Source organism: Punica granatum, chromosome 2, assembly GCF_007655135.1.
Source record: "Punica granatum isolate Tunisia-2019 chromosome 2, ASM765513v2, whole genome shotgun sequence".
Classification (NCBI taxonomy): Eukaryota; Viridiplantae; Streptophyta; class Magnoliopsida; order Myrtales; family Lythraceae; genus Punica; species Punica granatum.
The window spans coordinates 4,693,223-4,762,433 of NC_045128.1; the positions used below are offsets into that span (position 1 = coordinate 4,693,223).

Here is a 69,211-nt window from a genome sequence, read left to right on the forward strand (position 1 = left end):
TTATAACGTAATAAAAAAATAACATAATATAAATCGCTCTAAATTGTGTACAAGAAGAATAAATAAATGAAAGTCTAACATATATTGATTTTTCGAAATAATTTATTAATAAAGTTTTGAAAAAGAAAAAAGAGGGAGCTGTGATTGTATTAAATTGGTAACTGCAGATTAGACATGAGAGAGCGAGTAGAGAGGGCGGTGGATGAGAGAAAGATGGGGTGACTTTGAGGTTGTTATTTTGTTGTATTTACAAATTTAACCTCAATTTTTGTGGTTGTTATTATTTTAAATTATGCTATTAATTACAATTCTAAAAATTAAAAGTGAGACGAAAATGAGTTATTTCTCTTTATAATAGTAATGGATAATAAATATTTTTCAAACAATATATTTGAGCATGTGTATTATGTGAAATATAAATTTGGCTACCGCATGCAATGACCACTATGAGTAACCTTATGGCAAGTAATGTTTCTAATAAAATACTTTTGATAGTTGTTATTCTTTCCCTCAATAAGTGATAGCGTCGGTGTTGTCCAACCAGTTGCAAATCACATTTTCCCTTAGGAGCATGTGCTAATGATGGCAATTGACCTCATTTATCATCATCGACTGGTCAAAGTAATTTCAGGATTTTTGAGCGATTTGTTCGTGACCACCACGAGCCTATGATACCTTATGTGGTACTACTCAGACCAATTTTGGATAATATGATCATGTTTCTGACATAAATGTGTCAATTTAAATTTTAAAATATAATAATTGAAAGAATAAAATAAATGTAATTGCAATTAGTAAAACAATTATAGAAATAATAATTGTAAATTTTAAAAAAATTGAAAGAAGGCAAACTATGAACCTAATTCTAAAAAATAGAAAAATAATTTCAGATATAATTATACCAAAAATAATTGTATATAATTATAAAAGTAAAATTATATTCACAACTAGCAAAATAAGTAAAATAGATATTCTTAAGTAAATTTTAGAATATTATAAAATAATTATTTAACAATATTTGTTGAATTGGCCAGAAAATATTTGTTGAAAGATAGATATTTTTTATGTAAATATTTAATGTAATACAAATATTTTTGAATAAATATTTGTTGCATAATAAATGCTTTTATATAAATATACTTATTGCATGATAGTAAATTAAAAAATTTTAAAGTTCTAATAAAACAAAATAAAGTTGGAAATTTCAAAAAAATAAAAGAAGAAAGAACAAATCTTTATCGTTCGTACAGGAAGAAGATAAGGGAGGGGGTGGTAGCTCCAACTGGCGCCGTCGGCTGCCACTGAAAAAATATGGGTTTGTGTATTTTGAGACAAACGCTCGACACATCAACAATCACATCAGCAACTAGTAACGCTATCAGAGCCCCAAAACTAATAGTTTGTGTAATTTAAGGAGAGGCAGCTTCTTCCAATAATATATACATTTAGGGCTATTTAATTGACAATTCCAGGACACTGAGCCGCAGATTTCACCGACTCATCCTGAAACATGTTTTTCACGAAGCAAATGGTTGTGTAGACATTCTACCTCGGATGGGAAGTGATCAACTGGCCTCACTGGCTATTTTGGATGCTCTTTCGACTCTCATGGTTCAGTATTTGTTCCGAGATGCTATTGCGATTTCATAGGCTCATTCAATTGTAATTGACTTTGGTTAGCTATTGCTTAATGAAGACTCAATTTACCGAAAAAAAGATAGTCTGCGTAATAGTGTTTGCTGCAAAATAAAAAATTATGTACAAAATTATTGTAAATTTTTTTGTTTTATTCCAAAACTTACAATCGTCAAAAAAAAATTGTGCAATTTTTCTTACTTACCGATATGAAAAGTTCTAGCATATGGCACTAAATAATGTCCTATGGTGGGCCACATAAACTTTTTATTAAAACTTACATTTTAAACTGTAGTTTTTTTCAATTACGTTACAATATTATCGGATCACGTTAAAAATAATCAAATATATTGGACTAATGAAGTGTCACATGTAGACACCGACATGTGTCAAAATTACTACCCGACCCTCTGATTGTTCCTACTCGAACCACGAAAAACCCGACCCTACTATTTGAACCAAATGGTTTTCTTTTTTAAGAAATGGGTTTAACACAAGGTCGTTCATAATCAAATCAGCTTGGATTTATTAGTAGACTAGGTTTAAACATTTAGTTATTCTTTTGAAACAGCCATGGCTTCCATCATTGTTAAAGAATAAAAAGACGGACTTAGATTTTCACTGGAGAATTATAATCAAAGGAAATATTACATAATCAAATGAATCAAACGAATTAATTTAGTTAATTTATATGATTAAGTTTCATGAACGATATATGTTCGGCGATGCTCCTACATGCTAACGACAGGCATTGGCGGTGTCTTTTATTTTTTATCCAAATCAGTAGATGCTCTTATTTAGACTCACGAACTTCAATACAAGAAGTCCATATCTACTCGGCCGAACAGACAAGGCAAAACAAGCCCAAATAAAATGAGCTTGCAGGCCCAGATATGGCACTCAGGCCCAATAAAAGCAGGCATGCAGACCCGAAAGATGTTAAAGCCCAGCAGATTAGCAGATCGAAAAAAATAGAATACAGCAAACAACTAAAAAAACTCCATACAACCACTCCCCGCTTCAGAGACTCTTATGCATGCCATGAAAGGCTAAGAATAAGAGTTTCTATAGCTTTACCTTTCAGATGATTTGAAGCCCAGCTCAACTCAAATTCCCAATCTCTTCCCCATAGAGATGACAGGCTGTGTTCACTGTTGTATACAACCTCTCAACCTTGTCCATCGTAACAAGCCTATCATTAATAATAATTCAGCTGATAAAGCTATGTCGAGGAAGACATGGAGTGAACCGGACAAGCTTATACCAACCTTCTCCCAAGCACCAGAAATAGTGAACTCCCTTTCTTACCAGCCTCCCAGTTGACAACATCTTCCTTGCAAGGACCCAAACAAACATTAGACACAAGTTGTTGCAAACTCTAGTCTCCTGCCCCTTCTGCAAATTCTAGACATCCAGGGAACATTGAGTGCAGCTGCTGCTGAGGCTGGAGAAGGAATGACATATAAGCAGCCATTCCCAACAAGAGGACTCATACTAGTCCAATTGTCGTATCAAAAGAAAGTGTAATGTCCATTACCAAGTTTGTGCTTTATAAATGGATAAGCAGTACTCCTAAGCTTCAACAGTTTCCTCCAAACGTAGGAAAAACAGTTAGGGGTAGTAAGAACCCAGAACCCCCTTCCGTTTATAAGATAAGCATTAACCCAGGCGATCCACAAGGAACCAGCTTTTTGAAGGAGCAACCAAATCAGCTTTGAGTTACAGGCAGAATTTCAAATTCGGATGTCCTTAGCACCCAAACCTCCTACCTTTTTAGGCCTTCACACCATTTCCTATTTAACCTTCGCGCCGCTACCATCCCTATCTCAACCTTTCCCAAAAAAAAAAAAAAAGGCTTACATTTCTACTCCACAGACTTCAGCACCTTCAGAGGTAAGATAAAAGGGCAACACCAGAAATTTACAAGTGAATGAATGACGGTGTTAACAAGCTGCAACCTGCCAGCATAAGATAATTTTTTAGCGGCCCAACCTTCTATTCTACTCGTAATTCTATCAATGAGCGGCTTGCGATCTCTATCAGTCAACCTCCCAGCTACCAAAGACACCCCAAGTAACTAACAAGAAGCTTACCTCTCTTAAAGCCACTTAAACTCAACATCTCCTTAACAGAATCCTCATCCATACCGGCACAGAAAACTTCAGTTTTTGCAGGATTCAGCTTCAAACCATACATCATATAGAAGTTATAAAAAATGTCCAAGAGAGCTTTGAGAGAATTGACATCACTGTTAAGGAATATCATAAGACCGTCAGAAAAACCCGAATGGGTAAGCTTGACTTTCCTGCAAGATGGGAGATACAGAATATGCCCCTCCTCAGCTGCTTTGTCAAGTAAATTGGACAGCACTTCTATGGCCACAATAAAAAGATAAGGGGATAAGGTGTCCCCCTGTCTCAGCCCCTTGAGTCCCTTGAAGTAACCCTCCATGCCTCCATTAATTGAAATTGAAAAACGAGGTCCTGTTATGCACTCAAATATCCACCTAGTGAAAATTTCAGGAGCACCAATGGCTTTTAAAATATTCCTCAAAAACAGCTAACATAATCAAATGTTTTCATCACATTAGCCTTAACAGTACATCGTGGACTCACACCCCTCCTATTGTAACCCTTCACAATCTCATGAGATAGAAGAATGTTCTCCCCTATATTCCTGCCATTTACAAAAAAAAAGTGCACTGATTTGCAGAGATAAGGCTAGGTAAGACCCCCTTTCAAACTACTAGCAAGAATTTTTGTAATGCATTTATTTATAGGTGACATTACAGTAGGAAATAGGCCTATACTCAGTCATCTTTGAAGGATTAGGTACTTTGTGAACAACAGTAATAAATGTACTGTTGACTTCTTTCAATAATCAACCACTAGAGAAAAAAATTCATAATGGCATGTGTGAACTCCTTACCCACAGTGTCCCATGAAGCTTTGAAGAAATGTGCACTATACCCGTTAGGCCTGGGAGCTCTATCTCCATACATGCTCCAAAGAGCTTCTTTTATTTCTTCCATATTGACAGGCTGAGAAAGACGAAGTCTTTGTTCATCAGAGAATCTGAAATGAAGAATATCTTGAAGAGTAGAGACCTCACCACCAGTTACAAGAGGGTCTTTCAGTACCCAGGAGTTTTTCATAAAAATCCACAGCTTCTTTTGATATGGCTTCAGGGTCATCAATTCTTCTGCCATCATCTGTAGTAAGCACTTTAATACTACTTTTAGATCTTCTAATCTTCACAGTTCTATGAAAGAAGCTTGTGTCGTGGTCGCCAAGCAAAAGCCATCTCACTCGAGCCTTTTGCTTATAGAAAGCCTCCTCTGCAATTCTGAGCTCATAGTAACTACTATAAAACTCATGTTCAGCAGCAGAAAACTCAGGCGCATCACCAGTTCCAGGTAGTTTAGCTTGAGTGTCTTTAAGAAAATCTCAGCTTCCTTAACCCTCTTAGAGATGTCACTATAGTTATCTTTATTAAAAGCTTTGAAATCCTGCTTCATCAACTTTAACTTTCTAGTGAGGACAAACATAGGAGTACCCTTCACATCTCAAGACCGTCCCTACCTTACAAGCTCAGCATGGTTGGGATTTGTTGTCCAGAAATTAAAAAATTTAAAGGAGCTCTTTTCATGAAACTTCTCTCGAGTCACTGAGGTGATACTAGGGCAATAATCAGAAACTAATGGGGCTGAGAACTCCACAATGGAGCTAGGATACAGACTTAGTCAATGTTCATTAACAAGCACCCGATCTAGTTTCCTGGCAATGAAACCATCAGATCTTATGTCGGTCCAAGTGCCGAAGCTTCCAATCGAGGGTTGGTCTTGAAGATTAGTATCTTCAATGAGGGCTTTAAAATCCTCTATACCAGGAAGCTCGCTAGTATCACCATTACTTGCCTCGTTTGCATCTCTCACAACGTTAAAGTGACCAGCCACTATCCAAGGCAAGCACCCAACAACAGATTTGATGTGCCTTAGGGAATTCCAGAGGTGGACCCTCTCATTGGCAGTGTTAGCAGCATAGATGGCTGAAAACCAGAATTTAGTATTATCCTCCAGCGAAACAAGACAATGGATTCCTTGGTCGGACATATTAACAACTGAGAGGATCACAGATCTGTCATAGAAAATCCATATTCTGCCCAAGGGATGATGAGAATAGTTGTTAATGAAACTGCACTCCGCAAACATATTATCCTTTATAATATTAACATTATTTTCATGCACTCGAGTCTCCAAGATACAAAAAATGTTTATCTTTTTAGAAGCAACCAGCTTTTTTACTTCCTGGTGCTTTAAGGGCCTGTTACAGCCCCTAATATTCCATGTCAAGATTTTAGTCATTTGAAGATCAAATACAATCCCGACTCTCTGCTGACTCAAAATCAAATACAATCAACCCACTCTCTAATTCCAAATTGATGACCTGCCCATTTCTCCTGCATAGGCAGTTAGCAGTTGAGTAGATTTTAGACTGGTTCAATCTCTAACCAATTAGCTGGCCGACAAGCGCGTTCTTCCAACTTTTAGCTCTTTCATCAAATACAGACTTGGGAGGCTTCACCAATCGCCGCCCTTTCGCGAGTTCTGGTTCATGGTACTGCAACCGTGAACTCTTCACGCCGCCAAAAAACATTTGACTCCATGATTGAGCAGAGTCGATAGCTGCATGATTCCTAAGATCATCCGATGCACCGGGTGCACAAGATAAAATCCCGATCATCCCAGTAGTTCGATCAATCTTCGAGTTTTCAATAGTAGAGCTCATAGCAAATTCCACCAAATCAAACTACAGGTTCTCTCTAATCAATCCTTTGCAAGACCAAATTGAAACTCTCAATAGGTCTCAACACGGACTGAAATGAATTTTGCATGAAGAATTCCTCAGATCAGGACACGAGAGATACAACCTGAGCGAAGAACTGTTCACAGCAATCTGTTAGAGAGAACTTTCTCTCTCTGAAGAGCGTAGACAGAGAAACTGCCGGTATGGCGGAAGGAAAACAAAGTTGTTGCTTTAAAGATTATCAACGTCGTCGCGGCTTCCGGTGAATAAACCCCTTTTTTTTTTCAATTGTCCGCCAAAAATATTCAAAAAAATAATTTCCTTAATTCAACATCCTAAAAATATGAAATATTAGTTTTTTTTTATAGGGATCATGGTCCCTAAAATTATGGAATTAAAAAGTAAATTAAATTCACGAAGATATGTACAAAAACTAAAAAATACCATTCATTTAACCGCCATTTATCTCTAATTGTCATTTTACAATTACATCCACTTAGTTAGATTTACTTAAGTGGATTATCGAATTAGTCAAGTTCAACGTACGAACTTATTAGTTTTCATCAGGGCTCCCTTCACTGATATTTTTATTTATATTCCTAAGACTATTTATAACACAAAGGAACTTTACCAGACTTTACAATTAGTTTGAGTAAAAAACAAAATAAAAGTTAATTGTATTTCCAAATATTTGTTTTTATTAGATGGTCGTCATCATTGCTACATTAATGGACAACTAAGACTATAGACAAGAATAGAATATGAAGTTCGGCCTTGGCAAGTCATTTAATTAACCAGAATTAGTATTGCTCGAAGTCTTTAAAAATTACTTGTTGGTATCCTTTCAGTTAGATATGCTTAAGCGGATTATAGAATGAGCCTACATCAATAATAAATATTCCAACTTATTCGTTTTTTATCAGGGTCATTTTCACTAATGCTTTTATTTTCATTCTTAAATATTTTTATATTCTTAAAACTATTTATCGCACAAATGAGCTCTCACAGATAATATAACTAGCTTGAATCAATAATACAAACAGTTCTAGAAAGAAAAAATAACTCGAATAATGCACGAAATGGATATCTATATCTATAATCTATATATATAATATAATACAATACATGTGAAGTTCATTTTTTTTGTTTCCAGATTTTTTAAAATTCCTAAAATACCCTTGGCGGTTATTACATTTAATGCCTTTTCTCAACCTTAACGGTTACGAAGCTTTACAGTTAACCCTTTTCATTTTCAATTGGTCCCATTTTGCAGGTAAATGGTATCCAACATTTATACAGAACACCTTTCCCGTGCAAGAAATCTCACCCAGCTGCCATTTAACGCCATTTCCAATTTCAACACCATTCCGATGCCCCTTCACTGCAACTGCCTCTTCCTCCTTTTGGCGATTACGCACCCGTTCTGCATTGGACTCGCATTCAAACGCCCATAAAAACAATCGGCGACCGATTGCCAGTTTTGCCTCTGGCCCTCGCCTTCGACCTCAATCTTATGCCCCGCGCGCCTCACCTCCAGACACCCGCAAACCGCCCCCTTTTGAAATTCCTACTGTTTCTGCTCCCAACGGCCCTTCCCCCTGCCTACTATCCTTGTTGTGCCACTCATCATCACCATCTCCCAATTCGCATATCTTCCCACGGTGCGTTATCTTCTTCTTGCTCTTCGGCGGTTCCGAACAAACCCTTACCTGCTACTGCTCAGCGCGCTATCATCGATATATCAGTTCATATCTGTTCCCAGGCTGCATCACCTTTTTCTTGTTCTTCTATATTTCATTCTCATTCTTGCGCCTCCAAAGTGCACGTGAAAATGCCTGTAAGTTTTGTTATATTTCAATGGCGTCTGGTCATCGCATCTCATTGCTGCGACATGGTCACCTAATGGCAGGTAGTCTCTCAGCGAGTTCACCCATAGGATTGAGGTAGTAAGGGCGCTACTGGGTGGTCGGCTGAAGTCATGCACTTGTCCTTGGGGAGACAAAGTCAATTGCTAGAGTTTCCAGTAAACGGGTAAGGCTTTCATCATCAATTAATAAAATTTCTCCTTTGTTTTAGATTCAATTACTTTGCAGTCAGTGGTAGCCACATCTCTTTATTTGGGTATAGCATTTTCCTACAATTTGCATACTTATGCTCACGCTCTTTAGTGTGCTCTGATGCGGTTAGAAAAGTCCAAGATGTATCAATTCATTTTGAATTTTCTTATGAATCGTTTTGAATGTGATCACCTCAATCTTGAGCCCCTTACAAAGGATTAGAATGTGGGATGACAACTTTTTTTCGGTTGAAAAAAGTTGTCATCCCACATTCTACACTTTATAGGTGTTAAAGTTGGTGGTTACAGATTTTAATTCGTTCTAACTTTGTCTTCAATTTCATCATATTTTCAATGTCTCTGTGCAAGTATTGTTAATCATTTACCTGTACAACTGCATGCTAATCCTTAGTTTCGTAAATCTACCTGCAAAGTTCCTTTTTTTTTAATACTCTTTAGTCACATTACTTCGTGTTAATTTCTCTTATCAAAAAATTTTTAGATCAATCTTTAAGGGGATCGAATATTGAAGAAATTGATGAAACCAATGATGAAATCGGTAGAGAAAACAAGGTTGCAGAAGAAGAATCTGCAGAAATTCTGCGGTACACTATTTCATTATAGGAGAGGAGTTTATATGGATATTTACATCGAGAGAAATCCCTGGAAATATGGGGTCAAGAAAGAAACCTTATAACATCTAACGTAAAACGGGAAAACTTGACAAAGTTACATGATACCGAAGTATCTCGAGTATCTTCTCGTGATACTGTAATAAATATGGTTGATTTTACACAATTGTCCTAAAATGAGCTGATTGGGTTTTCCTCATTGCATTTCTTTTATTGGATCAACAATAATATATAAGCTACTGTCCTCCTAATTCACGGTAATTCTTATGAGCACTATAAATGGATGTAGGAAAGTGTAACAAAGAAAGTCTTAGGAAGGAACAAGGAAAGATAGTAGTTTTGAGGGAAGAAGTATTTTAAAGCATCTTATATAGAGTAGAAAGGAATCGGGGATATGTCGTGAGCCGAAAGTGACTAATATGAAAAATATAAATTTAAGCTTTCCTAACAATACAAACGTCCTTACATATGGTAAGTGACAGGTACTCTATTTATTAATTATTCAGGTTCCACGTGACTGATAGCTTTTCATTGGGTCTCACTAGATGTAGGCATCTGGTACTTAATTGTCTCTTCTCATTGTCACTTACGTTATAAGCTAGGAGATTTGCAATAGTAGATTCTTGCACGGTCTTGACATAGATTTGAGACTCACTCTTCAAAATATGTTTAATTTTTTTTTTCTGTTTTTGTTTTGTTTTGTTTTGTTTTGTTTATCTATTTTTGCTCCTCGACCTATCATTCTGAGACTTGGTTTTATTTTCTTCAACTGCAAGCCCTACGGTCCCTCAAAGTTAAGCTCATTACTCATGCTATTTACAAACCTATGCATAGATGTACTATTTTGATTTTCTCTTGGAAAAATTACTCCTGTATAAGCTGATTTTCTGCGGTCTAGACATGTAAGAGTTTTATTTCCAACAGGAAATTACTTGGAAGAATTGGACTGTTACATCATCTCTTCTTCTGTGTTTGCAATGTTGCACTTGAAAAACAGATAAATGTGAACATGAACTTTTCTAATGCATGTTGGACTCCTTTTAGAATTAAAAAGTAACTCGATAATCGTGTTGCCTGTTAGCTATGTATGTTTTATATGGTGTCTTGCTAATCCATGCTCCTTTTCTTTATCTTATCTAAAATTTTGCTACTCCTGCCTTGTAGGATGGCATTTCTTAATGTCCCATTGTTGTCCATGTATTTATGCTTCGATTAATGTTCCTTTGTGATCACTTAACTTTAAACACCCTCTTCTAATGGTTTTTCCTGTTGAGGAATCATGCTATGCGCAGTTCTTTGTAAGTATACATATCCATTCAGTTTCCTTTTTAACTGTTCTCGCAGTTGTTATATGATCTTAGCTACAAATTAGTTTTTTTTTGAATAATAGAAAATAAATTGTACTGATAAACTAAAAGAATCAAGAGGTTGCACAGGCACAAGTGCAAAAAAAAAAAAAAGTCTTCTCCGCATTGCTCTACCGAGGACTTCCTTAGCCATGTTCCTAACATTCAATACAGGGATTTCCTTCTGTTTTATATTTATGCATTGCATCATTTTTTAATGTCTTTCATTATATTGTATTTACTGCGCTCGACTTGCATGCTATCATATTTGACCATATTAATCTGTGATTGTCACTTGTCGATATTTTATTGCTTTACTTTGTTCGATAAGTGTAGTAATTAACTTCACCTATGACCCTTTTGGTCCCAATAGGATGAGCATTACCTCCTCGAAATGCTGACTCTTTCAGACCCATCTCCTTCCTTCCTGGAGAACTGTTATCTGTTTGGAATGCACGGTGTGAAATGTTATTTATTTTTGTGGTTGGCTTCCATCTCTACACCTCCTCCGACCATAGAAAACTTTATCTATGTCTAAGTTGAAAATCTTGGATCCCTATGCCATAAGGAGTTCTCTGAGCGGGTAGGATTCTGTGGGTGTCTTACTCTATTCCGTTATTGAAAACATCTCCTGGGTTCTCTTTTTCACTCTTCTAGCCTTCGTGTTCATGTTGTTGGGCCTTTTTCCCATAAGAATAGGGTATCCAATTTTAAAAGGAAAATCTGTTTGAAGTAGTTGTCCTCGGGTTTGCACAGTTAGACCAAAAGTAGTTGGTTTGTTTAATTGTAATTTTGATTCTAGGACAGAAGAATTAATTTGATATTGGATGACTTTGGATGATGATGAATAATTGATGGGATTTACAGTCCAATTCTTTCAGTGTTTGCACAGATTTTACTGTAAGTACAATCATACAAAGTATGTTGCTTGATAATTTTAGAAGTTTCATAGAGATTCAACTGTTGAGAGATCTGATGATGTAGAGCGATATGCTCCCAGTTACTCTTGGTCTATGAGGTCTTATTTGCCTATTTCAAATAATTTAGTTTACGGAAAATAGCACCATATAGCACAAGTTTTATTCGATTTTCACCTCCTAACACGTTTTCAAAAGTTAGTACGCCCTAGCACAAATGACCAATTTCCCTTTCAGATCTAGCATGCCGTTTATTTTACGTCAAAAGCACTAAAGATAAGCTAGGTTGGTTTGATGGCGGGCCTTCCTGCAAATGTGGACGTGGCATGTGGACGAGATAATAAGAAAAAAATGGGGAGTCAAGATCAGCGGTCACGCCCTCCCCGCCCCCAGATCTCGGCTCCCCTTCTGTCTTTGTTTTCAAATAGGAGGAGCTGAGATCGACAGTGAGGGGTTCGCCCATCGGTCGCCTCCCTTCGGGCAAGATCATCGGACACCGGTCGAGCCTCCAGCGACCTTGCCCAAGGTGGGGCGACCGGCAGGGGGAGCCCTCTCCCCTGATCTTGACTTCCTCTCTGTTTAAAATAGAAATAGAAGGGGGAGACCAGCCTCCGGCGATCTCGCCCGAGGGGGTAGAATAGAGGGGGGAGCCACCTCCTCCATTCTCGGCTCCCTGTCTGTGGTTTTGGTCTTCATTTGAAAACAGATGAAGGGGGAGCCGAGATCAGGGTTGGGGGTTGTGGGGTTGGAGGAAATTGGTAGGATAAAATCTATGCTATATGGTGTTATTTTTTTGTTTAGTTTATATCTGCCCTGACTTTATGGAATTCTATTTCCTTGTACAATTCAGATTCTCCACTACCACGTGTTCGTGTTGATCTGGATATGGGGTATCTAGCTGTTCATCAGAATCAACTTCTTGAAGAGTAATTAATAAGAAGCTATTGCAGCTTAGACTTTGTCAATTTGATTCTCTATTTTGTTTAAGGTGCATCCTTTAAGTGGCTTGTCGGTTCTGCTTTTACTAGGTAAGGGATAAACTCCACATTAGACATCATTTTCCCATCATTATTAGAAAGGAAAAAAGAAAACCCAAGAGAACCTGCAATTGCAATCTTCAATTGTGGGCTTATACTGCAGTATCACTCTGAAAAACAACACTGGTAAGGCACGTGAAATGTACATACTTCTATTAGTATCCTTAAAAAATATTCACTCACCAAAAAGAAAAGTTGAGAAATATCCTTAATATCAGTGAATAAAATAAGAAAATTATCGATGTCAAAAAGAAAAATTGATCAGAAGTTGGAAAAAAATTAGAATGATCGACATGGTCGGCCTTCGGCGAACTCTCCAAGAATACTACGAGAAACTTGAGACATGGTGCGGTATGAAGAAGCGAAGCAAACATGTCAATAAGAATTGGTCATTGTATTCAAAAACTAGCTTCCATCACAATGGCGGGATGTTCGTCATGGGCTCCTTTTCATATTGAATGCATTGCGAAATTAATGAAGGGGTTGCAATTCCAATTTCGGCGAACAAATTTTCTAACAAGATACAAAGAAATACGAAAATCGGCTATTTATCGACATGGCAAAAAACTCTAGATCAATTGTTAGATGATGATCGAATGTGGTGATCGGATTTGGAAAACTGGTTAAAAAATGATAGAATGAATCGATGAGAAATCGAATAAACCGATTGAATAAATAAGACCAACCGGATTTGCCAAAAAAAAAGATTCGGTATTAGTCTGATTAATTAGTATTGAGTTTTGCTTGTTACCCGATTACATTGTGTCACGCGAGTGGACGTGCGACAATGTAATTTGGACACGTGTCAAATGAGTAAGGGACGAGTACAAATTATTGGAGGCAAAAACCGCTAAATAAATAATTGAAGACTTTAGTTTAAGCCTTAAGGGGTAAAAATATGTAATTTATGAATCTTCAAGATTTCATGTTGAAATATTCAATGAATAGAACTACTATCCCATCATAAGACATTATTTAGCGTTCTGTGCTAAAACACTCTTATCATATATATATTTGATTCAATTACGATGAACCCTTAATAATTACTTTTTAATATATATCTCGATAAGGAACCCTAATTTATGAGATTCAGGAATATAATCGAGTAAATTATACTGTTGATATAAACTTTTTTTTTTTACGATGTAACAATTCAATACAAATTTTTTAAAATGTCACAATTTAATCAAAATCGTTTTCGAAGAATAATTTAAGAAATTTAATTATTTTCTTTTAAAATAATATATACTTTCCTCTTCTTCTTTTTTTCCTTTATTTTTTTTTTCTAATGTCGTCTTGGGTTGGGTGCTGCGGGTGTTCATACTTTTCTCTTTCTTCCCAGTTCTCTCAAGCAAAGCTCACCGCTTCTCTCTTCGAATTCTCAAACCCTAAACAAGTCTTCATCTTTCTTTCAATCAGTCTCTATCCCTTCCTCAGCTCACCGTTGGCGACGAGCTGCTCTCTCTCTCTCTCTCTCTCTCTCTCTCTCTCTCTCTCTCTGCTGCTTCGTGCGCTAATCGAGTCCGATCTGCTGCTGCTGCAATCGAGTTCGATTACAAAGGTTCCATTTTTACAATATATATATATATTGGGAAGGTCAAGCTGTGCAGTCGCTATCCATCCTTCTGACCGGGTAGTTCTCTTCTCCCTCAGATTTACTGCCTCTCTTTTGAAGCTTTTAGTTTTAAATTTTTATTCATCATATAAGCTCCTGCAAGTTTGCTTCTTTTTTGGTTTTTTTGGCCTGCAAGTTTACTCCTTTTTGATATATTACTCATAGGGGTGATCGCCCTACCCTGTAAAGGTCCGGTTTCAAGATTTTGAAACCGGACCCTACCCTGTTGAATCCTGGAATCGGAACCTACCCGGAACCTGAAACCTGTATATAATACAGGTTCCGAGTACCCCGTTAAAATCTGTAAATTTTTTCAATCCACTAATACAAATTTTGAAAATGCTAGTTTCAATCCTTGTGGACTTGCTATTACAGGCACAATAGTCGCCGAATTCCTTAATAATGTGCCCCTGTTGAAATCTGTAAATTTTTTCAATCCACTAATACAAATTTTGAAAATGCTAGTTTCAATCCTTGTGGACTTGCTATTACAGGCACAATAGTCGCCGAATTCCTTAATAATGTGCCCCTGATCATTTCTTTACAACAGTAATGACTAGTAATGTGTCTTCAAGAATCATCACAGAACCTAAACCCCCAACAAACATAACTGAGTCCCATCTTTACATGGAAGTGATAGGAAGTACAAAATCTGTAGCTTAGATTTACAAATCAAAGAATGAAAACCAGAAGTTGACTTATAATGTCTTCAATCATGCAAATCAATATTATGAACTCAATACGGTTAAAAAAAAACATTGAAGCAAGTTTACTGGTTGAAGTCTCTTGGGATTTTTTGCAATCATCATAATTGGAATCATGCATTCGTGCATATAGTATCACATTGAAAATTATCAATATTATAAGTTATCATATAAGGGCAGATAATTCTAGACTAAGAATCAATCCTATAGGAACAAATTCAAGTTCCTCAAGAAAATATATGGGGATCATAAGCACAATTTCATTATAACTGTAGTAAGGAAGTCAGGAAACAAAAATCTGAAGTATGGCAGGTTAGTATCACACTATGGTAGCCATTGTCTATTGTGCAGACAACCAAAGAAAATGCAAAGTCAGTAGAACTGACAGGATGGTGCCAACGCCACGATGCCAAACAACACCACACGACCATGCCTTGTACACAGACAGATAACATTAGATACGAAGCATTCAAAGTCACTGAACAAACAAGGAACAAATCAACAGGGCTTTTAAGACTGGAGTAACGATACCAAATCAGCAGGTGAGCATTCAGTGAGCAGCCAAGGAAGCAAATCAAAAAGACATATTCAACCGAGAAGCAGTAATGGAGAGAGAGGGCCGACGAACATACCTCTACTGCCGATGCCTCTCCCAAAAAGCCTCAAATTGAGCCGAGAACAGAGCACTGGAAGGGGCTCTTACTATTTTTGAAGTCGAGAATCTCTGACCTCAAGTGACAGAAGACACTATCTCCGCCAATAACTCCTGACGAAGTCCTGCTTTTCACTGTGAATCGCACCTCCTTTGCCCGGTGATCCTCACGGACTCACAGTCTGCATAAAGGCACGGGAGGTGAGTAATCGATGAAATTGACGCTTCCCACTCACTAATCGGGAGTTTCCGACCTCGATCAGAGCAAGAGCCCTGGGAAAGGGAAACCCTAACCCCGACGGCAGACGAGCGCCGCCCACAGAGAGAGTAGAGAGAGAGAGAGAGAACAGGTGGTGAGGTGATACTGAGGTGGTGAGAACAGCTCTTCCCAATCCCGACTGATACTGATGAGGGTAACTTTACCTTCTTTTTTTTTTTAAGTAATTACCATCCGGTTCCGGTTCCGGTTTTGGATACCCCATAGGTTGGAACCAGAACCGGAACTGGATTTCACCGATTCCTTATTTTGATTCCCGGACCTTACCCTATTATTTTCAATACGAGTTACCCGGACCCTACCTATCGGGTAGGTTCTGACCGGTTCCGGGTATACCCGGTATCCGTGCACACCCCTAATTACTCATGTAATTGTGTTTCAATTTCCTCCCAATGCCTGTTGACTGCTGGATTGTTATAGCTATAGGCGACGACTGAGCTTAATTGACTGCAGCTTTCCCTAAACAAGTCTTCATCTTTCTTTCAATCAGTCTCTATCCCTTCCTCAGCTCACCGTTGCTGACGAGCTGCTCTCTCTCTCTCTGCTGCTTCGTGCGCCAATCGAGTCCGATCTGCTGCTGCTGCTGCAATCGAGTTCGATTACAAAGGTTCCATTTTTACACACACACACACACACACACATATATATGTATAGAGGATTGGGAAGGTCAAGCTGTGCAGTCGCTATCCATCCTTCTGACGGGGTAGTTCTCTTCTCCCTCAGATTTACTGCCTCTCTTTTGATGCTTTTAGTTTTAAATTTTTATTCATCATAAATGCTCCTGCAAGTTTGCTTCTTTTTTGGTTTTTTTGGCCTGCAAGTTTACTCCTTTTTGATATATTACTAATGTATTTGTGTTTCAATTTCCTCCCAATGCCTGTTGACTGCTGGATTGTTATAGCTATAGGCGACGAATGAGCTTGACTGACTGCAACTTTCTGATCCTGATGGCGACAATGTTCAACTTGGCTCAGTGTTCGGAAATCGGGGTATGCGGATCACATTAATTATCACTTTTGCTGCGAGATTCGGCGTTCTTTTCCTCCAGTTGTAATTTGCCTTCTCGATAGATTATATACACCGTTGATGAACTGATGTTCTAATTATTATGCTTCATAATGTAATCAAATTTTTATTTTTATCTTTTAAAATTAAGGATCGGCTGACCGCGCTGCCAGATGACATCCTTACTCAAAACATTCTCTCACATTTGCCAATGAAAGAAGCAGTGAGAACTAGCATCTTGGCACATGGATGGAGGTGTCTCTGGTCATGCATTCCCGGCTTGGATTTGGACTTCGACTCTGCTGAAAAGGTTGCGGCATGCACTCGTCATAGCCGAAAAGAAATGTTTTGCAAAGGCGGCAAAGCAGCGTTTGATTATGTCAAGTGGGTGGATCAAGTTGTTGGCACTTGCAGTAGGAGCTCGACTGCTTTACATCACTTTCGTATTCGCTTTCGCTTGGATAAGAGCTTTTCCCACGAGATCGAGTCCTGGCTTATCTTCTCCCTAGGGAAGGGAGTGGAGGTGCTTGAGCTCGATTTCTGTCTAGAAGATGACATAGACGAGGATCCCCGCTATGTGTTGCCCTCCATTCAGCCCCGTCTATTTCCCAAACTTAGATTACTGAAATCGCTCTGCCTTGGTGGCTTATCCACAAGTAATGATTCTCTGGAGCATCTCTTGCTGGCGTGCCAGTTCCTTGAGAGACTGCACCTTCGCAATTTAGCCTCTTTATCCGAGGTCAATATCACCGGCCCCGTGTCGAGGTTGAAATACATAGACATATTCCGATGCAAAACTGTGCGTTCGATCATGATATCGGCCCGTACGCCTGACCTGTTGTCATTCACATACCCGGGTTGGGTAGAAGCCGTGCACGTCGAGCATGCACCTCGGCTTGTTGATCTGATCATCAGTCAAACTAAGCGACGGTTGGACCATTTCGATCTTCTTGCTCACCCACTCTTCTGCTTTGTTGCCCAGCTCCAGTCCCTTCACCTAAGCATGCGGTCTTGGCACATGGTTAGTTCCACATTTCAATTATTAACTTCAGTTAGTCTCTCTATAGCTGCTCCCCTCCTGTTGCGTTGCTTCCCATTTTGCTCGATCTTATATTAAACTGTTTTCACATAATATGTATTGTTTTTTGCAGGTATATAATTGGTTGCCTCATCTTCCGAACCTGAGCGGTCTGAAGCACCTCAAGCTGTCATTAGATGGTCTAAGTTTTCTCGATAATCAAACTCGTCGAGCACAGAACCTCCGTGGTATGGTTTCCCTGATAAAGGCAGCCCCCTGCGTGCAACACCTAACACTGCTGGTGGTGAGTTGTCGGCTTTCTCTTTCTTAATTGGTTCCACTTTAAATAAACTAGTCGATCGGCCTGTGCTAATGCTCAGGCTATTGTCTAAAAAAAAATTATTAGCTAAAAATGTTCTTAATCTTTCACTTTCTCAAAATTTTCCATTCCTCGATCAACTGTGTTCATATCTCAAGAGAACTGATTGCATACTACTACTTTTTTTTAAAAAAATTTCTTTGCAATTTTATACGATCTATAAAGATTATTAAAAATCCAACAGGTGGTCTCAACTAAATTGGTTAGACCTTACAACTTCTTTCGTAGTTATATATACTTTAATATATTTAATGATCTACAACATGTCACAATAATATTAAGCTAAATATCATTATCAATTTGTTGGGATAAAAAGAGTCTAATATAAGGCCTCCTTTGTCTTACATGTGGCATGACTTGGAGTTCCATTCTAGCTCTTGTATATTGTACATAGATAAAGATATTATTGGAATGCAGAATCTTCATCTTATTTTTTTTTTAATTGAATATATAGGTGTCTCCACTCGACCCAGAGCTAAAGATCTGTGAGGAATTTGCTAACTTGAATCTTCAATTTCTACGAGTAATAGAGATTGTGGGGTTTAGGGGGCGGGAGGTGGAATCTGAGCTTGCAGTGCAATCATCTAAGTGTGCTGCATCACTTGAGAAACTTATCATCGACCACCGACACCCATCATCGCGGGGATGCATCATCGGCGAGTATGGTGGTACCAAGAGAGAGAGAGAAGAGTGGAGGAGGAGTGCCTTAGAGATCCAGCAGACGCTGCCATCCGAGGTGCTTATGGTTGTTATTTAATTACAAGACTAATGATAGATTTTTATCTGAGTTGTTGATATCTAATTACAAGACAAATGATAGATTTTGGTGTGGACAAATTAAGTTACATCCCGTTATACTGGATAGAACAGTTAAAATGGCCCCGCACTTGGTCGCGGGTTCCATTTTGTGTTATTGTTTTTAGAAAATAAAGTATCAATATTAAAGTTATGAATAAAATTTATATCTGTATATAGTTTTCTATTCCATTACATATTTTAATTCTCCTAAATCATAAAGAGGTATAATGCTAAATTATTAAATTGAACATCCAAATGTTCTATTATTTAATATGATTGGTATACAATTTTTATATCATATATAATTTTTTAGAAAATTACGTATCTTTTGCATGTTTGTATAAGATTTGTTAAGAGCGTAGTAGATAAAATTTAAGTTTTGTGTGCTTACCGTTTTTTCGATTTAATAACAATATAATGGATGTTCATACTCTATATTAGATATAGATAATATGATTTCATCAGTTATTTTGCAATGAAGCTTTTTGAGACAGACGGAAATATTTGTCTCTAAATAATGTAGAAGCAGAATTTTTCATCTCAATTATCGTCTTTATAAGAGCGAATACGTATAAAGAAAGAAGCGAGCAATGGCTCTACAAATTGGCCCTCCTAGTTGTTGTGCCCCATCCCTCATGTTTCTTGTACTTCACCCTCCGTCATCTCAGTAATTCTAGGAAATTGATTCTACCTTGACACCTTCTATCGACAAGGAGAAAAACTACCTGTGGATTGGATACATTGAACATTCCTAGCTAGGATCCACGCGACACCTCTAGTGATAACATGTCCTTCAAGTCTGCTACGAGGATCTTTTAGGAGAGAATCCAACTAAAACCAACCAGGAAGCTGGATATAAGACACCGTGGATAGATTGCGCACTGGGAAGGGACGTGATTTTGATGATATTGCGATATTATGGCAATGTAAGATCAATTCCTAGGGTGGTCTCATCTCAACCATGAACAGATCATCGCTTGATAAGTATTTTCATAAGCTTTTGGACAGTGATGGCAGAGCGATCAAGAAGCTCAATAGGGCCAAAATCCGGTAATATTGTTGAGGCGAGCTTCAGTCATCTCGTCCCGAAAACAACTGTTTCCTCTCGTGAAGGCTTCCCACCCCGAAAACACTGGCATAGAGAGCAAATCCCACAATTCTCATCCTACCGGAAACTTCACTGAAAAAAATTCTTGCATCCCGACCACAGTGAAGACATCCGAAACTCCTCGTAAGCTGTACTGAGGCAGCAGCCAGAATATGCTTATTTTTTTTCTCATTTTTCCCACCATCTCGAGTCTCTTCATTTCCACAAACGCTGCGATTACCTGATCGGTCATAAGATTCGTGAAGAGATACAGAGGAATATTGAAATAGCTAGGAATACGATGTGATTCCATATTGAATGACAAATAATGGGGCAAGTCACTATGGTTGATGTCTCAGTTACCATTGCAACAACTGAGAGAAATATCCCGATCCCCCATCCTCTGCATAACGTTGTTCCCTTTTCGTTCCGGGTAATGAGTGGAGTCATCGGGACTAGGATCTTGTCATACATAGACATCAAGAGGATTATAGACCGAGTGATTGCGCTCTGTAGGGTTACCGGTGGGACCTCAAAGCTGGTCACTGACCCGGTGCTTCTCTTCATTGAAGTACCTTGCTTGGTGAAAAATGTTGGTAGTTGTTGAAAGTGACAGCAAACATACTGTGGTTCTCACTCGGCATGTCCAATACCTCATTTTTCTTATGGTACAGAGATTTCTCTTGCATCCTAGCTGCACGAAATGGAAGACAAAGATCCAGTCGTTAGGACAGCTTTGTTGTTCAGTTTTTGCTTGTCGGTCCAATAATCAATTCTCATATATTTCTTCCGGAGGACTTACTCAAGCTCGACCTTGTGGCAGTTTCCAATCGGCAAGCTGATTCCTTTCTTTGGGATTGTTTTGGAAGTACTCATTTTAACAGCTTGAACAATCTGCTCAATCAACGGTCGGTCTTTGGCAACATCATCAACATTGGCGTCTGCTTTATATGCATAAATTCGATTTCCACAGTAGAAAATCCCGACTGATGCTAGCATAGCAGCTGCAGGAATATCAAATCCCAGTACCCAACCAAAGGTTTCCCTAGCATAGGACATGGATGTGACCCCCAATAGGCTCCCGCTGCATATACCGAAATACCAGCACTGGAAAAACAGGCTCTTCTTGTCAGCTTTTTGTTCAGTTTCCGTCAGGGGCAGTGAGTTTTGGCCCTGGTGCTGCTCCAGTTGGTCTGCACTGAAGGCTTGCAGAGACGGGTTGTAACCACCCTGCCCAAACGAAATTAAGCACAGTGACCAGAAAAGGAATGCAGTGCCTGATTTGGTTATTGGAGACGGCGTGAAAACTAGAGGTTTCAAGGATAATGCAGCGAGACCCTGCAGGGCCACGGAACATGAAAGTTCGTGAAATAGCCCGAAACCTGAGTATGATCTGCTTTATTATCAAGAGCATTGTCAAATTTTTGGATCCTGCAAATTCAATCTTAAAATTTTGATAAGTGATGAAGTAGCAGAGAAGGTGATGAGTTACTGACTGCTACGTGGAACAAGGAGGAGGCCAGCATGGTGGAGTAAAGGCCACAATAAACATCGGCAAGCGGTGCCAGCGGGAGCGGGAGCATCCAGGTGAAGCCGCCCCCGCCCCAGGTGCTTACCAATTTTGCAGCAGAAGAATTACCCAGCTTCACCACATCTTCATGTGATATTACTACTCTGGCCTTTATTTGGGATGCAATAATTGGTTCGTATAGTATGATAGATTTCTTTTCTGGCCAGTAAGAAATATAAGGATAACCCCCAGGATTGGGTTGGTCGATAAGTGAGCCAGAGGGAGAGAGGGAGGGGGTGAGGATCGGTACGACAGTATGGGTCGTCGCTCGTTAATGTCCCCTCTGTGACGGACCAGAGAATCACCCACTTCTCCTCCAGTCCTCTTAGTCATCTCTCAGGTGTCTCATGCTTGGGTCAAAAGACATCCTTACAGTGAAGCCATTGTCCAATCCCGGATGCTGACTCAGTTCAAATAAGCTGAGACGGAAGTTAAAAGGCACTAATATCCAATCCTAGCAGATTCTCCTCCTCCAAGGGAACTATATCAAAACGAACGTTTCTAGAATTCCTCATAGTACGTCCGAGCAAGGCGAGCAATCTTAGTGACAACCCCTTCCATAGACTTTCCCAAAAGATCTCAGCTGCTCCATTCCCGCCACTCCTGCTTGTTCCATTAATCTCTAGGACCCAGTCCAACAGATGATTGCTGCCGTCTTCTTGATCCCCTTGGATAAATCATGCAGTATTCAGCCCCATCAGTCATCTCGCCATTCTTTCTGGACTTGACACTTTATTTTGGACACAACCTTGAGAGGACTAAATGCGAGAAAATTCTGTGTAGGGTATGGCTTGATCTGGGTGATTAAATGATAGGCTAGAAGGGCGACATCACTCGAACGTGATGGGCTTGATGCCCCTGCAATTGATGCGTTTCCAAAACCCAATGTCCTTATTTTAGCCATATTCAATATAAAAGTGATTGGGGCATAAATATGTACATCAGGATCAGATTCTTGCTTCGAGCTGTCCATAACCCTTGCCACTTGCTCATCCACGTCTCCCTTTGTTTCTTTCATGAGTAATAGTATACTGCTTTAACGTGGGCAACAAGATTGAGAGTGACAGGAAAAGTTGATCTCATGTCTTCCCAAAAACTAAGTACGATTGTCTCTATGTTGCGGGACTCTGGCCAATTTTTCAATTATCGACTCGAAGAGGGGCTGATTCGGAGTGGTAGCTTGTGCATTGCACCAAGCGACATAGTTTCTACAGGTGGTCATTCTAATGCTTTGGATCCTTTTTCCAGATCGTTATGTGCTGATTCTTCGTTTCTCTATGTTACGTACTTGATCATTGCTCTATGTTTGCCATGTGGCTAAAGTGAGTGTCCGAGGGTTGAGCAGAGGAGAAATACTAACCTCTTCGATTGTTTCTTTGTTGGTTAGGTTGTTCAAGCACCACAGGTGGCAGCGCGCAAAATCGAGTCATTTAGGCATGGTGGTTTCTTGGAAAGGAGGAAGGAATAGAATGTCAGCTGACTCCAAATTCAGGCTCAACAGCTCCCACAGCAGCTTCACCAGCGTCGAGCGCCAGCGTTTCCGATCTCTCTCCAACAAGGTTTGTAATTTATGGAAAGTTAGTGATTTCAGCTTTCCCAACTATCCTGGGCTTGTCCCTTGATATATTCGTTCGGTTCCTTGAGATTCAGAATCTAGTAGAAGTAACAATTCAATGTAAAAGACCGACTATGAATTCAAAATAATGAATCACCGGGGAATCTAAAGTCTGCACAGTTTCTGTATCTATATGCCAAAAAAATTGAAATCATGCGAGTCTCTGCAAGATAATTATACACGGTTGTAATAAAAACAGAATTCATACCTTTAACAAGACAAGCTGTTGTCATACATTTGATAAAATTGTCTGTATGCCTTATCTCTCTGTTAGTGAAATCAGATGCTTCTCTTTCTTTACTAAAACACAAAATTTGTTAATAATTTGATGAACTATTGTTTAGGTTGGACTTGTGTGTATAAGGACAATTTTCTCTCAATTAAAATAATTTGACCAGTGAATTGATTGCAATTACTGAAAGAGATATTGTGGCAGTTAAAATCAGATTTTGGATATTTATTTGAAAGTCTATGAGATTTCAAAGTAGATATTTATAAGCTTTTCAGTTGCAAATCAAATAATAAAGGAGAGATTTATGGAAATCAAAACTAAATTTTTTTAAAAAAACTTCTAGATAAACATAATAATTAACTCATATATCGTTATACCCATAAATGGACAAAACAAATAAAGGAGCCAGTGGATAAGGAAAGGAAAGCATATAAAAGGGTTTAGAAATTCTTAATCATAGCAATGTTCAACGTATCATCAATTGATTCATTGGCAGAAAGGAAACATTGAGTGAGGGAGCCACGAAAAGATAAAACAGAGGACCAATTTTAGAAAATTTACTTATTGAAACAAAATCAAGAATTAAAGGACGATTTTTTCTTTGACTTCCAATTAAAAGAATAAATTTCTTATAAACTGAATGTTACTATCATAAAAGGAGCACGGGGTTATTGCAATGGGTTTCTCGTGCTAATTTTCTATGGGACGTTCGATGCAGATGGACCCCCCTCCAGATGAGCTCGACGTCTCATGCTAGGCTCTTACTGACTTCATTTCGTTGAAAGAGGAATACACGCACTTGCTGGGCTACCGAGATTGTGCGAGGGCTGCTGGCTGGGAGGGAGGCGAGAGCGTGCATTGCATCCACCCAGATACGAAGATCATGGAACTGACAGGCAAGCTAAAGTCCGCAGGAGACTAAGTTCGATGAGGATCTGGCCCAACTGCAGCCTAAGCTCAATGCGAAATGGAAGTTCATACGAGACGAGCTTCACACCGTCTATATAAAGAAGGACAAGTATATAGAGCGAGTCGAGGAGCTAAAAAGGGAGTGTCGCTTGAACTTTGTCACCAAAGTGGACAAGAGAGAGGCTTAAGCTGTGATAAGATCTGCTCTCTGACCCGCCGTATCCAGGAGGAGGACGAGGTGCAATTGATCTCCAAACCCGTGTGCAAGCCGCTAGTTTTTTGGATTTTAAGGTTTTAGACGCAAAACTTGTCAATTTTTTTTGGTTTATAGATGTTTTCGTGTTGATTTTGTAATTAGGATGTCTCATCTGATCCAGGCAACGAACTTGTGCTCTTCAAATTTTAAGTCTAACATCGATCGTTTGAGATCCAAAGCCAACAGCAAAATTTAAGAAGACCTGCCCCAGCAGCAGCTAGCCAACAGCAAAGCAGAACAACACTATGCCTTCAATGGCAAATATATCAAACAGTTCACTCACATCTCCATTGGTTCAAGTCGGTTTGTTTCCCTCAACCAATGCCCCATATTTACACTAAGATTCGAAAGCCAACAATCTCCGTTGATAAACACGGAGTGCTCGGGCAACTTCGAACCAAAAGAAGCAGTTCGATACTCACCGAAACCGATACGCAATCGTCGACCTCCAGCGTGGCAGAAGGACTATGACTGCCGCCTTGCAGCGATCAAACCCCCTCCACCTATAGCTCACGCCGACTCCAAAATCCCCGCAGGTTCGTACTATGCTATTGAACAATATCTTGATTACTCTCGATTATCGAATGATTATCGATGCTACTTGTCGGTCCTTGATCGAGATTGTGAGCCCAGACACTATTCAGAAGCAGTGCGTTATCATCACTGGAGAGAAGCCATGAATGCAGAATTATCCGCACTTGAACGCAATGGGACCTGGATAATTACTGATTTGCCGCCAGGAAAGAAAGCAATTGGTTGCAAGTGGGTATACAAAGTAAAACGGAAGGCTGATGGATCGATCGAATGCTATAAAGCTCGATTAGTTGCAAAAGGTTATACACAAATTGAAGGGCTGGATTTTGATGAGACTTTTGCTCCAGTAGCGAAGCTGGTGAGTGTTCGGGTATTGCTCACTATTGCCCTTTATAAAAACTGGGAATTATTTCAACTAGATGTGAATAATGCGTTTTTGCATGGTGATATGGAAGAAGAAGTTCATATGACGTTGCCACCAGGATTAGTACATGCAGGAAGTAATAAGGTATGTTGCCTTCAGAAGTCGTTGTATGGGTTACGGCAAGCGTCTCGCAATTGGTTTGCAAAGTTTTCAATTGCTCTAAAGTCTTATGGTTTCATTCAATCCTCGGTTGACTACTCATTATTTATTTTTAACAAAGACGGGATTATACTTGTCGTACTGGTTTACGTTGACGACTTGATTTTGACCGGTAATGATATTACTCATTGTGCCAAATTCAAGTAGTATTTGGATGATTGCTTTAGCATCAAGGATTTGGGCAAGCTCAAATATTTCTTGGGGATTGAAGTGGCTCGACAACCTGATTGTTTATTTCTCTGCCAAAGGAAGTATACCCTCGATATTCTACAGGAAACTGGGATGCTTGGAGCAAGGCCGGCTGCCTTTCCAATGGAACAACATCTGAAACTTATCTCAGAATCGGGTGAAGATTTGTCAGATCCATCGCGTTATCGCAGGCTAGTCGGACGACTAATTTATCTCACAATCACCCGACCTAAGTTGAGCTACCCAGTTCATATCCTTTCCCAATTTATGCAAAGGCCAAAACAAGCACATTGGGATGCAGCTCTTCGAGTTCTTCGCTATCTAAAACAAAGCCCAGGAAATGGTATCTTGCTGCGACGACCGTCTTCATTATCTATCACTGCCTATTGTGACTCTGATTGGGCAGCTTGCCCAATGACAAGACGCTCTCTTACAGGGTACTTTATCATGCTTGGTGAGTGTCCGATATCATGGAAAATGAAGAAGCAGAGTACTGTGGCTCGATCTTCGGCAGAGGCAGAATATCGTTCCATGGCATCAACTACCGCAGAGTTATTATGGTTACGATCTTTACTCTCTTCTATGGGAGTGACTCTTTCATCAGCTATGACGATGTACTGTGATAATATGGCTGCTCTACACATAGCCGCAAATCCAGTCTTTCACGAGTGGACAAAACACATAAAAATCGATTGCCATTTCATTAGGGAACATGTACAAACCAAGTCCATCATTACACGCCATGTTCCTTCCGAGTTTCAAGTTGCTGATATCTTCACAAAAGCTCTTGGTCGAGATCATTTTCAATTTCTACTTGGCAAGTTGGGCATTACTAGTATTCATGCTCCAACTTGAGGGGGAGTAATGAGGATTCAGATAGTTTAGGAAAGATTTTTAATGAGATCATGACAATTTCATCTTTCCAAGTACTCTTTATTCTAGATCATTCTTTTCCATCTTTTGTACTATCTTTCCTTATTGAGTCTTTCTTCCTCGTACATGAAAAGGAAGAATGTATTGTATATATATGCGTATGGACTTGAACAGAAAGTTGTTCCTCTATCCTAGTTCGACCTATTGTCAAACTTAATATATCATCTTAGGTCTTCGAGGAAGTATATTGCACTGGTTAGCCAAGAGCCGACCTTGTTTGCTGATACCCTAAGGGAAAACATTGTATACGGCATCTCTGGTCACATAACCGAGACTGGGATTATAGAGGCAGCTCATGCCCCACGAATCTGTAGTTGCGCTTCAGGACGGATATGATCCACGGGGTGGGTACCAAGGAATTCAGCTCTCGGGAGGACAAAAGCAGCAAGTGGCCATCGCAAGGGCTATACTAAAAGAACCAAGGTTATTGCTGTTGGATGAGGCAACAAGTGCCCTCGATAGCTATCGGAGAGGGTCGTGCAGGATGTGCTGGAAGAGCTGATGAAGGGCAGAAGAATGCCTGTTGACTGCTGGATTGTTATAGCTATGGGCGACGACAATGTTCAACTTGGCTCAGCGTTCGGAAGTCGGGGTATGCGGATCACATTAATTATCGCTTTTGCTGAGAGATTCGGCTTTCTTTTCCTTCAGTTGTAATTTGCCTTCTCGATAGATTATATACACCGTTGATGAACTGATTTTCTAATTATTATGCTTCATAATGTAATCAAATTTTTATTTTTATCTCTTATAATTAAAAAGGATCCGCTGACCCCGCTGCCAGATGACATCCTGACTCAAAACATTCTTTCACATTTGCCAATGAAAGAAGCAGTGAGAACTAGCATCTTGGCACATGGATGGAGGTTTCTCTGGTCATGCATTCCCGGCTTGGATATGGATTTCGACTCTGCTGAAAAGGTTGCGGCATGCACTCGTCATAGCTGAAAAAGAAATATTTCGCAAACGCGGCAAAGCAGCGTCTGATTATGTCAAGTTGGTGGACCACCAAGTTGTCGGCACTTGCAGTAGGAGCTCGACTGCTTTACATCACTTTCGTATTCTCTTTCGCTTTCGCTTGGATAAGAACTTTTCCCACGAGATCGACTCCTGGCTCATCTTCTCCCTAGGGAAGGGAGTGGAGGCGCTTGAGCTTGAATTTCTGTGTAGAAGATAACATAGACGACGATCCCCGCTATGCGTTGCCCTCCATTCAGCCCCATCTATTTCCCAAACTTAGATCACTGAAATCGCTCTGTCTTGGTGATTTACCCACAAGTAATGATTCTCTCGAGCATCTCTTGCTGGCAAGCCAGTTCCTTGAGAGACTGCACCTTCGCAATTTAACCTCTTTAACCGAGGTCAATATCAGCGGCCCCCTGTCAAGGTTGAAATACATAGACATATTCCATTGCAAAACTGTGCGGTCGATCATGATATCGGCCCCGTACGCCTGACCTGTTCTCATTCACATACCCGGGTTGGGTGGAAGCCGTGCACGTCGAGCATGCGCCTCGGTTTGTTGATCTGATCATCAGTCAAACTAAGCGACGGTTGGACCATTTCGATCTTCTTTCTCACCCGCTCTTCTGCTTTATTTGCCAGCTCCAGTCCCTTCACCTTAGCATGCGGTCTTGGTATATGGTTGGCTCCACATTTCAACTATTAACTTCAGTTAGTCTCTCTATAGCTACTCCCCTCCTGTTGCGTCGCGTCCCATTTTGCTCGATCGTATATTAAACTGTTTTCACATAATATGTATTGTTTTTTTGCAGTTATATAATTGGTTGCCTCATCTTCCGAACCTGAGCGGTCTGAAGCACCTCAAGCTGTCATTAGATGGTCTAAGTTTTCTCGATAATCAAACTCGTCGAGCACAGAACCTCCGTGGTATGGTTTCCCTGATAAAGGCAGCCCCCTGCGTGCAACACCTAAGACTGCTGGTGGTGAGTTGTCGGGCTTTCTCTTTCTTAATTGGTTCCACTTTAAATAAACTAGTTGATCGGCCTGTGCTAATGCTCAGGCTATTGTTTAAAAAAAGCTCGATAAAAGCCACAAGGGCTATGCTAAAGGAACCAAGGTTATTGCTGTTGGATGAGGCAACAAGTGTCCTCGATAGCCAGTCAGAGAGGGTCGGGCAGGATGCGCTGGAAGAGCTGATGAAGGGCAAGACAATGCCTGTTGACTGCTGGATTGTTATAGCTATGGGCGACGACAATGTTCAACTTGGCTCAGTGTTCGGAAATTGGGGTATGCGGATCACATTAATTATCGTTTTTGCTGAGAGATTTGGCTTTCTTTTCCTTCATAATTCAGCTCTCGGGAGGACAAAAGCAGCAAGTGGTCATCGCAAGGGCTATACTAAAGGAACCAAGGTTATTGCTGTTAGATGAACCAAGTGTGGTGGCGGCACACAGACTGATCACGTATACAACTGTGACCTGATCGCTATGCGGAATAATGGTAAGGTAGTGGAGGAAGGCAGCCATTCCTTGTTGTTAGCAAAGGGCCAACAGGCGCCTGCTATTCGCTCGTGAACCTCCAGAACACATACACCTCGGGCACGAACTTGAATAATTTCTGAGTTATATATATATATATATATATCTGAAAGAACTCTGGGTTTTGCACACGATAGATTGTTAATGAAATTTCCAGGCAAAAAGTTGGTAATGAAGAAAGAAAATGGATGAAAATGTTATATCGCGTTTCATTTCATCTGATAATAACCGTAAGTGTGACAACAAGATCCACTCTGTTTCCGACTGGTGAAATAAAAATTCTCAAGAAACCAAAAACTAAAGAACAAACCTATTTACACTAACCAACACATGAAAAGATTTGTATACCCAGATGACCGCGGAAGAAGCTGCAATTTTTTAGCTAAATCCCTTCTGCAAATTCATCATCATCTATGAAGATCGAGCCTATACGGCGAGCGAAGAGACTGTAAAAATATAAGGATGTCAGCTTCAGAGAAACCCCTCCATAGTAAAAGACCGTACTAAATAGAGCCTCCATGTATCTGACTGACGACGTCAGTAAATATAGTACCTGCAGTAACATACATAGATGTCACCGGAGAGTTCTGGTAGCATGATCAGTCGATCATTCATGAGTATTATGGGCCCTTTGTCGCAAACAAGCAGAGGGAATTCATATTTCAAAGATGTACCTTCTTTTTTCTGCTGAAAAGCGAACACTAGACTGCTACTACCGCGGCTGATAAAAATCTGTGGAAACGCTGAACTCTTTCGAGCTTGCGAGACGAGTACTTCTCCCTCCATATACCCCTTCGCTTACTTCTCGGACGAAAGAAGAAATCTTCAGTGTTCTCGAAACGTGGGAGATCTGCTTCGAGACAATCAGTGGGAGAACTTTATGGATGTTAGAGAGCAATGCAAACAAGTCTTGATCATTAAAATTGATGGAACCTGCCGTAGCTTTGATGAAATGCAAGCGACCTTGCATTGGAGGCCATTGAAGAGTTGAATGTCGTCCAAGGCTGCACATGTCGCAGAGTTTTCATCCATTCGAGAATACTTCCATTTGTTTCTGCATATCGACCAGCACCTGATCTTAACACTCGATCATCAGATAGAGTATTATATGGTTCAGTTTGTAATGCTGGTTATTAGCTCTGAAGATAGACGTCCCTCGGCTCCTTTCTGCCCAGCACAGCCAGCAGAAAATCGTTGAACAAATAGGCACCGAAATTTGGTTCAATAGAAACAGCAAAAATCTCAGGCTTTTCACTGGCATTGTCCATCAACTGAATAGACAACCCAGCAGGATCCAATGACTGAAGGAAAAGTGGGGAAGAAGAATGAGTTCCAATCATCTGTGTGCTAGAATGACAATGGAGCAGAGACTTTTGATCTCACAAATAATATCCACAAGGGACAGATGGAACTTACGAATTTCATTTGGTAAATGTTCTCGTCATGAAGAAAGACACTCGCATGTTCGTACTAGACGGAGTCGATGAACTTAACGCGCTTACGGTCTTTCTCGTATTCGTACATCTGAAGAAGCTTATTCTCCATGTCATCGGTCGCAATGAGTTGAAGTTGGAGTAAGAGCAGAAATCAGAAACCGGGAGAAACTATTGCTACAAAGGGAAAGGTAAAAGGCGGAGAAAAAACCTGCTTCACCAGCTTGTATATCAATTTATCTAATGTAAAAAGAGTATACGACTGGTTCCCAATTATAGCTCGGCATTGGTCTTCAAACTTTGCGTTGTCAATTGACCCATCAAGAAGGTTGTAGAAGGCGGTCATAAATCTGCACTCTTGAAGAAAGATATAAAAATAATATAGTTGCATTACTGTGCACTTAATTGGTCTTAAAGTGGCATTTGCCATTAATTAGAATTCGAGAGGTTTCGGATTCAATCATACATAGCGAGACTTTTTTTTTATCTCTTTATTATTCTTAAGTGAATCTCCATAACAATCGGAAAAGAAAAATTAAAATATTAAACATATGGGCCACAAGTGCGCATTCTTTATTTTTTTGGCCAATGTGGATTCTTTATTAGATAATTAAACTAAATAAGACATGATAATAATTTATATACATATATTTAAATTAGTACAAGTACATATCCTATCATAACAGAAACAAGCGGGACACTTTTCTAGCTTATGATTAAATTAATTAGAATTCGTAGATTATGAAATATAATTTTTTTGCAACAAAAAAAGGGGAAAAAAGTAAAAAAATTTATATCAATTAACTAGTTATGTGAAAGTAATTTTACGAAGGAATTAAGGATATTAAAAGAAAATTATAAGTGCAGCTTCAATGTTATTATTGTTTTAACTTTACAATAGAATTAATCACCCAAAAAAAGGTTAGAAAAAAAATGAAATTTGCACGAACAATTATAAACTAAGAATTTCATATCACATCTAACACACCGTCATTTTCAATGTTTACATTAACAAAGTTTGCCAACATGAGAGTCGATAGTGCATACTTGGCTCACCAATGTTCATAAGGAGGGCCTCGATGAAAATTTATGGAAAGTTAACTATCGAACTCTCATTTTTATGATTCCATCAATCAAAAAAATGGAAGTGTGTGGGTTGCTAAAATAATTGTTCATCGCTTTTTAAAAGTGATATATTTTCAATTTCATTCACTCATCTTTTTTTTTTTGGTAAATTATTAAGAGGAGGTAAATTATTAACAGGAAGGATCAATCCGATCAAAGACCAAAGATTGGGAATTGTTGTTGAATGTATGATGGGCGGCAGTGCTACGTGTAGGGTTCTCAAGGGCCCGCGACCTCACAAGATTCATGAAGATCGAAGACGGATCACCCTATCTGTTTTATCCGCCTCCATTTTACTCCGCTCACCCCACGTGTCAGCACACGGATGGTCTGCCACTCCAAGTCTACAGCCCCGTGCGTAGCACACGAACTGGGACATATGTCTCCTGTACCAGGTGTACGTGAGCCCAAGTCCTCAAGCATGTCTTCTTAAACTAAAATACTATATTTGGAAACGAATTATAAACACTCGAACTAAAATACTACATAATGTCACATCCAAATTATAATAAAATTTTCACACACACATATATATGTAATATAGAGTTTATTGCACTATATAACTTAATGTTGACAAATATTCTTATATCTATCACAACGTCTTTTATTACCTCAGATATCATAAAGTTGTTATTTTTGTTTTACCAATTATCCCCATTGGAGATAGATGGTAACATCAAACTAGTAACGTTGGGATAACTCAGGTAAAAAAATGACGTTGGGATATATTTAAGAATATATGTCAACGTTAGGATATATGACGCAGTATACTTTATAATATAATAAATTAGGAAAAAAGGAAATATTGGTCTTCAATCTTTGACCCTTTTGCTACTTTGATCCTAAACTTTTTTTTTGCCATTCTTATCCTTAATATTTCCCTTTTTGCTACTTTAGTCCTCCCATCACATTTTCTATTAATGGTGCTGACATGAAATTTAATTTTAATTTTTAATATTTTCTTTAAATGAAAATTATTTTCTATTTATTTAAAAAGTGAGACTCATTCGGGTACAATCGTGTAGGGAAGGACTAAAGAGAGAGGGAGGGGTAGGGGCGTCGGCCGGCAACCCAACCCCATATCTGAGGTCACCGGCATCCTCAACCCTCCCTCCTTTGCTAGTGGCGGCCCTTCCTTCAAAGGCCTTAACTTCTTTTTTTTTCCTTGGAAAATTTAATTTTATTATAAAAAATATAAAAAAAATTACTTGTGACATGTGACTTCCTCTTATTCGCTTTCAAGTCCACATCAGCATATACTAACGAAAAAAGTGATGGGAGGACCAAAGTTGCAAAAAAGGGGAAAGGTTAAGGATGAGAATGGAAACAAAAAAAAAGTTGTAGGACTAGAGTGGCCAAAATGTCAAAGGCTGATGACCAAAATAACCTATTTCCCAATAATTACTGAATTTTATTTTATGAATCGAATTGCAAGTTCATTATTAAATAGATTCGGTTGATTTTCGATATTATTATCAATAGCAGGCCACTTGTTGGATTCACTATCATATAGGAGGCTCATACTCGAGACTGACTCTGAGTTGAATGCACATTACTTGCCATCAACCCTTGACCATGTGAGCTGAGAGAATAATATTTTGAGGAACGAGCACAATATGTTATCTTGTGATTGGCTTGTCGTTATCTGGCATACTTATTATAATAAAAAAATGTTGAACAAACATATTAATAAAGGATAATATCAAATCATATTTTCCATTTATACTTGTTGTATTTTAAGTATTTAATTATTTCACATTTATGTACTTCCTTAGATAGTCATGTACAATGCCTATTTAATCAAATACACTGATCTCACCTCAATAGTGAGGATTTAGCTAATCTGTGCCTATCCTTTATGGTATCAGAGCATCATCGGGTAACTCCCAACTAGGTGTCTTGCTTTCGCTCTCTCTTCTAACTCACCTATCTCTCGGCACAAATGGCTGAAAATTCGTCATCCTCAACCCTTACTACTCTGCCCTCTTCTTCTTCAATCTCAATTATCCTTCCCACATCTTTTCCAACTATTCCTGTCAAACTCAACGGTAGGAACTATCTGTATTGGAAAGGAGTAATGACTCCATTGCTCACTACCTATGGACTGCTTGATTACGTCGAAGGCAAAGTCGTGGCACTAGAAAGAACAACTACTGGAACAGATGGAGCAGTCATATCTAATCCAGTGTACCTCAACTAGCAATCAAGGGATAATTTTGCCCTTACCTGCGTAATGCTAGCGGTCATAGAAGAAGTAGGTGTGACAATCCTCTCTACCAAGACTTCCCATGAAGCTTGGACCTCCTCAGCCACGGCATTCTTGACTCAAACTGCAGCTCAGGAAGATCTTCTTGATCAACAGTGGTGAGACCTAAAGAAAGGGGACCAATCAATGGCTAAATACATCGGCTCAGTAAAAGAACAAGCTTTGAAATATGCTCAGATAGGAAAATCGAAGTCACCTGCTGCAATCAACAGACGCATCTACACGGGTCTTGGTCCCGATTGGGAACCAATCGTTCTCGCCCGGTCGGAGAAAATGCTCACGATGAGCACTGACGAACTCCAGTCCCTCCTCGTCGGCCATGAGGAGAGACGCCTCTATGTAGTGGCTCAGAACTCGCAGATAAACACACCCTCTCCAGCTCCTCTCTCGAGAATCCTTCGCTCGGCTCCGGCTGAAATCCACTATATCAGTGGCCGCGGGAATCAGGGAAGTCACAGAAACGGAGGTGGTGTTGGAGAAAAAATGGTGATGTGAGAGGATACAATGTCCCACATCGGTTGAAAAGAAAATATGTGAAAACTTTATAAAAGACAAAGGTCCAGTAACCCATTGGCTTAAGTTTTTGGGTTGCATATGGGCTCGAGTCCGAATTTAGGCCCATTTTTAGATTTAAAAATTTATCCAACTGGTATCAGAGCCCATGGTTATAATCCTGGGTGTGTAAGGCGGCTTCGTGCCATGAGGTGTGCATAACGCGCATGTATGCACGGGTCCGTCCGTGTGACCGGTAGGCTCGAGTGTAAGCGTAACGTGCGCCTCGAGCAGGCACCCGTTGTGTCCGATGTTGGGACATCGAAGTGAGGGCGGGTGTGATTAAGTCGTGCGGTCTCGTCGATTGATTAAGGTCACGTGTCTCGTGTAAGACGACACGATACCACGTGAGGGCGGGATGTTGGAGAAAAAATGGTGATGTGAGAGGATACAATGTCCCACATCGGTTGAAAAGAAAATATGTGAAAACTTTATAAAAGACAAAGGCCCAGTAACCCATTGGCTTAAGCTTTTGGGTTGCATATGGGCTCGAGTCCGAATTTAGGCCCATTTTTAGATTTAAAAATTTATCCAACTGGTGGCAAGGGCAACAGCAAAGGAGGGAAGGGAAAGAGCAAAGGCGGCTCGCAAGGCTTGGAAAGGAATTTCTCTGGAGAAATATCGAACAGAGAAGGAGGGTTTTACCCTAATCCAGTCTCGGGCAGACAAGGTGAAGGATTCAGGTCGGACGGGCAGAAAATTCAAAGCTTTGGGTCGACTGTTATTCCGGTTCGGGTCAAGTACATGCGGGTCAGATTCACGACCCCGCGCTTTCTCGCTGGGCCTTTCTCCAACAGGCCCAACTTCATTGCTCGTGGCCCAGCCTTGTTTACCAATCCTTCTTTTAGCCCAACTCAGAATTTTGGGTCGAGACCCATGGTGCTCTATCAACTATGTAACAGCCCGGTCGTATTGCACCTCTTTGTCAGTTTTCTAGTGCTCAAGCTCACCTGGCCCACAGTTCCTCTTCGAGACTTCATGACCTCGACCGGTACATGGACTCAGGTGCAACTCACCATGTGACATCCGATTTTTCAACTCTTAACCTTCATGATGATAATCCCACTTCGGACCATGTCTTCATAGGTGATGGTAAAGCACTCCCGATCCTAGCATATGGCTCTTCCACCATTAAATCTTCCCAACGTCCTTTGCACTTGAATCATATTCTTTATGCACTGCACATTTCCAAAAATTTAATTTCCATATCCAAGTTTGCCAAGGATAATAAATGCTTTTTTGAGCTTCACCCTGATTGTTTCCTTGTGAAGGATCTTCATACTCGCCAGGAACTCACGCGTGGACAGGTTAAGGACGGCCTCTACTGTTTCCACCTGAGAAGCAGGCATTCCAATAGTCCTCAGGCTTATCTTTCCACTTCTCGTTCCAGTGTCCTCTGGCATCAACGCCTCGGTCATTCATCTTTTTCCTGTAGTTCGTCATGCATTGAATTTTTCTTCCCTTAATAATGATCATATATGTTTTGCTTGTCAACAAGGAAAAATTATAAATACATATTTTCCACCAACTTTTAATAAAACAACCTCCCCACTTGAGCTTGTTCATATCGATATTTGGGGTCCTGCACCTATTACTTCTCATACTAGTTATCATTACTATATTCATTTTCTTGATGATTATAGTAAATTCTCCTGGTTTTATGTTCTAAAATCTCGATCCGATGTACTCCATGTATTTCGTGCGTTTCGTTTTCAAGTTGAGAATCTTTACGGACATCGAATCAAATACTTTCAGTCAGATGGTGCTAAGGAATTTCTCTCTGCAGATTTTTAAGCTGAACTGCAGAAAAATGAAATTTTCCATAGAATCTCATATCCTCACGTACCCAAACAAAATGGCTCAGCTGAGCGTAAACATCGCCACATTGTTGACATGGGTTTGACCCTTCTCTTTCATTCTTCCACTACTACAAAATTTTGGGATTATGCCTTTGAAACGGCTGTATATCTTATCAACCGGCTACCTACAAAATCTCTTAATTTCAAATCTCCGCATGAGATTCTTCATGGCCACAAACCTAATTACGTCAATTTACGAGTTTTTGGGTGTCTCTATTATCCATACTTGCGTCCTTACACTAGGCATAAACTGGAGCCTCGATCTCAGCCCTGTGTTTTCCATGGATATCCTTATCACTATCAAGGGTATCGGTGTCTTAACCCTGCTACTGGTCGTGTCTTTATATCTACTCAGGTTGTTTTGGATGAGTCTAGTTTTCCATACATGACTGATATGCCTATCTCGGTGGAAATGGAGAGACTCTCTTCAGGTTTTGCATCTGCTCCTGGTACATCTCTTCCTCCTTCATCTAATTCTATTGTCTATATTCCAGTCCCACCAACCTTATCCGAACCTCTTGCATCCCATAATTCTACTCATACAGCTCCTCCTCCTGAGATCCATGAACAGTCTACAGGTTCTGCAGTCCTGTCTAAGAGTGCTTCGGGTACCAATGTTATGCCTGCTGCACATAATACTCACAAGATGGTGATGCGATTCAAGGATGGAACTTTACGTCCTCCTCGCTTTACTGTTTCTCGTAATCCTGCAACTTTCACTATGTCTGCTGATCTGCAGGAACCACAGACATTTGCTCAGGCTTCTAGACATCATCATTGGAGAGCAGCAATGCACGAGGAATATATGGCCTTGCTTCACAATCATGCATGGGATCTTGTTCAACCGACACCAACTCAGAATGTAGTTGGATGCAAGTGGGTCTACCGCATCAAGCAGAAGGCCGATGATGGCATTGATAGGTATAAAGCTCGTCTAGTAGCAAAGGGTTTCAATCAGCGAGAAGGGATTGATTATTCAGAGACTTTCAGTCCAGTCATTAAGCCAGTCACTATTCGAATAGTTCTTTCTATTGTTGTTTCCTCTAAGTGGCCAATTAGACAGTTGGATGTGAAGAATGCATTCTTTCATGGACATCTCACCGAAGAAGTCTATATGACATAACCTCTGGGTTTTATTGATCCCTCTCGTCTTGATTATGTCTGCAGACTTCGCCGTTCTCTATACGGGCTTAAGCAAGCTCCTAGGGCTTGGTTTCAGCGACTCAGTTCCTATCTTCAGCATATTGGCTTCTCCGATTCCAAAGCCGACTCCTCTTTGTTTATACTCCTGGTAAAACAATATGTTGTTTATCTTCTGGTCTATGTTGATGATGTCATTCTAACAGGGACTCCAGGAGCACCCTTTAAGTCCATAATCACCGCCCTACAGAAAGAGTTTGCTATGAAAGACCTTGGCCCACTTCATTTCTTTCTTGGCATGGAAGCTCGCAGGAATTCAGCTGGACTCTATCTCACTCAATCCAAGTATATCCATGATATTCTTGCTCGCACTTCTATGCTAGAGTGCAAGCCCATTAGCTCACCGGTCAATACAGGGCCTCGGCTATCTCTTCATGATGGATCCTCTTTCGAAGATCCCTTACTCTACAGAAGTGTTGTGGGTAGTTTGCAGTATCTTTCTTTGACTAGACTTGACATTTCTTATTCAGTTAATCAGATTTGTCAGTTTATGCATTGTCCCACTACAACTCATTGGCAGGTTGTGAAGAGAATCTTAAGGTATCTAAAGGGAACCATCACTTATGGACTTCATATTCATCCCAGTTCTATATCATCTGTTCATGGTTTTTCTGATGCTGATTGGGTTGGGAATCCTGATGATCGTCGCTCCGTTAGTGATTTTGTGATTTTTCTTGGCTTCAATCCAGTATCTTGGAGCTCCAAGAAACAGCGGACTGTCACTCGGTCCAGTACTAAGTCCGAGTATAAAAGTCTCGCAAATGCTACTGCTGAGATCTTATGGCTACAGTCTCTTCTTCAAGAACTGAGAATCTCGCAACATCACCCTCCCACTCTGTGGTGTGACAACATTTCGGCGATTTATCTTATAGCGAATCCTATCTTTCATGCGAGAACTAAGCATATTGAGATTGATTATCACTTTGTGCGAGAGAGATTTCTCCGCATGCAACTTCTCATTAGGTTTATCAACTCCACTGATCAGCTAGCTGATGGACTTACCAAGGGCTTATCTTCATCCCATTTTACTGATATTCGATCCAAGCTTCATGTGGAGATTCCCCCGTTCGGCTTGCAGGGGAGTAATAAAGGATAATATCAAATCGTATTTTTCCATTTGTACTTGTTGTATTTTAGGCATGTAATTATTTTCACATTTATGTACTTCCTTAGATAGTCATGTACAATGCCTATTTAATCAAATACACTGATCTCACCTCATTAGTGAGGATTCAACTAATCTGTGTCTATCCTTTACATATATCGCCAAATATGATGTTCGAATGATTCCAACTTTACTGTTATGTGATTTGGTAATTCCAATATCTCGAGTTTAAATCCTCACCATGCATTTGTGTCAAAACATTTGTTAGAAGCGTGCTCTTCGCTTGGATTAGGGAGACACCGGTTGGCTTCTGTGAACTATAATAAGCCTTTGGTGGTGTTATGTTGATGGGGCCAGTACTGCACTGGTTGTTCGGTTCGTGATATGGTCGCGATTGAACACGAAAGTACAAACATTGTGTAGAGGGGGCGATAATATCGCAATAATTGCTTCTCACCTTATCTATACATAAAAAAAGTGCGAACAAACACATGTACAAGTGAGTAAATTTGAGCAGTCTAGGCAATAACTATTTGGTAGCTCGCAATTCGGCTGAGTTGGAGGAATTGGCTGATTCAAGCACAAGCACTTCCGCTAGAGATATAAGCTCAGTCGTAGTCCTCTTGATCTCGATCTTTTTAGCTCATGATCCCGATCTCTTTTGTGCATTGAATATGTGGCAGGGGCCTTCTTACTCTGCTTATGTTTTTTGTGATTTTATCGGACTTCTACCGTATTTAAAAAAAAAATCGCATCTCATGTTGGGAACTCTAGGCTTAGGGAGTACACTCCCGGCGCATGTTGTGGTCACCTACATGGGCAGTCCGGTCCGACAGTCCGGCCGGTGGCACTGGCCGGCCTCTCTGGCGTTAAACGACGTAGTCTGCAAGGCGTCGTCTCCGCGTCGGGGTGAAGTGAACGTTGGGAGGGAAACAACAAATTGTCTTCTCGTTGAAAGACAGCGACACCTACAAACCGTGAGGGCATTAAGATATTATTTTGTCAGAAAATGCTTCTCCCCAGTCTCGTTCCATGGCGCGTGGAAGTCACCCGCTATTCAGATTGCCATGAAAGCAAAATTTGGGTTTCTTTCTCTATTTTCTGCAAAGCATTCGCAAATTTTTGCAACAGAAGCAAAAAAGAGCAATTTACTGATATTGGTTCAAAATGACACTGAATGTATATATATACGCTACTTATGGGAGAAACGCTTTAATAATGTAATATTCTAAAACATACCCATTCAAAAATAAAATAAAAAATATGAGTTCATAAATCTTGGATAGTATTGTAAATTCATTTTATAAGTAATTTCTCTCTTTCTCTGGCAATTCTCTCCGTCTATACCACCATAACACTCTTGTATTTCACCCTTCTCCACTCTCCTCCTCACCAATACAACACATTATTCTTTTTAAGAAAAATATTAAATTATATTTTCCGTCAATAAGTCCAATATCACATTAAATAAATAATTAATATCTTAAAAATACAATACATAAATAAAAATAATGTAAAATGTAATGTACCGATCACGGGTATGTAAATTTCCAAATGGAAATTATATTTATTTCGCGTGTAACGCGGAGCACGCTCTTGTATGTATACTAAAACTAATTAAGGTTTGCAATAAATATCTTTTATAAATGTAACTAATATTTTAAATTATTATTATAATTTATATTCATTTATATATAAAATAAAAATTGATTGCCAAGAAATATGTTTTAATAACTGCAATTGAAAAAAGATAAAAATAATATTGAATTTCAAAATTTATGAAAGATAATGTAATTTGATTTTGCAATAAATATAACTAATATTTACCATTATTATTATTTTTATATTCATTTATATATAATAAAATTGACTTCCAATAAATAAGATTTAATAAATGCAATTGGAAAAATAAAGAAAATAAATAATATTGAATTTCAAAATTTATGAAAGATAATATAATTTAAAATTGGTTAATATTAATCGAAAAATGCAATATTCTTTTAATCAGAAGTAAACAATGGACCGTTAGAGTCATGAAAATTATAATATTTTACAAAAAAAGCACAAGATATGAAAAAGTGAAGTTCATTAATAAAATTATATCGGACTTTTAATTTTATCAGAATGACGTTTTCATTTTATATTTCATAAATATTTCAGATGATCCTATGTTTTATGATTTATATATTCCTCCACTCACCTCGATCCAAATAAAGGGTTTTTATCTTCAAAATTTGGAACCGAAGAGAAATTTTGTAGAAATGGAAATGAATAACAAAATTAATTTACCTTGGTGATTTGCATTTGTTCTTTTTTTCTTTTTGTGATGATTTTCCATTTTTTAATTGGAATTGGTTGTAATCTCCACTTCTTCGGCGCGTCCACCACACGCGCTCGACGAATCTCGTGGACGCCAACAACCCTCATCCGCTCACCGATACTTCAATCAACCGGAGCACCACTGGTTCCTCCCCCATTCATTCATTCATCTTCACTGTCAGGCCTCCCTCCGACAATACGTTCATAGACAGCTCTCATCTCACTCGGCCATGGCGGTGTTCTCCACTTCCCTCACCTCCCAGTTCTCCGGCCTCCGCCGCTCCACCAAGCTTGACGGCCCCACCAGCCAGTCCTTCCTCCAGCACGCTAACTCTCAGCTCTGCTTCTCCGCTGCCCCCAAGCCCTGCAGAGGGGTCGTCGCCATGGCCGGCACTGGGAAGGTAGATCTACTCACATACATTGCTGCTTTCTGCTGTAGCTGCGCTGCTTCTGATACTGATGAACTTAATTGAGTATTATCCGTTCGCTGTGTTAAGCCGTCTGAACAATGAGGGAGCGATTATCCGTCATTAAAGGGAGTGCTTTTGGACCGTAATATTAGCAATTCGATAAGCACGTCATTGATTTTGTGTCAAAATTGATAATTTGTTCATAAACACCGCATTTGCCTTCAGAATTGATTAACAACACAACGGGGTTGGTGACATCATGGATGTTGGTCGTTGTTGACGTGATCGTGAATGTACTTTTTCAAGTTTGGGTTCTGTTTCCTTTTCTGGTCATGATTGTTAATGCAACCTACGGAGATGAATCGGTTTTACTGATGCAAGACAATTCTGATGTCCTTCATGCCATAAAGATGAAGTCTCTGCAAGATAGTTGTGTGCTTGTTTTGTTACGATGAATGACATTATGTTGAGATAATTTATCATTAATTTTCTCTTGTTTTCCTGCTTGCAGTTTTTCGTTGGTGGAAACTGGAAATGTGTAAGTACCCGACTCTCTTGATTTTTCGCTTGAGTTTTATCTCATTCTATGTTCTATCAGTAATGCTTACTTTGTCAATATACTTTTCACCTTTGTGATCACTATTTCCTGTCCATAATGATGGCTTATCCTCTTGTACATTAAGACCTAACTTTTTCTTCGACTATGAGTCTATGATGCATGCGTTGGAGATTAAAGTTTCAGTGACTGCAAATTCTTTGACTTTTCTCCTTACTCTGACACAATTCCTTGCAATTTTTAGTTCTTTCTTCCATGTTATGTGAACCACTTGAATACTCCAAATGCATCTTTTGCAGTCCTTTCTCTTTTTCCTGCTAATTTATATTGTGACTTACCTGTAGAATGGGTCAAAGGAGTCCATAACCAAGCTTGTTTCTGACTTGAACAGTGCCACCTTGGAGCCTGATGTTGGTGAGTCCATTTCTGATATTCAGATTCCAATTAGCCTCAACCTTGTTTTATAGCTATTGCTTTTTTTAGTAATTGTTTTACGATTTATTCATTGACTTCTCCCAAGATTTTAAGGTCACAGTGAGCTTCTCTATCACTTTTGATAAAGCTGAAGCTGTAGGTTGATTTCCAAAACACTGTATTTTCTCAATTTTAATTTATTTATTTTTTAAAATTTGATTTATTCCTGTTCAGTTGGGCTATCAATGTTTCCAAGTAATCCGTCTTAGAATAATTAGTTGTATTGGCAAGACCTTTGTCATTGGTAATGCTGATAAAGAGTCATGTTATAAATGGTTCTTTCTACCTTTCAGTGAAGACGCAAGTCCTTAATTTTGGCTAATGAACCAAATGCCTACTCTCTGCTTAGATGGATTGGAATCTATATAATATTCAGTATTGTTGGGTAGCTTTTCAGACTTTTTGGACTCTATGAGACAAATAATTAAACATTAGTTTAACTATATACTTTATGGTGAGGAGGAGTATTTATGCTAAAATTTGTTAAATGGTAGCCATGAAATTTTGCATAGTTTCTCTGGAAATGGTTTAATAAATAATGTCCCAAGATAGAGACCTGTGATATAAATCTCTGATGTGCTCTTTCAAATGGGCTTGCACTATAGGCCGAAACATGGTAGCAGTAAGCTTCTATATGGTGGACTCCTACTGCTTATTGATATGGCATTAACGGGGGCATTTCAAGGAAATGGATAATGTTGCTGATTTCTTTCTGTATGAATTTGTCCAGATGTTGTTGTTGCACCGCCTTTCGTCTACCTTGATATGGTCAAGAATTCATTGACGGATCGGATTGAGATATCTGCACAGAACTCCTGGATCAGCAAAGGCGGAGCTTTCACCGGAGAAATCAGGTTAGCGTGCCGGTCTCCCGCTGTGCAGACTTCACAGGACTCATGCTTTTTCAAAATTCAAATGATTACCCTTCCCAGTTTTTTTTTCCTACTTTTGGTCATTGTTGGCACAAGAGTTTTCCATGGTCATTTTGTACGTCATTTTTTGTTGGTTGCAACAGGTAGGCAAGAGTGTCTGGAAACAGTGGTTCTAGCCTTTCAGTAGGGAATAAAATTGAAATATTTGTCTGGGCCTGGAAATGTTGAAAGACATTGTTATGGGTTTGTCAACTCTATTTTATGCTGACCTTGAAGAGCTTCTCTGAGAGAGCGCTAATTGAAAGGATAAATAAGGTCCATCTTAGCTTGCATGAGGAGAAATTTTATTATTTACCATAGGTTTGCCATGTAAATTTTTTTTTCTGTCCCTCGAAAGGTTCGTAGTTATACCTGCTCTAGAGCTTCAATGTATAAGATGGTATCCCAGCTTCACGAGTCATCTACCACTGGTTCTTAAGAATGCTCGGCTAGTTGTATTTAACGTACTTGATGGGTCACTGCTTTAAATTAGTTAACATTTCTGAGTCTCTCTTTTGTGAATCTCTGGTGAAATATTTGGTTATTAATGTAATGGTTGGCAATGTGTAAGGAGGCATAATGTCATCTTTCTTTTGTAAGATAGTTAAGATAAATGGTGATTGACATGTATTGCTGTCTTTAATTGCACTTTATTTGGCCGAGTTCTAATTAATCACAATTTTTGTTGCCGAGACTCGGGAATAATTATGCATTTATCTGCTACTGAGTTCTGACAGCATTGCTGAAAGACTAAATTGTTAAAAATTCTCTTTATTTCTAGTGTGGAGCAGCTCAAAGATATTGGATGCAAGTGGGTCATCCTTGGACACTCCGAACGAAGACACGTCATAGGGGAAACTGATCAGGTAAACGTTTGACAGATTATTAAAATTTTAAAGATTGATTCTGTACGAGGTTTTCTGGTCAGTTATCCCGCTGCATATTGTATAATATTTTATCCAGTGACTAACTGAAGCTTTGGTTCACCCAGTTCATCGGAAAGAAAGCTGCATATGCCTTAAACCAGGGCCTCGGAGTCATAGCATGCATTGGGGAGCTGTTAGAAGAAAGAGAAGCTGGCAAAACTTTTGATGTCTGTTTCAAGCAATTGAAGGCTTATGCTGGTCTGCTCCATTCTCTCATCTGTTTGAAGTCTGCAATGTTGAAGTGTTGTCCTGGTGAATGTTATTTTAAACTAATCCTTGGGCCTTGCAGATGCTATCCCAAGTTGGGATGCTGTTGTTATCGCCTACGAGCCTGTGTGGGCTATTGGAACTGGTAAAGTGGCCACACCGCAGCAGGCTCAGGAAGTACACGTGGCTTGTCGTGATTGGCTTAAAAAGAATGTCTCGCCTGAAGTCGCTTCCAAGACTCGCATTATCTACGGAGGTAGGTGGTTCTTTTTATCTAATTTCTTGTGGCAGAATGTTTAGTATTTTCTATAAGGTTACAGCATATCATTCTATATCCATTCGGTGCCTTTCTGAAATGAATGGATTGTGTAAATTGCTTCTACACATCATCTGACTGGGGACTGCTACATGCGTTTACAGGGTCCGTGAATGGAAGCAACTGCGCGGAGCTTGCAAAGCAAGAAGACATCGATGGTTTTCTTGTTGGTGGCGCTTCTTTGAAGGTAAATTAACATTCAATATGACATTGCTTCTACTTCATTTATTCTCGCCAATCATCATAGAGATCTGATGATTCCATTTGGCATCTACTTGATTCTTCTCTTGCAGGGCCCTGAATTTGCCATCATCGTCAACTCGGTGACATCAAAGAAGGTTGCTGCCTAATTTTCCATCCTTTTGGTTTTCCAAACCAAACCAAAAGCAAATAAATTTCGAAAGGAAACCCGGTTCTGCTGGGCAGCATATAGTGTGATTAAAGCGTTAAGCCAGTTGTAATCGTTCAGGATTTTTGCCTGAACATTGTTCGCACCGCTTTCTGAGAGTGATAGGTAACCCGGCACTGTATTCTGTTAATTTTTGATCTCCCCACACTCGTGACTTATAAGTTAAAGGCATCGGTGCTTGGATGGATGAGCATGAGTGACTGATGCTCTCTGGCTTGTATCATAAGATCTGACTTTGCAAGTTTTGAGTCTGATTGCCCTGTCGTTGTTGATAAATTCAAATCATAAGAAAACTGCTGCAACAGGAAGAGTGAGGCCTTTTTCCACCTGGTCGTTTTGGTTGGGCGACTTTTACATACCTCAGCTGATGATTTGCAGGTTCGAGTGATTATGAATACGAAGGACTAAATTATTGAACATCCTAGAATAGTAGGCTCCGGACTTGTCAAAGTATAATATTTTGCTTCTTCTAAGGTAAGAATTAAGTACCTGAGGATGAACAGAAGATCAGTTTTAACCATGCATAGAGCAGATATTGTAAAATACCCACTTGGGCCTACACGGATTTGAGCCCATCTACAACCCAAAAGGTTAAGCTGATAGGTTACTAGACCCAAGCCTCATATAAGCTTGTGGTTTCTTTCTCAATTTTTCGATGTGGGACAACATATCTCAACACCCGCCCTCACGTGGCAACGTGTGGTCCAACACGTGCCACGTGCCTTAAACACCCGCCCTTAACAACTGACCCGAGCCGGGCATCCTCTTCCGTGCTTGGGTAAGGGGGGACAAATACCAAACTAGCCTCGAGCTCCACACTCGGGCCTAACTAGAGGTGCACCTTTAGCTACCTCGGAACTGGACTGGACCACTCTTGGGCCTGATTAACATGAGGCGCACTCTTGGCTACTTCGAAATCGAATCTGGCGTGGTGTGAGTCCACATGAGCGCGCGGAAGCATAACCCGCTCTGATACCATGTAAAATACCCACTTGAGCCTACACGGACTTGAGCCCATCTGCAACCCAAAAGCTTCCAGTAACCTATTAGCTTAAGCTTTTGGGTTACAGATGGGCTCGAGTCCGTGTAGACCCAAGTGGGTATTTTTACATGGTATCAAAGCGGGTTATACTTTCGCGCGCTCATGTGGGCTCACACCACGCCAGATTCGATTTCGAGGTAGCCAAGAGTGCGCCTCATGTTAATCAGACTCAAGAGTGGTCCAGTCCAGTTCCGAGGTAGCTAAAGGTGCACCTCTAGTTAGGCCCGAGTGTGGAGCTCGAGGCTAGTTTGGTATTTGTCCCCCCTTGCCCGAGCACGGAAGAGAATGCTCGGCTCGGGTCAGTTGTTAAGGGCGGGTGTTTAAGGCACGTGGCACGTGTTGGACCACACGTTGCCACGTGAGGGCGGGTGTTGAGATATGTTGTCCCACATCGAAAAATTGAGAAAGAAACCACAAGCTTATATGAGGCTTGGGTCCAGTAACCTATTAGCTTAAGCTTTTGGGTTGCAGATGGGCTCGAGTCCGTGTAGGCCCAAGTGGGTATTTTTACAGATATACCGTTTCATCGATGAGAGGGTGGTCTCTGTTTTTGAGCTTATGGATACCGTACGAGTTCATGCTGCTGGGCATGCCTAACCTTCCCAAATGAAGTGGTGAAGAACTCGGATTTTGTGTTCGAATAGCGCGCGTCTCGCATAAGTACCTTCAAACCACAATTCTAGAATGCCTCGGGTTGAGTCCAGGTTCGCCCCAGTTTGCCAAGGTAGAAGATCAAAGCATGCTCATAGCAACGACAAATTCTTAACCATTATACACGTCCCAAGCATCGATATTTTTGTGTTTTCATTTTTTAACACAAGAGGAACTACTAATTAACAAAACCCCCTAACGCAAGGTGCAATCGAACTATATTACCTCTTGTACGCACATCCACAAACTCTCTATGTGGGACTCGAAGGCTTGAAGCCCGATCGCCGAGAAGGTCAGACATCGTCGGCGCAAGACAAATATTTCATTCTGTTTATGTCGATATTGTGTTCGCTTCATTCTGTTTTTCACTTATGTCTACTTGACTAATCAAGTAGGAACTAGTTTATAGATCAATAGGCTTCCCGCTCCAAGCAAGGCAAGAGGCCACCACACATTGAGATACACGCACGCAAAGAATATTCCTTTTTTTTTTTTTTGACCGACATCACAAGTAAAAGGGCATAATAATTACTAAATGCATCAACCTCTTTTAAAATTTTTATTCACTAATGCGGTAGACAGTGACTTGAGTTATTATAGATGAAGACTTTCAACAAGAAGCACCAGTGGTCTAGTGGTAGAATAGTACCCTGCCACGGTACAGACCCGGGTTCGATTCCCGGCTGGTGCATTGAACTTTTAAAAATTTTAATTTTTAAAATGTACCTACAAATTGATTTAAAATTTCATTATCATTATTATTATCATCTTAATTAATTCACACTCAAGACTAGGTACGGGTCACATCCTAAGACGACACGCATCATTGGTGTTTTCTTTTCTAGGTACGGTTTACATGCAAAGACGACACACATCATTAGTGTTTTCTTTTCTTTTTACGGCATAAATTAGAACATAAAGAAAAGTAAATGAAGCCAAAAATAATTAATAATAAATGAAGGGATTGGACCAGTCGGCTGGATTGGACCCACCAGTGGCACGGCCTAATTAAGGCCCACTGAGGACCACAATTACTCCCCTTTCAGTCAAGGTGGTAGGTCGGTCTAGTTGAATTTGTGCTGTTTAATGTTTATCGGCTGAACGTGGCACCAGCGACCGGCGTAATTTCGATCCCTGCAGTTTACAATTGGAGAGAAATTAAAGCCGTTTTCGTCGTCGATTGGTATTCTTGTAACTTAGCATCGTCTCGTAGAATTATTGATGACGGGTTGATATTCACAGATTGTGTCCCCGTCGTACCAATAAGTGTGAATAGTTAATAAGAAAGTTCATGGCACGATCGTACTGAAGTGGCCTAAAGCAGTCATCCTTCAACTGAGATCGATTTGATTAGCTTTGATATGACAATAATTTGATCAGATATTTATATATTTCTGCACTTTATCATACTAACTATTACCCCATTGTGCATACCATTATATATGTCTTCTACTCTTTTTTTTTAATAAATATCATCCTCGTTACTTTTTTTCAAGATAATAGTATATTATTTTCAATATATTGGACCAACTATGAATGTTAAACTATAATCAATGAACACTTGGTTTTTTTTCCCCTTCTCAAAATAATTCTTACGAGTTTAGTTGAAAAAATAAATTCGAAAGTTAGATAAAAAAAAAATTTCACAACGAGAATTGAATATGAATATTCTAACTTATCATATCAAAACATATATTATTTCACTATATCCTCTTTCTCAAAGTCTCGGACTTTTCGTTACGAAAACGGCACATAACTATTTAAAAATTGCCCGATTAAGTGAACAGGAGGACAACTGCGGATCACCAGCTGTTCTAAGCTAAAATTAATAAGCAAATAATATATATATATATATATATATATATATATGTATGTATTTAAATAGGTGTGTTGTCATGTTCACTAGATCGATCGATCAAGTTTTCTCAAAATTGACTATTTTGATTAATCAATCATTGATGAACACAAACTGCTCAATTTGAAAGGTATCATGTTCTCCTTACACTTGCAAATCTTATTGTTCTCTTTGTTCTCTCCCCACCAAAGTACCCGCGAGTCATCGATTGTATTACGGACTGATTTCGAAAATTAAAGCTATTAAAGGAACCCAATTTTAATTTATCGTACGGCTTCTCTAGCTAATTACTACGTCGCCATCAAGAGATATCGCTAATATGACTTTGTGTTCATCCTGAGATTCTTGAACAAACCCTATGAGAGAGCTCATGAAGGTAGCGAGCAGGTGCAGAAAGATATACCGAACATAAATACAGGATCAAATACGCGACATGCTATTAGTAATAAGTACCTCTGTCGATAGGTCTAAGATCACAATCTTATAACTGTCTGTCTTTCGAAAAATCATAAGAGTAATGGTAAGCCCAAATAATCGCACTATTTGATCTCCAAAAGAAAGTTGTATTTATTAAGTGTATATATATATATACATGTACACAGATATTACATACCATAATGAAATATATAGCTAGTCAAACAAACCAGCTCTCGAGAAAGGAAGACTGGTACTGCACCAGAACAAGGAGGAGCACGATCAGCGCGGCGACCCCCCACGGCGAGCCCCCCTCGGATGACGGCGGCATCCAGTGGTGGCTCCTCCGGCGCCGGTCCCACCCCAGGAAGCTGTCTGGGCTCTCGATGGAGGAAAGCCACTGGACGAGGAGGAGGAGCACGACAGGGGTGGCTAGCAGGAGCCACCCCATCTCCTCCTCGGCAGTCTCCACGGCGGACTCTAAGCTGAAGTACCACGACGTGCCGAGGAACACGAAGGCCACGGCCAGGATCACGAGGACGGGCCACGGGAGCGGGCTGAGGGTGAAGCCGTCGGAGATCGCGGCGGCCGTGGGTGATCTTCTCTGGTTGTAGTAGTAGGCCATCTTTGATGGAAGAACTATGGAGATGGGAGGAGGAGTCTACTTATTAATGGAGGAGTAAAGGACGGGTGTGACGCATGAAGATAACTTATCACCCTGTCCACTTCAACCGCGGTCTATCCAATTAATAAACGACACTCGACGTACGAGAAAAATATCTCATTGAACATACAAAAATACAATTATTGAGTTGCACGATAAGTCTTTTAACCATAAAAATTAAAACAAAACATACGGTTGCTCCAGAGACTAACGAACCGGTTACTAGACCGAATGAAAGTTCGCGGCGTTAATCATTCTTATGGGGCATGTCGTAGCAAAGGTAAATTAGGAATCTTGATTGAGTTTCCGAACGCATGTTGGATAGCCTCATCATCATCGTCAATATATGCATGTTTCGGGCAAGAAAGCTTCCAGAGTGGGGTTGAGGAGGTTAGGTGAGCTGAGATTGAGGAAAGCTATACGCTTGTACAAATATGAGCCGTTTGATTTGTGGCTCTTTTGCTTGTTTTGGGGGTTGCTTTTGGCAATTCTCAGGACCTTTGTTGGATGGCAAGGACCAAAGTTGCAACAAATCGAGTAATTAAAATATTTCAGGTTCGATATTTGGTAAAATTACTTGAGCCCTTGTATTAGATATTATGATTTTTATTTCATTATGTTAGATACGAGCCTTTCTTGTAATAAAAAAAAATGGGATGACAATTTAATGATATATAGAATAGTGTAATGATATTGTCCCTAGATTAAATAAGAAGATCATCAGTAAATTTCTTATTACTTATTATATTTCACGTTCTTTACCTGCTACTAAGCTTATAATCCTTTTTTGCAATAGAAAACATGATGCAATTTGTTGCGTAGTCTATAGCTAACGCTTTGGGGAAGGAAATGGTAGATGTGACGAAGGGTGAGGGTTTAGATGCTGAAATTGTGTAGATTAATGTCATCGTGTCAGTTAGTTTGTCGTTTTCTTCTTTCCTTTATGATCTGAGATTCTTTGACATTTAATGAGAAGTTATGAGAGACTTGATCGGTATAGTACATTCATGTATGCTTTCTCTTAATATAATTAAAATATTTTAGGTTTAATAATCATTTTGAAATTAATTATGTCCCTTTATTAACTATTTAAATATTTATTTATAATATTAGATTCATGTGCTTCTTTTATAATCGAGAAAAATAAGAGACTTATGGACTTAAATGGTTTTTTATTCTTTTTGCCAGATAGATCTCTTAGATCCCGATTAATCCAGTTTGAATTATATCGACCCATTAAAAGATAAAATTCTCTAAATCATGAATTTTTATCACTCACATGACTAAAATTCGAGACTTTAAGAAAAATGAACACCAAATTACTTGAACTAGTCCATGTTACTAGGTGAATATTGTTTTTTTCGATATTTATTATGGTATTCGGAAGTCCAAAGGGTCTCGACAGTAAACCTATTAATGGTAAAAATCCTTCAACGTGGTTTTTGTTTTTAACTCACAAAACTCGAACTCAAAATTTTATTAAAAGAGAATAAGTATTAAATCATTTGAATTGATTAGATATTGAATCGTGCTTTTTTCAACATTAAAATTGTTGTTTTTTTTTATTTTTTAATCGGAAACAGGTTATTCCTTTTTTTGGTCAAGAACACTATTGAATTTACATTGTATTGTGTTGTGGGTAGGGGTGTGTGGGGATATCGGATATACTCAGAATCGGTTGGAATCTATCCGTTAGGGCAAGGTCCAGGTAACTCCAATTGAAAATCGGATAGAGTCATAGTAGTAATTTAAGGAACCGATGAAAAGAGGTTGTGGTTCTAGTTGCAACATATAGGTACCCATAGAACCGGTATCGGGGACTCATACGTATATATATATTTTAAAATTATTTTATATTTACATAAGGGGTTTTTACCTCAAATGGCTCATAATTTATGCGTTTTGTCAAATCTATCACATGTTTTTTTTGTCAGCTATATCTCATGATTTACATTTTGCTTTAACTCTATCCCGCCGTTATGTTTTCCGTCGACATCTAACGGTCGTGCTGACGTGGCACCCACGTGGCAAGTGTGGTCCACTATCGCTCCACGTGCCACGTCAGCACGACCGTTAGATGTCGACGGAAAAGATAACGTTGTGATAGATTTGATGCAAAAAGTAAACCATGAAATATATTTGACAAAAAAAACATATGATATATTTGACAAAACAGGTAAACCATGAGCCATTTGGGGTAAAAATCCCTTTATATAATCCCCTATATGCGATGTCAGTAGCTACAAAATCGTAAAAGGAGTTTTTTTACTTTGTGTACTAAAAAAAGCTACATCATCCTTTTTTTGCTAAATAGTTGAATAATCTTTTAGTTGTTTATTTGCTTTGTCTACTACATAATCTTAATGAGAGTTACATAATTATTTAATTCTATGGATAGATGGATGGATGGATGGATGGATGGATGGATGAGATTCGATTAATCTATGTAAATATTTATTTGATTTGCGTGATTGTGAATGAGATATTTTCGATTTTATTTGTTTCATTTACTGTGTTTGAAGATAATTTTTTTTTTAAAAAAAAGAAGGTTGTAGGTTCCAATAATGTACCCGCAACATGTAATATAATTCAAGTTCCGAGTATATTCCGGTTTCAGGTCCCAATAAGATAGGTTCCGGTTCCAAAATCTTAGTACAGTATCTTATAGGGTAAGGTCTGAATACCATAAGAAAAAAAAGGTACCAAGATCCGCACACCCCCATTGTATAATATTAGTAAGACATAATGATAGTTACTTAGAATAAGATAGATTGAACCATGCGAAGTTTGGTTCCTGGGTTGTCCAAAAGTTCGAAGTTTTCGGGAAGGCCCGAACTCCAAAATTACATTCAAAAGGCATGCATTTTTTTTTTTTCGAATTGCACCACCTAATATCAGGAAGTTTAATAAATATCGATGTATTCAGATTCAAACTGGATCGATCTAATAAGGGATGAAATCTCTCCCATTCTTGATATTTTTTTATTTACAATATTTGAACTCGAGATTATAGTTAAGGACATGTAGCGAGTCACCTAACAATCCAGGTTGCAGTTAATATAGAAGTTCAGTCTCTTATTCGTGCCTATGGATAGCTTCTCTAAACGGGCCGGGCTTTATAGGTTGGAAATGGCCCTGGCTGGCTTGGGGCAGATCAGGGCCTGGGCCAAGATCAGTTCCTACAGGTCCAGGCCCGATATTATTAATCCGGTGTAAGTATTAGCAGGGCCTTGCATTGACCTTGTCAGTACTTTCTTTGTTGTTCATAATGTCATATTAGATTTGCGCAAAAGTCCCTTCTTTTTTTTTTTTAAAATCAACATGGTTGGCTCAAGTGCTTGGTATTTATAAGTGATGTTTGAGTCCAAATCTTGTGAAAAGAAAAAAGATTAGGGGTCTTAATAGGCAGACGAACCTCAAGTTTAGATTAGTCGGGACTTATTAGTCTTTCTAATGGTGGATGATGCACATTAAAAAGAAACAAGCTAAAAATGCTCGACTAGAATTATCAAAAATAATTCATAATGTCGTATTAGATTTGCGCAAAAGTCCCCCTTTTTTTAAAAAAAAATCAACATGGTTGGCTCAAGTGCTTGATATTTATAAGTGATGTCTGAGTCCAAATCTTGTGAAAAAAAAAAAGATTAAGAGTTTTAATAGGCAGACGAACCTCGAGTTTAGATTAGTCGGGGCTCATTAGTCTTTTCAATGGTGGATGGTGCACATTAAAAAGAAACAAGCTAAAAATGCTCGACTAGAATTACCAAAAATAGACATTGAAGGTTCCACCTAGATGAACAACTATAAAGAGTTGAAAAAAATGACCACATAGAATGGTAGCTCACCAATCAACACATGAATCAAACCTCCCGCCACTGCTAAGGTTCTCAACGGAAGTCGAAAAATGAGATTCGATCAATCTATATATATATATATTAATTTAGTGTACTCTCACTAAATTTTTCCATTCCACGAAAGTATATTAAATTCATGAGATTCTTCCGTTCGTGCCCCTTAACTCGTGGTGAGTCGTCTATTCAAGTCTTCCTATTAATATAAACTTTGACGTTTTTTCAAATTTTTTTTCCAAATTTCTGTAATACTTCTACAATTTCATTATAGGTTGCCAAGAAAACTTTTACAAATTATTTAATAAAGATACAAGTTAATATGACCAACCCCAATGTTCTTTTATTTATTTCTAATATATTATCTTATAAAATTAGTAAACTCAACCATATAAACAAATATCTGCGCAACATGCATGTTATATGACTAGTTAAAACATTAAATCCGAGCAAATAAGAACTTTGAATAGCATAAATAAACATTTTGAAAAATATAAATATATATTAAACTCATTGAGCCTTTAATAGCATCCGTAAATGGCTCGACAAGGAGACCAAAAATAACCCTCCAGGCCTTAGCTTCGTCCTAATGGTCCGATCAACGTCGAGTTAGCGTGTTATCTCTGCTTTTTGATGATCCCTCAGTATCATCCGATTGTATTATATGAAGAGTCACCATGATCTCCTATATGGACATAGATTAACAAATAACATATATATTTTTCTACAATGCGATTTAAGTATGGTGTTATAGAAAATGACGTGATGAATGTTCCTTTTTCTATTGATGGATGTGCCAGTTCTTACATCACACGTGCGTCGTATTGAAGTTAAGACCAAGACTAGGTACCAAATGGTATAACGCAATCGAAACCCGGGTTCCAACAAAATCGAGACGTTAGCAAATTAGGCTGGTGCTCTAGGAGGTCCGAAGACGGGTAAAGAAAATAAAGAACAAGACGTAAAAGAAAGGACTCCTTTGACCGCTAAACCGAATTGTCGTCCTCCCTCCAGCTCCAACTCCAAAACGACTCGTCGTTTCAACCTCCTTCTCCGTCTCCACCTCCTCCTCCTCCTCCCTCTCCCCAAAACGTACTCCGTGATTGACTGCAACGACCGTTAAATTCTTCCGATTCTCTTCTGAAGCAGCCCAACCTGACCCAACAGTATTCAACTCTCCTTCATTCCCCTTCCTAAACCCTTCATCGAGAAGATCAAGAACCCAACGAAGGCGGAGGTGGGAGAAGAGAGAGGGTGAAGGAGATCCGGATGAGATGAGACCCCAGAAGAAGCCGATCCACGTCGTGTCTACATGGGTCCGGAGGCAGCCCCCAAAGGTGAAGGCTTTCCTCGCCGTCGTCTCCGGCATGGCCGCCCTCGTGCTCCTCCGATTCATCGTCCACGACCACGACAACCTCTTCGTCGCCGCCGAGGCTGTTCACTCCATCGGCATCGGCGTCCTCATCTACAAGCTCATGAAGGAGAAGACTTGTGCTGGTAAGGCTACCGCCATGCAACCGTTTCGATCCCGTCCTGGTCTTGATTTCTTGTATATTGTCGTTGTTGCGAGGCTCCCCTGCTCCGGTGGGTCATCGTCGGATTGCGGCTTTGTTCCCAATACTTTTGGTTTCCCAGCTGAGTTTCGGTGATTACGAGCTTTCGGGTTAGGGTTTGAGTATTAAGCTGCTATCTTGATGATGAAGCTTTCGTGGACGGATCCCTTTTCCGGGTTCTTGCTCAGTTCCGGCCCTTCCGGGGTCATGAGTTGTCTTCTTTCTTTTAGGATTTTCGGGTGGATTCTGTTCGAGTTTCTTGTCGGGGATTGTTTCAGAATGTCAGAACTTGGGGTCGAAGAGACAAAACTACTGATCTTTACTTGTCAGTGGGTTTAACAGAATCTTGAGCCAGGACAAAGATTTGCACGAGGAAAAAACCCTTTCAATTATAGATAGTTTTGGGAAGAAAAGACAGGAACGAGTCATTTTTTTTAACGGTTAATGCTGCCCTTGTTTTTATGTAGCTGTCACATCGACAGACACCTTATTTATAGCCTTGTATACGGGGATGTTCTGTGGGAATGCTGATAAAGTTTCTATAGGTGTTGTATTGATTTCAGACGATTAAGATTGCATATTTCTGGGATGTGAGTTAGTTTCGGAAATTGTAAAGATAGTTTGTTGATGCCTTTTTGTATAGATTAATACCCATTTGAAGCCTGTGGCGTTTCTTAATCAGTTGATGAAAATTTTAATAAACTTTTGCACTGTCAAAGAAACTGGCAAAAAATTTAAAATTTCCCCCCTCTTTTGGCATTTCGCGAGATTCTAGGTGCATAAACATGATTGGCTTTTGTTGATGTAAATTAGTATATACACAAAGAGATAAAGAATGTCTAACATGATCCGACTGTTTCTGCCGTTTTCTTTGTATTATGCTAGGAGTTTCCTTGATATTTGTATATCATCGTATGTTCAGCATTTCACTTCTTTCTTGTGCCTGGCTGTTATGTATTTGGTTTCTCTTTACTCATTTTTGGCCATTGGAAAACTTTTTTCAGGACTATCACTCAAATCGCAGGAATTAACAGCTATGTTCTTAGCTGTTAGGTTGTACTGCAGCTTTGTCATGGAGTATGACATACACACTCTCCTTGATTTATCTACATTCGCGGCTACGCTGTGGGTTATTTATATGATCCGCTTCAATTTGAGGTCCAGTTACATGGTAGACAAAGATAACTTTGCTATATATTATGTGGTAAGAGCTTAAATTCTTATCCTTTCCCCTTGTCTGCTTGATTTGAATCATGAATAATACAGTTAACATGAGAAACTGCACGACTTTGTGATGAGTTTTTGTGCTAAAGTTTTTATATTAAATGGTTAAGTTTTGAGGATAGTCGTTTAACAATTCAAAAGTAGTTATCTTAATATCTACAAAAATGAACTTCATGATTAATTTTGTTTTCCGAGTGGAGTGATTTACCTGAATGAGGAGATTCCTATACTTTTAGGATTCCACCTTAAAATTAATAACAGCAGTTGACTTGGGAGCCACGTTTATAGAACATTGTTGAGAAAACGATATTTTGTTCAGTCAAAATTTGAACATTTATTTTGTTACCTCATATTTCCTACTCTCTGGGAGTCTTGAGATCTATTTCATTGTAATGGGACTGTAAGCAATGTCCTTGAATCCCATCATGCGAGGAAGTTCTTATTTGCTTGCAAGAAGGTAAACTTTTTCTTCTTTTTGGATATGAAGGTTATTCCCTGTGCTGTTTTGGCTCTTTTTATTCACCCATCAACTTCACATCACTTAGTGAACCGCATCTTCTGGGCATTCTGTGTCTACCTTGAAGCCGTCTCTGTGCTGCCCCAACTTCGCGTTATGCAGAACACAAAGGTAAACATTGAGATGCTCTCCTTTTTGACCCCAACCATTCATCTATGTGTATGTTTCTTGCCTGAGAATAGTGACTACTATCATTCCTCATAACTTCTCTTGCTCTTTTTATTCAGATTGTCGAACCATTTACCGCACACTATGTGTTTGCATTGGGTGTGGCGAGATTTTTAGCCTGTGCTCATTGGGTCCTCCAGGTTAGTTTTTTAGCAATGCAGTTTTTTCATGGAAAATTTGCCTCTGGAGATCTCAATTTGATCAATTGAGCTTTGCCATCTTCATTTCACCACCACCTTTATCAGCTTATTTAAATTGACCATATTATGCCTGCACTTGCCACAACATAGTAATCACTTAGACCCTTGAGATATGCAATATGCTGGAGATATAACGTGGATTTTCATAATGAATTGAACCCTCTTGTACTGTTTGGATTAGGTCTTAGACAGCCGTGGGCACTTGCTGGTTGCTTTGGGATATGGACTATGGCCCTCTATGGTTCTTATCTCGGAAATCGTCCAAACCTTCATCTTAGCAGATTTCTGTTACTACTACGTCAAAAGGTCTGTTGGACGTTCCCTTTTGAATCACGAATATTTCATCATTATCATCATGATAATCATTATTATACATGACCGTTTATTTTCATTGATTTGTATTTGCAGTGTGCTCGGAGGGCAGCTTGTTCTACGTCTTCCCTCTGGGGTGGTGTGACCTGAGAGATCCAGTTCTACTGTGATGTAAGATCATTAACTTAATCTGGCGAGGGAGCTCTGATGTTTCGATCAGAAATTTCATCAAGGGGTGAGGTTTTATCGTCATGGTCTGTAAGCCAAGTCTCGACCATTTGTAAAAAGACAGGGATAGAGGTGGGGGCTTCGGGGTTTTCCTATGTTTGGCCAACAAAAAGCTCCGTTGGATATATGAAGTATTATTGACATTGTTTCGGCTTTAGTGATTCTGGTGCAAAATGGCTTTACGTTCTTATACACGAAAATTCCAGCCTCTCTTCAAGACTTGGTTTCTTAGTGATGTGGCCAGATGTTTGGCGTATGGCTTGAGTTATTGATATGGAAGGAAAAACTTTAAGTATGAATGCTTTTTCAGTGAAATGATGCTGGCGACATAATCAAACCCGAAGACAATCGGAGTTCAGCCTCTGGTATCCAATCGAACTAGTCGATCTGGAATCATCAATTTTACTCTCAGACGGTGAGGTTTCTTGCAAGAATACCCTCAAGGGTAATACCAGGCCCGAAAGCCAGAATCAGTCCCCACTCATTTTCTAGTCTCTCTTCCCCTTTCATCTTCAGACCCTCTTCCAACATGTACTCGAGAACGTACACGATCGTGTTGCTACTTGCATTTCCATAATCCATCAGGGCACGCCTGCTCGCGTTCAGCTTATACGGGAGCAGTTCAAGCCGCTTCTCCAGTCGGTTCAGGATTGCAGGCCCACCTGGGTGGACCGCCCAGAACACCTTGTTGTAGTCATTGCCAGAATTCCCGGTGATCCCCATAAGCTCTTTGCAGAATCCCTCGATGTTGTCCTCGATGATCTGGGGGAGCTCCCTTGCCAGCTTAAAGCTGATGCCCTCCTCCGTGAACCTCCCATCAATGGTCTTCTCTGTGTCGGGCAAGAAATGTTGGCTGCTACTGTTCAGCTCGAACAGAGGCTGCTCAATGCTTGAGTCAGGGTCTGCGCCGATGATCACTGCCCCTGCGCCATCCCCAAACAAGGCGACCCCAACAAGGTCGTAGGGCCTGTCTGCACTAGGGGGCTTGAAACCGATGATGGTGGTCTCAGAAGTGGCAAGCAGAACCCGGCTCCCTGGGTTGTTCTCAGCTATGTCCTTTGCGACCCTGAGGCCTGCGACACCACCTGAGCAGCCCATGAAGTAGAGCATGACCCGGCGAGTCTCCGGGCGGAGACCCAGACCTCTTGCAAGGTAAAGGTCCCCTCCTGGCAAACGGGCTTCGCTGGAGGAGACATAGACCAAGTGGGTTATGTCGGAGACAGGACGGCCCCATTTCTCGATGCAAGAACGGGAGGCTTCGATGGCCATCTTGGTCACTGCATTGTTGCAGATGTCTAATCTCTGCTTCACCGTGGGAAGGCCTTCGACGGCAAGCTCCGGGTACTTGTTCAGGATCTCTTCGCACATCACCACATACCTGGTCTTGACTGTTGTTGTCTTGCCTATGGAAATGGCACGAAAAGGGAAAAGGAGATCAAACCATCAGGAACTTCCATTTCGAAACTGTGTTTAATTCGATCGACTCTCTACTTATTGATTTGTGAATTTGAACTTAACGAACGGATAATTCCGGTTTTAGTGAACTGCAAGGCATTATTCAGTTTTTCATCTTCATTTTGCGATCGAACCGACACTTTCCCCGATGAGAAACCGTCCGAGTCAAATATCAAAACAGAGGAGAGAGGAGTTTAGATTGCTACTTACAAAGTCTAGTCAGCTTCTGCCTGAGTTCAGGATCATCACAGTTGGTGTTCTTGAAGTACCCATCGACCAGAAATTCCTGCATCACCAGTTGGTTCGGGAATGCCTTCCCCAGGGCCAAGATTGTAGCTTTCCCGGGACTCGCCACCTTCTTCGTGATAGCTCCTCGAGCAACCTCTCCACCATCCTCCATATTCTCAAATAACTCTAAACGGGTTTCTTGGGTTGCAGAAGTCTGACGAGATTGCCTCTCCTTTTGCCTTGAGAAGACATAGCCCATGGAGAAGCCATACTTATACAGCTTTTGGGAATTAAAGTATTACCTCAATGCGGATTTTGCCTCAAAAGAGTTTGATAGGAATTGTCAATACGATGGTTGAATGGTTTGGTTGGGAAGCAAGGCACTCATGATAATCCTAATGAACAGTGTGTTGTTAGGTCTCTGGTATAGACTCTCACTTGTGAAAACCTTCATCATAATCGCCATTAGTTTGATGATTCTAGAATCAAACCTTTTACTTGCCATACAGAAGCGAATGAAGAGATGCTTACAGAGTATTGATAATGTCAGTGTCAAATCTCATCCAAGTTGGATGATCCAACTGAGTTTTGAGTATATGCTCATAACATTCAATGCCGCTCAACTCAGGTCATCAAGTTCACGAGATGGTGGAACAGTTCAACAAGGCACAACGTGATGCCACAACTAACCTGAGCATTTGGAAGATACATGATAAATATCTACACGAACTAGAATCTCTCCTTCGAATCAGATCTAGAAATGCTACATAAATCTGAAGCCCGAATAGATGATAGACCGTATCTTCAACGTTGAACCTAAGAACTGACATGGCGACTTATTAGAGTTCGGAGAGACACTTTCCGTTTACAAAATTCACCACCTGGGACACCGTCTCATTGAGTGCTGCTGTTACTGTTGCGAGATTCTGCAAGAATTCATCCGCTGTTGGCTTGTCGCCGTCCACTAGGTCGGTCACTGCTTTCACGAATATTGCCGGAACTTTCAGAAGATCAGCCACATAAGCAACAGCAGCACCCTGTAGATTCCAAAAGTAGAAGGGTCAAATGCAAAAATCGTGTCATACAAGTGAATGGTGGAATCCAAGAAAACTTAGCAGTGCATGCAAATTCCTATGAGAGGACCATAGGCTTAGAGTGATGGCATGGTTCTGTGGCTTGACAAGTGCGGAAACAAAAGCAAGAAAATTTTGTTAGGGGGGTGAAGTATCACTTTCCGATCCTTCAATTTTACAAACATCTCAACTTCCACAAAGAATGCTGTCTGAATTTTCATAGCTACTGCATCTGCCTTAAGTGCCACTCTAAAGAAACTGGTGAGAAAAAAAGCTTCCGCGAGCTCCTTCCGCAGTCATAGTAGACCCGTAAATTAGTGCTGCCTCCATGTTTTTTTTTCACGCCAAAATAGTCTCTTCCATTGATATCAGTCTATTAACAAGTTTATCCATATCAACAGTTCAATGTGAATGAATGTATTCTAATTACAAAGCCACCACTCTTCTATATATTCTTTTGACATAATTGAGAATAAATCTTAATCCATCCAAACGTGCACTGCAGCAAAAGCAAGATTTTTATCCTTTATTTTTGTTAAGCAAGGCCAAACAAAATTGACACAAAGAAGCAATTACCTCCATGTCTTTAACTGTAGCATCATTGGCAATGATTGTTGCTTCATCTTGTGGAGACATGTCAAGAGAGTCACCAGTAGACAACTTCCCGACCTGAAAAATTTGGATAGGGGTCGTTGAGATTGTCAGCTCCATGGTAGAAGTCAGACCCGAAGTAAAAACAACACCACAACTCTTATGAAAAGCACTTCGCTCGCTATTAGACGATCTTAACGTGGAAAAAAGCAGCCATGGCTGATTATATTGACTGTAACTATTCTTTTAAGAGTCATAATACAGAACTGTAATTAGTATATTCTTAACATGGAGTTGTTCTTCACTAATGTTTGGGCAGAAGGAAAAAGTGCACTAGGAAAAGTAAGGGTTTGCTAAGTTATATTTGAGCGCACAGACCATCACAATCACCTTTAAATTAAGGTCCTTCACAAGAGATGGAGTGGACAAGGCCTGACGCAGACCAACTCCATACAGATCAAAAACCTGCATAACATCAAGAGGCAGATGCAGTTGAGAAGGCAAAAATAAGATCTGAAAAACCTGTGTGGCCAAAAAAAAAACCTGAAAAACCAGTAAGGCACAATTGAATATTTTATATTGACCTTTTCAGAAAACGAAGATAAATTACATTGCGTACTTGTGAAATCAGAAACAAATATTCAGCTAAGTCTTAGTATCCACACCTCTGTAAACCAAATCAGAACATCCCATTGATATATTGACTAAGATACTGAAATTACTATGCCCAGACTAAAAATTTGACGTCAGCATTGTTTCCATGACACCAATAATCATTCCAATTCACTCATTGGTTAAATAATATAAAAGATCAGCTATATCTTGCATTGTGATGGTAAGAAGGCTACTGAAACTGGCATCCTTAGAGCAATTTTCTAACTTACTACTGATGGTCTTAATTTGTATATCGACCTTAGCTGGTGAAGTGGACATTTAGCAGTAAATTTCATAAGCTGTAAAACCAACTTGGCCTTTCAAGCCAACAACTGCAGGAAAGTTATTGGATGCCACTACTGATTTAGTGTATAATTAACTAGAGTTCTAAGTTGTCACTAGGGCCTACATCTCTGATCCAACAGCAACGAAAACAATTGACCAATATCATTTCTTTGAATTTATGCGCGACTGTATCACATACATAAAAAACCTTCGGACTGTTGATTTGTTTCGCAATTTGTACTTGGTGATTCAAACATTCTAGAAAAGTATGACCAGAAAAGGGGGCCAAAAAAAAAAAAAAACTTACAGGGATAGGGATCCTTCTATCATGGAATGCAACCTCAGATGCAAGAAACACATCTCCAATGCACGCCCCTTTTGCCTGGAAGTAGACCATAAATGGATGTCAGTATCTATCGAGAGTAGATGTTAGTATGAAGTAATTAAATGGTAGTAGTTGAACAATAGCACATCGCTTAGAACGATTTCAAGAGCATCTATTACATATTTGGGTTATTGTCCTTAAATTACTGATAACTGTTAAATACATGCTTGTAACTAGTAACTTGATGAAAATATACAAAATAAGCAAAATAATGAAAATGGTCCAATCCCTGTAAGGAATTATCTCTTGATTTTGTATGCCACCCATCAACTTTTCTGATCTGGGCCCACCACGAAAAGTAGATCACACGGCTTCCAAAGGCTTAGGCCGCTCCTCAAAAGGAGAAGGAGAAACTCCCACAAAATATATGGTGCTTCGGCATGACAAAGCTAGCATTAGTACCTTTGAGAAATATCATACCTTAAAGCCGCCAGCAGTCCCTGCATTTATGATTAGGTCAGGTTGTAATGCTTGAATAGAAGCATATGTCACCAAAGATGCAGAAACCGTGCCAACACTATCAACCCCTGCAGAAAAAGGAAAAATAAGAGGAATAAGCAACAGAGGCACCGCACTCTTTGATAATCTTTTAAGACCGGGAAATATAATACATTGGAGAAAAGATTGTCACAGTGCAAGATGCACAGAGGGTCTAACAAAATCTGAATGTAAAATGGAATTACAAGTTTCATTACTCAGATGTATCTACGCAGGCGATTATATTTCGTTATGATTAGTTAAACTTTGTACATTTAGGGTAGGCCAACATGACCTGAATCAGGAGTCCCCATGGCAATGACTATATGTATCTTACTATACAATTGATACCATCTCTCACCAAGCCCTAACTGGGCTTAATTTGGATTATGCTCATCCTTTTTTAGCATTGAACTGGTTACTTGCACTAACCCATTCCTTGGAGGTGCTTCCCTCATCAGTGTTGACAACTCGTTGAAGGTTGAATATTGCAGATATGATATGTTGTCTCACACGGAAAAATTGAGAAAGAAACCACAAGCCTATATGAGGCTTGGGTCTAGCAACCTATCAGTTTAAGCTTTTGAGTTGCAGATGGGCTCAAGTCCGTGTAAATCCAAGTGAGAATTTTACGTGATATAAGAAAAGATTTGGACGACTTGAGCATGAGCCAACAGAATGCCAAATTCTCTTAAGCAGTAATGGGGAATCTCATCAACCTTTGGCGCCAATAGCAAGCCCAAAAGTGTGAAAAAAATAATCAAAAGCACGAACTTTGAAATTGAAAGAGCAAGTAATTACCCAAAGATGGATCTTTTCCTGGCCAGATCAAATTTATATTCAAGTCTTTGTATACACCATGATAACGAACCCAAGGAACCCCTTCTGGGAACCTGCAGAAGTATCGTAACGAAAATCACAATATGAAGTCAAAACCCTACCACAAAAAAGCACAATTTCCAGCTCAAGCTCACAACTTTTAACAAAACTTGTAAGCATTTGAAAAGTCGCTTCAGATGCTCTACCATTTGTACTGACAAAAGTCACGGTTCCGACTAGCAGGCAGCATACCATGTCATAAAGTTTGGCTGATAATCTTTCCGGGTACCATTAAGTAATACCCAGAAGACGGGGAAACTATTATTACATATCATGGTGAATCGGTAACCGTCTGAAACCTCTGGTTAAAGCTGCAATAAGATTTCTACCTGACAGAGAAATTATTGGTATTTCGCAAAGTTGATATCTCAGTGTCAGAGAGTGCAACATTCGACAACTACAAAGGATTACTAAACATATACATACAATATTATATATATTGATTATTTATGTATATTTAATTTGAGAGTTCACAAAATGGCACAGGACGATTAAATAAAGTAGAAAGAGAGGCTCACACGGTATTGGGATCCTCTACAAGCTGAAACTTGTTCACCACAGGAAGCGCCTCCGTCTGCATAGCTGGGGAAAAAAAAATGGAGAGAAAAAAAACAATCCAACAATCGACATTTGAGAAAACTGGAAATATAGGAGGAGAGGGAGAGGGAGAGGGAGAGAGGGAGGGCGTGTACCGATGATGATGAGGATGGTGCAGACCGGACGTTTCTCGAGCTGAGCGAGCATGGCTTCCTCTGCAGCGGCGGATGCGTCGCCGCGAGGAGGAGCCATTGGAAAGCTTCTTCTTTTCTCCTCGGGGATGAATCAGCAGAGAACTGAACCGAACCAGCCCAAAATTGAAATCAAATGGATAGGTTGGGGAAAGGAAAGGAAAGAAGATGAAAGCGCCAGAAAGTGAAAATAATATAATATATATATTCACATTTTACATACCAAAAAAAAAATGAAGCAAAAAATTATATAAAAAAAGAATAAAAATCTACTGATCCGTCTCGAATTATAATAATTTTTACTTGGAACAAGAGAAAATAAAAGAGGACCAAAAGATTACAACTGAATTCAGATTATCTTAATTTGAAGCTGAATGCGACTGTGATTATACTAAATTCTCTTATATTTATATTTTTATTTTCCATTTAGTTATTGGCAATGATGAAAGAATGTGATTTTTTTTATTTATCATTTATTTATGATATGAACAGAAAAATGTGATATTTTTTCTATGATAAAAAACTCTCATAGAATACTTAAAGGGTATCAATAATTTCATCACGAGAATCGAACTTAAAATCGTACGTGCCTCGGTCCGGCACGCTCTTTCTTGGCAAGATTTGTATAGATAAGTATTACTATGAGAGCTCTTCATGGATTCAGTTGTAGCTCAATATCCATATCGGCCCTACATTTTCGTTTCATTTCGGCCCAGTCTTCCTTCATGAGCCCCCTCTAGCCCGGTCGAGATTTGGGGAAGATCGACTGTACTTATCACTCGAATTCCAACCTTCAATTACGCAATTGCTAGCCAATGAATCACGCTTCGAGTTATTGAGCTCATTTTCGACCAGTTTCGTGTTCCCTGATTCACGTGAAACACTAAGGGATAAGCCCCCGGTTAGACCTATAAGGACTGCAAGAAATCAATGTGTACCGGATATCGAATATTTATCCGGCCAACTGCAAGAATGACATTGCACGTAGAATGTTTGAGATCCGTTTAAAACTATATGCTACAAATTTGGTGAGAGTACCGAGCTAAACTGGCTTCATTCGTATTGTTCGTGATAGAGGACCACAAGAAGAAGTACAATCAATAATTCATGATCAGTAGGGGCATGCATTGATATTACATGACACAGTTCATGTTTCATCCATTGAATCACAAAATATATATCCACAAGCTCACCTTCCCATCGGAGTGCAGTTCGAAGAGTGAAAAGAACAAGCAATAGGGCTGTTCCTTTCAGCTTTCTGTATTTTCGAGGTTGAGTTTCTTCCTGAAGGAAAGGCCTTCGATGAAACATGACTAGTGAGGAAGGTGCTTCTAGCAATAGCCCAAAGAGGGCCAAAACTGAATTCGGCGATGTCAGGAAAATTGGTCGATTCACGGTTGAGACGCAGAGGCTGGTGAAGGTGCTTATCGTGGAAGCTGATGACACTCTTCGAGTTCTGGACAAGATGACCATAGAGAGCCTCAACTTACCAGTGACAGTCCAAGAAGCAGCAAATGGAAGTAAGGCGGTCGATATGTATCGCGCCACACCTTTTGACGTCATCTTTATGGGCCTAGAAATGCCGGTTATGAACGGAATCGAGGTATACTTCAACAAGGCAAAACAAACGTTTCGCTCTTTTTACTAATTATTGCTTGCTTAGTTGATGTTAACACGAGAGAGTAACATATTGGGTTCTGCTGCATCATATATATATATATATTTTGCTAGGCAACAAAGGCTCTACGAGACATAGGGGCCAGGAGCACGATCATCGGGATGGTTCCCATGACGCAGTACAAAGATGAAATTGTGCAAACATTTTGTGAAGCGGGCGTGGATGAATGCCACAGGTACCCCTTGAATACCGATCGGTTCAGCTCCATCCTTCAGACGGCATGGGGCAAAATCTGAGGGGTTCTTTATGGTCACAAGTTGTATCCTTCTTTTAGCGGTCAGTTGACACTAGAATAAGATGAGCTCTGTATTATGAAATATTGGGGATGACAGGCTTATCATGAATAAAGTGTCCATATCGAAACCATTCGGAGTTTAACTATTTATCATTTTCTTTTTCTCGCAATCAGGGCGTGCTCTTTACTATTAAATGGACTCCACATATGTTTTCGTTGAATTATACAAAGATTAGAAAACACGAAGAATAGAAAAATGTTTTTATTACACAACCTCCTCTTAAATATCATCACTCGGCAAATAATTGGCCCCTTTTGACTTGATTAGGACACATGAAATGAAAGCAATCCATGTAGAATTAGGAAAACAGATTCACATATATATAATAGTAGCACATTATTGGTTCAATAGAATAACAACTGCGTTGCTATGAGCCAATGGCCGAGCTACTTTAGACTGCTAGTTTAAGTTAAATCTGATTAAATGTTAAATTTTTCGAGAATGATTGATTGATTTGAATAAGCTTTGGTCAAGTTCGTTGGAAAGAATAGCTATCCCGGTCTTGTCAAGAGAATTTTAGGGGGCAAATTGCACTGAGATAAAATCGACTGAGAGTAGATTGTGGAGCTGCCTTATTTTCACATTAGAAGAGTTTATTTTATTACCGATGCGCAAACTTTTATCGTACCGCAGTAAATCGTATTAGATTTGTCCAATTTAAATTAACTCGAATTGTTCAGATATGATACCAAAAACTATCTCTACCTTCTTCCAATTGGAGCTGACCCATCTTTAAGGCATCAGAAAATTTTTCGTTTTGATATATATTTTGGTCTAATTATGAGTGGATATGCTTAAGAAGTTTCATCCCATATATAGTTCCATTTATAAACTAAATAGTAAGATTACTTTTTCAAGCTTTCACGATAACCCAGGCCCCAATCTTGTGACAATCAGTCTATCGATAACATGATGATCACTAATTATAATCTGTACCATATAAATGTTCAATCAATTTCATAATATGGAAAATTGTTTAGTCACTTATGATCTGACAGAAGTTCAATTCTATAAATCCATATACTACGCGACGAGTTTATGGGCCAAATCCATTTATCGGCTGATCAGTTCATGAAATGTGTGTCCGTACATTTCTCTTTGGCAGATTACATCTATGGCCTTTTGCTTAATAAACTGATCTTGTACCAATTCTGTGTTCGCTTATTCATGTGAATTTGAAACTCTAACGAATAAGCCCCCGAGTACGGTGCCTATAATTAATGACCACGAGTAATCAAGGTGTACTGAGATATCGCATATTTTCTCCCCCCAGACTGTGCCTTTAATAAACACTCGAAACTTCAAGAATGACATTGCACGCAGAAAGTTTGAGTCCGTTTAAAATTATATGCTACAAATTTGATGAGAGGACCGAGCTAAACTGAGCTTCATTCAAATTGTTCTTTGATAGAGAACCACAAGAATAGAATCAATAATTCATGATCAATAGAGGCATTGATGTCAACATGACAGAGTAACATATTTGGTTCTGCTGCATCATATACATTTTGCTAGGCAACAAAGGTTCTACGAGACATCGGGGCCAGGAGCATGATCATCGGGATGGTCCTCATCACGCTCAACAATGACGAACTCGTGCAAGCATTTCAGGAAGCGGGCCTGGATGAGTGCCGGAGGATGCCTATGACTTCTAATGAGTTCAGATCCATCCTTCAGAAGGCGCGGGACAAAATCTGAACTAGCCGCGGTTCTTTATGGTCACGACACGAGTTGCATCTTTTTTTAGCGATCGACACTAATATCCGGGACAAGCTTACCATGAATAAAGTGTTCATATCGAACAATTCGGAGTTTAACTATGTTGAGTTATTATTATTTTTTTAAAATTTAGGGCGTGCTCTTTATTATTAAATGGACTCTACATTTTTTTTTCACTTGAATTATACAATGATTAGAAAACACAAACAATGGAAAATTGGTTTTTTTACACAACCTCTGAAATATCATCACCTGGCAAATTGGCCCCTTCACACTTGATTCGGGACATGAAATGAATGAAAGCAACCCAAAGGGAGTTAGGAAAACGGACATATATAATAGTACATCATCGATCTGTTCAATTGAATAACACGTGCGTCGATATGAACCGATGGCCAAGCTGATTTAGACTAGTTTAATTTAAATCCAACTATATGTTAAAGTTATAATATATCATCGAGTGATTTGATTAAACTTAGGTCAAATTCGCTGGAAAGAATAGATAAACCAGTCTTGTCGTAAGAATTAGGGGGCACGCACCGAAACAAAATCGACCGAGAGTGTGGATCGTGGAACCATGCCCTACGTTCACAATTATAAGATTTCATCATTGACGTGCGCACCTTAATCGTACTGTGCACCGGAGTAAATTTAGATTCGCACTGAAATAATTTAACTCGAATTGTTCAAATATGATACCAAAAGCTTTTTCTCTTCTTTCTACCAATAGGGGC

General features: G+C 39.5%; 8 protein-coding genes, 1 long non-coding RNA gene, 1 other non-coding gene and 1 pseudogene across 24 annotated transcripts; 6 read left to right on the forward strand and 5 right to left on the reverse strand.

Annotated features, from left to right (window-relative positions):
- Positions 1–2,572: 2,572 nt before the first annotated feature.
- Positions 2,573–4,686, reverse strand: LOC116195350. 4 transcript variants are annotated; one of them, XR_004154630.1, is made up of 2 exons: positions 3,729–3,867; positions 2,573–3,466 (listed from the first exon to the last, which is right to left on the reverse strand). XR_004154630.1 is itself a non-coding variant. In XM_031524479.1 (2 exons), the coding sequence occupies exons 1-2, from the start codon at positions 4,084–4,086 to the stop codon at positions 2,991–2,993; spliced, it is 447 nt and encodes a 148-aa protein (XP_031380339.1). In that variant the 5' UTR covers positions 4,087–4,686; the 3' UTR covers positions 2,573–2,990. The 4 variants fall into 4 exon arrangements, 1 of the variants encoding a protein (XP_031380339.1); XR_004154629.1 differs by having other exon boundaries at positions 2,573–3,593; positions 3,729–3,840; XR_004154628.1 differs by having other exon boundaries at positions 2,573–3,079; positions 3,173–3,840.
- A 9,021-nt stretch (positions 4,687–13,707) lies between these two features.
- Positions 13,708–19,052, forward strand: LOC116195349 (putative F-box/LRR-repeat protein At5g02930). 10 transcript variants are annotated; one of them, XM_031524469.1, is made up of 7 exons: positions 13,709–14,061; positions 15,099–15,812; positions 16,167–16,379; positions 16,578–16,665; positions 16,833–17,702; positions 17,833–18,003; positions 18,533–19,052. In XM_031524469.1, exons 4-7 carry the CDS (start codon positions 16,591–16,593, stop codon positions 18,833–18,835), a joined length of 1,419 nt encoding a protein of 472 aa, XP_031380329.1. In that variant the 5' UTR covers positions 13,709–14,061; positions 15,099–15,812; positions 16,167–16,379; positions 16,578–16,590; the 3' UTR covers positions 18,836–19,052. The 10 variants fall into 10 exon arrangements, with proteins under 10 accessions (XP_031380338.1, XP_031380329.1, XP_031380332.1 ...); XM_031524472.1 differs by having other exon boundaries at positions 16,185–16,379; XM_031524475.1 differs by having other exon boundaries at positions 15,099–15,600.
- Positions 19,053–19,823: 771 nt separating this feature from the next.
- On the reverse strand, positions 19,824–22,551 carry LOC116197313 (annotated as a pseudogene).
- A 5,339-nt stretch (positions 22,552–27,890) lies between these two features.
- On the forward strand, positions 27,891–29,480 carry LOC116194849. 2 transcript variants are annotated; one of them, XR_004154538.1, is made up of 4 exons: positions 27,891–28,301; positions 28,390–28,458; positions 28,560–28,730; positions 28,808–29,480. It is a non-coding gene; the product is annotated as an uncharacterized LOC116194849 (long non-coding RNA). The 2 variants fall into 2 exon arrangements; XR_004154539.1 differs by having other exon boundaries at positions 28,826–29,480.
- An 11,783-nt stretch (positions 29,481–41,263) lies between these two features.
- Positions 41,264–45,655, forward strand: LOC116197788 (triosephosphate isomerase, chloroplastic). The gene is made up of 9 exons (XM_031528039.1): positions 41,264–41,545; positions 42,066–42,092; positions 42,455–42,524; positions 43,315–43,438; positions 44,277–44,361; positions 44,487–44,619; positions 44,711–44,884; positions 45,049–45,131; positions 45,238–45,655. The coding sequence occupies exons 1-9, from the start codon at positions 41,375–41,377 to the stop codon at positions 45,292–45,294; spliced, it is 924 nt and encodes a 307-aa protein (XP_031383899.1). The 5' UTR covers positions 41,264–41,374; the 3' UTR covers positions 45,295–45,655.
- Positions 45,656–47,666: 2,011 nt separating this feature from the next.
- On the forward strand, positions 47,667–47,737 carry TRNAG-GCC. Its single transcript has one exon. It is a non-coding gene; the product is annotated as a tRNA-Gly (tRNA).
- A 1,628-nt stretch (positions 47,738–49,365) lies between these two features.
- LOC116194323 lies at positions 49,366–50,044 on the reverse strand. Its single transcript, XM_031523113.1, has one exon. It carries the CDS (start codon positions 49,938–49,940, stop codon positions 49,536–49,538), a length of 405 nt encoding a protein of 134 aa, XP_031378973.1. The 5' UTR covers positions 49,941–50,044; the 3' UTR covers positions 49,366–49,535.
- A 4,765-nt stretch (positions 50,045–54,809) lies between these two features.
- On the forward strand, positions 54,810–58,221 carry LOC116195608 (ER lumen protein-retaining receptor erd-2.2-like). Of its 2 annotated transcripts, XM_031524892.1 has the most exons (7): positions 54,810–55,324; positions 55,398–55,490; positions 56,385–56,584; positions 57,092–57,232; positions 57,349–57,429; positions 57,671–57,795; positions 57,898–58,221. In XM_031524892.1, exons 1-7 carry the CDS (start codon positions 55,102–55,104, stop codon positions 57,944–57,946), a joined length of 912 nt encoding a protein of 303 aa, XP_031380752.1. In that variant the 5' UTR covers positions 54,810–55,101; the 3' UTR covers positions 57,947–58,221. The 2 variants fall into 2 exon arrangements, with proteins under 2 accessions (XP_031380752.1, XP_031380753.1); XM_031524893.1 differs by lacking the exon at positions 55,398–55,490 and having other exon boundaries at positions 54,820–55,324.
- A 129-nt stretch (positions 58,222–58,350) lies between these two features.
- LOC116195607 (type III polyketide synthase B) lies at positions 58,351–60,106 on the reverse strand. The gene is made up of 2 exons (XM_031524891.1): positions 59,695–60,106; positions 58,351–59,432 (listed from the first exon to the last, which is right to left on the reverse strand). The coding sequence occupies exons 1-2, from the start codon at positions 59,969–59,971 to the stop codon at positions 58,438–58,440; spliced, it is 1,272 nt and encodes a 423-aa protein (XP_031380751.1). The 5' UTR covers positions 59,972–60,106; the 3' UTR covers positions 58,351–58,437.
- A 143-nt stretch (positions 60,107–60,249) lies between these two features.
- On the reverse strand, positions 60,250–64,945 carry LOC116195609 (5'-methylthioadenosine/S-adenosylhomocysteine nucleosidase 2). The gene is made up of 8 exons (XM_031524894.1): positions 64,749–64,945; positions 64,575–64,638; positions 63,979–64,070; positions 63,121–63,227; positions 62,623–62,697; positions 61,767–61,841; positions 61,362–61,454; positions 60,250–60,749 (listed from the first exon to the last, which is right to left on the reverse strand). The coding sequence occupies exons 1-8, from the start codon at positions 64,843–64,845 to the stop codon at positions 60,552–60,554; spliced, it is 801 nt and encodes a 266-aa protein (XP_031380754.1). The 5' UTR covers positions 64,846–64,945; the 3' UTR covers positions 60,250–60,551.
- A 1,148-nt stretch (positions 64,946–66,093) lies between these two features.
- On the forward strand, positions 66,094–68,456 carry LOC116197361 (two-component response regulator ORR41-like). The gene is made up of 2 exons (XM_031527482.1): positions 66,094–66,387; positions 68,274–68,456. Exons 1-2 carry the CDS (start codon positions 66,094–66,096, stop codon positions 68,454–68,456), a joined length of 477 nt encoding a protein of 158 aa, XP_031383342.1.
- The last annotated feature ends 755 nt before the right edge of the window (positions 68,457–69,211 follow it).

Bases quoted from the DNA above. Each gene is read 5' to 3' on its own strand.
- LOC116195349 (XM_031524478.1), top strand. From the start codon at position 16,591: ATGAGCTTGACTGACTGCAACTTTCTGATCCTGATGGCGACAATGTTC. The intron at 16,666-16,832 runs GTATGCGGATCA...TTTAAAATTAAG, and splicing joins CTCAGTGTTCGGAAATCGGG to GATCGGCTGACCGCGCTGCC. The intron at 17,703-17,832 runs GTTAGTTCCACA...TGTTTTTTGCAG, and splicing joins GCATGCGGTCTTGGCACATG to GTATATAATTGGTTGCCTCA.
- LOC116195607 (XM_031524891.1), bottom strand. From the start codon at position 59,971: ATGGGCTATGTCTTCTCAAGGCAAAAGGAGAGGCAATCTCGTCAGACT. The intron at 59,433-59,694 runs GTAAGTAGCAAT...CCATTTCCATAG, and splicing joins GCAGAAGCTGACTAGACTTT to GCAAGACAACAACAGTCAAG.
- LOC116197361 (XM_031527482.1), top strand. From the start codon at position 66,094: ATGACTAGTGAGGAAGGTGCTTCTAGCAATAGCCCAAAGAGGGCCAAA. The intron at 66,388-68,273 runs GTATACTTCAAC...ACATTTTGCTAG, and splicing joins CGGTTATGAACGGAATCGAG to GCAACAAAGGTTCTACGAGA.
- LOC116195608 (XM_031524892.1), top strand. From the start codon at position 55,102: ATGAGACCCCAGAAGAAGCCGATCCACGTCGTGTCTACATGGGTCCGG. The intron at 56,585-57,091 runs GTAAGAGCTTAA...TTGGATATGAAG, and splicing joins ACTTTGCTATATATTATGTG to GTTATTCCCTGTGCTGTTTT. The intron at 57,430-57,670 runs GTTAGTTTTTTA...TGTTTGGATTAG, and splicing joins GTGCTCATTGGGTCCTCCAG to GTCTTAGACAGCCGTGGGCA.
- LOC116195609 (XM_031524894.1), bottom strand. From the start codon at position 64,845: ATGGCTCCTCCTCGCGGCGACGCATCCGCCGCTGCAGAGGAAGCCATG. The intron at 64,639-64,748 runs GTACACGCCCTC...TTTTTTCCCCAG, and splicing joins CACCATCCTCATCATCATCG to CTATGCAGACGGAGGCGCTT. The intron at 61,455-61,766 runs GTGATTGTGATG...CAAATTTTTCAG, and splicing joins TGAAGGACCTTAATTTAAAG to GTCGGGAAGTTGTCTACTGG.
- LOC116195350 (XM_031524479.1), bottom strand. From the start codon at position 4,086: ATGGAGGGTTACTTCAAGGGACTCAAGGGGCTGAGACAGGGGGACACC. The intron at 3,080-3,728 runs GTAAGCTTCTTG...TTCCTTCTCCAG, and splicing joins TTTAAGTGGCTTTAAGAGAG to CCTCAGCAGCAGCTGCACTC.
- LOC116197788 (XM_031528039.1), top strand. From the start codon at position 41,375: ATGGCGGTGTTCTCCACTTCCCTCACCTCCCAGTTCTCCGGCCTCCGC. The intron at 44,620-44,710 runs GTCTGCTCCATT...TGGGCCTTGCAG, and splicing joins GCAATTGAAGGCTTATGCTG to ATGCTATCCCAAGTTGGGAT. The intron at 44,885-45,048 runs GTAGGTGGTTCT...ATGCGTTTACAG, and splicing joins GACTCGCATTATCTACGGAG to GGTCCGTGAATGGAAGCAAC.
- LOC116194323 (XM_031523113.1), bottom strand. From the start codon at position 49,940: ATGGCCTACTACTACAACCAGAGAAGATCACCCACGGCCGCCGCGATC.